General features: G+C 45.6%; 1 pseudogene; it reads right to left on the minus strand.

Moving 5' to 3' along the window:
• Window positions 1-32673: 32673 nt before the first annotated feature.
• Window positions 32674-33548, minus strand: LOC150063828 (zinc finger protein 42-like; annotated as a pseudogene).
• Window positions 33549-72089: the final 38541 nt, after the last annotated feature.

Consider the following 72089-nt stretch of genomic DNA (forward strand, 5'->3'; position numbering starts at 1 on the left):
TAACGTTTCCCTCATTTGGGGAAGATTGTTTTATTAAGGACGACGTCACCGCGCGCCGTGGAGGACGTCAGTACGCCGTGGAGGACGTCACCGCGTGCCGTGGAGGACGTCGTCAGTACGCCGTGGAGGACGTCACCGCGCGCCGTGGAGGACGTCGTCAGTACGCCGTGGAGGACGTCACCGCGCGCCGTGGAGGACGTCACGGCGTCTTCCAGCCCCGGGCCGCAGCGTCGACGCCGGTGATGTCTAAGGACGCCCTGCGGGAGGAGGGCGGCGCGTGGCGGCCGGGGCAGGTGACGCCCGGTCAGTCACCCCGGGCCGCTCTCGCTCAGTCCGCTCCGGGGTGGTTTGGACCCAAAGCAGTGGGAGTTGATCTCAGAGCTCGCGTCCGACCGCACGGGCGTCCACTGCTGTCGAGGCCCGGCCCGGCCGTGCGCCCCGAGGGGCCTCTCCGGGGACGGGGCGGCTGTGCGCCCCGAGGGAGGGGCCTCTCCGGGGACGAGGACGAGGGCGGCCGTGCGCCCCGAGGGGCCTCTCCGGGGACGGGGCGGCTGTGCGCCCCGAGGGAGGGGCCTCTCCGGGGACGAGGGCGGCCCCAGCGCGCCCCGAGGGTGGCCGCGCACCGCGCACGGGCGCTCGCACCCCCGGGGCTCGGAGAACCCAGCCCGCACCTCGGGAGGCGAGGCGATGGAAACAGGTGAGTCCACGGGCGCCCGCGGAGGAAGCGGGCGGATCCGGGCGAGGATGGGCTGTTTTCCTCGGGAAGTCCACCGAGGCCCTGTTAAGTGACTCGGGTGAAGTCTGCAGGTCAGTGACGCACGACTAAAGGGAATTCGATTTCCTGCCCTGTGACATACATCGCTTTTGTTATTCCCAGTGAACTCAGCAGATTATGAGGGGCACCGCTCCTGGGTAATGGTTGTGTTTCACTTGAATTAAATTAAATGCTGATGTGCATTTCTGAGCACCCTCCGAAGGCCGAAAGACCACAGCCCTCTGTGAGAGTGAGTCATGACTTTCTCTTCCCGGGATCAACATCCATAAAATTGGATAATACGGTAATTATTTCCTGGTGTTGTTGGCTTGAATCCTATATTAAAGTTCCCTGAACGTTATAAACATGATATAGAAATAACTTGTCATTACTACATCTATGTTACACACTCCTATGTCCATTATATATGTCATAATAGCATGACTATAAGTACTATTTGTACATTAAAATATCCATTCTGGCCTGAAGACAGTAAGATCACTCCAATGCCACATGGAGCCCTTCTGTGTTTCTTGGTGCTAGAGAAAGCAGGTTGAGGGTGATTCAGGCATTAACAGTCAAACCAAACACCCCCTGGCTGAAGCTTCCCTTTCCTGTTGACAGGTAGTTTGCTTTCCATTCCCCTTCTCTTGATTGCTAGCATCCTCTCTGTGTCTTGCTAACGTATTGTGGAGCAGTGTCTGGGCATATCATCACACTTTGAGGACTCTTCAGGCCTCCAGGGTAAACTTGCTTTCCTCCAGTTCCTGTCGTCCAGCTCAGTAGTCCGGAGGAAAGAACATCAATAATGGCATATTGTGGGAGTGCTTGGCAGCCATTGAAGTTCAAAGCCTTTAAAAGGAGGCTGGATGCTTCCACTCGCCTTGCTCTCAGATCTTGATTTCACATGTTCCCTGTCTGGCCTCGTCAGTGTGCGCTCTTGTTACTGGCACTGGGCCTCAGCTGTGCTGGGGGAGGCGGGGGTCAGTCATTTGCAGTGAAAAAAATCCAGCCAGCTTTTGCCATTTCCCTCCTTCTGGGCCATCTGTCTTCCTTACCTCACTCCCTGCTCTCCTCACTGTGTCTAATCATTTCTCATCTGCCTGAGACACAGCTCCTCGCAGCTCCTGGGCTCCCTTGCCTGCCGGCCTAACTTCTGCACCACTGGGAAGACATCAGGTGTGGCCCCCCTGCTCTGACCTGCATTTTGTGGGGCACTGGCATTCTGTTCCTAACTCCCCACTAGGGGACTGGCACTTCCAGTTGCGCAGAACCTTTAACGATTGGAGTTTTTTCTGGCTTACAGTGGTGGGAGTCTCTTGTGATGTGACTGCCAAGTTTAAACATCGATGATCATTTAAGATGCAAGTGTTTTGAGATAAGAGGAAGCATTGATGCGTGTAAGTGACTTGACACAGTGTTTGACCCACACCCTGCCTGTGAGTTGGAGATCCCCTGTCGGCATGGTTGGCTGTCACTGCACTGAAATCTTCTCAGCGCAGGCCCTCCCTACAGGCTCCTCCTGAAGCCTTCAGACCAGATGTGATTTGGAAGACAATTTTTCCTGATTAGTTTTCTATGACACCTAGAGCTAATATAATATTACATACTCAGCATCATCCTATAATTAAACATGATACCATATTTTTTCAGGAAATATGTGAATATCCATGATAAGTGGGAAAACATAGACTTTAAATTGCTTTATTTTAGATCAGAGTGCTGCCCAAGTTTTGTGAAAAAATAAAGAGGAATAACAAATTTTCAGATATTTTGGACTTTGGAGTTGAGAATATGGGATTATTATTAATAATAATTCTTTAGAGTTCTCTAGAGAAACAGAATATCTATCATCTGTCTATGCTATCTCCTATCTACTATGCATCCATCTTTCCACCATTTCTTTGTCTTTATAACTATTGTCTATTACCAATTATAGATCTGTTATCTCTCCATCTTCTATGATCTATTCTCAATCATCTATCTGTTACCTATATAGCATCTGTTTAGTAATCTATCAGAGAATGAGAGAGTGAGGACAAAGGGGAGGGAGTGAGAAGGAGAGATCAGAGGGAGAAGAGGGAATGGAAACTGGGCATACCCCCACTTCCTTCCATTAAGTCTCATCTTCTGAACTTCCCATCACTGCTCAATAGTCCCATGGTTTGATGAGCAATCCTTTCATCTAGGAGCCTCGGGAAGCCAATTAAAATCCAACCATTAGTAGACCCATGTCTATTTTATTTTCTACCAGCCTAGAAGAACCAAAGTTCAGAGTAAAAGAGGATGGAGTTTCAAAACTGCAACACTGTGCACATCCTCTATTTTGGAGCAATCATATTTTCTATCAAGGGATGTCTGTCTTTGAGAGCTTCCTGCTCCTCTCTTCTTCCTCTTCTCCAACATCAGCAGGAGACAAACCTACCTTGTGGTGGTTGCTAATGGCCCACGTACATTGGACCAGCAATCTTATTTCCCTGAAAGCAGACATCCTTTTGACTCTTCACTGTGGCTGTGCATAGAGTAGAATAGTCTCTGGCTGAGAAGTCTGATAACTGAGCGTGGGATCCCATTTCCTCCTTTCTGATGCAGAGGTGGTGACTGTAGCTGCTCTGTGGAAGGCAGTAAGAAACCACTGTTAGTGTGTGTAAAGTGTTTTCCTGGCATGTGGCATATAGTAAGGCCTATAAAACAAATGATGGTATTGAATAAAATTTCATGGTATTGAATAAAAATTGTGATTACTGTATGCTGTTGTTTTTGCTCTTTTGGCTGTCGTTCTTTTTTTTTTTTTGCCAGTCCTAGGCCTTGAGCTCAGGGCCTGGGCACTGTCCTTGGACTTTCTCTAGGCTAGAGCTCCACCACTTGAGCCTCAGCACCACTTCTGGCTTTTTTCTTTGTATGTGGTACTGAGGAATTGAACCTGGGTCTTCATGTATGCTAGGTGAGCACTCTACCACTAGGCCAAACTCCCGGCCCAGCTGTCATTCTTAATTGTTTAGTTTTGCCACTGGAAGTTAGACACATGCCACTGGTCGTGTCTTTCTTTAGGGGCTGAGACTCTCCGTGTCCAGAGCGCAACTCACTCAGCCATAGTGATAAAGGAGATTGCTGGGAAGACTGAAGCTGCCCTCTGTCTGCGGTCAGCACTCTGCTTCATGGGTGAACCTCATCAATCCAGTAGGATGATCATCTGATTCATCTTGCTTTGAAAAAGCCCACCATTTCTCTCCCAGAGTACAGGTTTGCAGTAGTCTATGAGGTTTTCATAGCAAAATTCCACTGATCGGTGGCCTTAGACAACAGGAACAGATTTTCCCACAGCACTGAGGCTGGAAATTCTAAGACCAGATGCCAGCGTGGCCTCTTCCTGGTCACGCAAGGCATTTGTTCCTGACTGCTAGGTGCTGTCTTCTAGCTGTCCTCACAGGGCCAAAGGAGAGAGAAACACAAGGTTTCCATGTCCTGCAAGACCACCAGTCCATCAAGAGGCTCCACTCTCATGGCCTTGTTGAACTTTAATCACATTCCCCAAATCCTGTCTTTACACACACAGCTGAGGTAGGGTGGGCTGAAAGCTTTCATGTAAGGCCTGGACAGGGATAAAACTCAATCCAGACCTTCCTCCCCTGCTCATCCCTGGAGAGCATAGATAGAAGCTGTGACCCTGCTCACTGGATCCTGTCTTCTCTTTAGTGTCTTCTCTGAGCTCATCTTCTCCAGCCAGAGAGTTCTCTTCCTGAACCACGGGAGGCTCATCCAGAATTTGTCCTCCACTGACTTTTTCCCCTACTTCTGCCCCATGAGACGACGCTCCCCTTCCACCTGGTTATCTGGCCCTGGGCGGACACAACTAGTAACTTACCCTGACTTCCCTTTATTTCTTCTCGGAGCTGCTAGTGGACGATCCAGCAGTCCCAAGACTCTGGTGCAGCTGGTCATGTCTTCTTTCTCTTGCATGAGTTTATCTTCCATCATCACTTTTGAGAGAGGAGCTTCATATGGGTGCGTGGGGAATGGCCTTCTGCTTCCAGGGTGCTTATTGAGGGACTCGGCTTCTCTGCTCTCTGTGGTGAGACCATGTGATCGGTCCGTGTACTCTGCCCCTGCTTTGTTCATCACTGTTCTCCCTGCTCTTCATGGCAGTCATCCCTTCTTTCCTTCTGTTGTCACTGTGATGTCTGCATGGCGACAGGCTGTTGCCACTTGGAATGAACGCACTCAGTCCCTCCCCTCCCTGTGAGCAGCACTTAGGTCTGGGGGACATGCATTCAGTTGGCCTGGGAGGACGCCTCCCTTGTGTGGTTGTCAGCTGTTAGTAGGCCTCCAGTCCTGCTGCGGACTCTTGGTCTTTCCCTTCCATGTTGGATATGTGGAGTTGCTTCTTTGCTCAAGAAACTGTCTGCTTGCTGCTTCCTCCAAAGGCATTCTTCACCTTACTTCCTCCCACGAGAGGGTTGAGGGTTGTGGTTAGTGCTCAGTTATCAATGCCGTTTACCAATTTTTTTTTTACTAATGTTTTCACCTAGACGGATCAATTTGAACATATATTTTATGTAACCTTTAACTACTCAGAGTTGGTTCAGTAGTTTTTTATTCGGCTGTTCATTTGTCATCACTGTGATAAATGACCTGAGGAAAAGCAACTTAAAGGAAGGAAAGACTTGTTTTGGCTTATTGTTTGGGAGTTTCAGTCCACACTCAGATGACCATGGCTTTGGCCTGAGGAGAGGCAGCGTCTGTAGCGGCAGGGCTGAGACGGATGGTGTAGGAGGAGGCGCTCATCTCATGGAGACAAGAATTGGCTGTGGGAGAAATAGTCTCCGAGGACCATCCCGCCGCCTCGTGTTCACTCAGGCCCTGCCAATGGAAGATTCTAGCGCCTTACAGAATAGTTCCTCAGGCTAGGGATGAAACTTTCAATGCGCAAGAAGGTGGGCGACATCTCGTTTACCAGCTTTAACAAAGTGTTTATCAATGTGAATGCATTATATGTCACTTTCTGCCCAAGTAGTTGGAATAAGCTGTGTGCTCTGCACTTATGGCACACCTCAGGACTCTTCCTGAAGTCACCAGCGGTCACCTGTGGTGCCAGCAAGCTGGATTGTTTGTCCTGAACTGCTGTGTGTTTATAACATGGCAGATGACCTCAATCTAATTTGGCACTGAGATGAACTCTGCGGGTTATAACCTGAATGGCTCAACGTCCTGTTTGCCTCCTTTTGCTCATGTAGACCCTCCAGGAGAGCCCTTGACCACTGGCATATCCCCTGAATGATGGTTTCTCACTGACAGTACCTGTTTATACTTCCTTTTTCCCAGCAGTCTTGGTACCTGAAGTCCTGTCTGCTTTGGTCATCTTGATCTCATGTTTTTATTCTTTTAGGCCTGTGATGGTGTGGAAAGTATTTGCTAGCTTGTCTACTGTTTAATAGCCTCCTTCTGCCTTGGTTATTAAGCATCATAAAAACAGCACCTGTAACACTGAGCCTACATTGACAACTTGCCCTCCTGTCCTTGACAATTTAGCAGTTCTCCAAATCCTTCAAACTGAAGGTTCTGGAATCCTGCCAGTATTTCCTGGCGTGAATGCGCTCTCTTTTTCCTTGAGGCATATCATGGCTTACTTACTCTGAGCATTACCATCAGAGCTCATAAGTGCACTTGAGAGTTCACATGTGAATGTTTAATTGAAATGTGCAAATGAGGGGTGCTTCTCAATTCTGAGACCATTCTCCCAACAACATTTAATTTTTTTTTATAAACCCCTGGCTCCATGAGGTACTCTTTGAAAAGAGAAAATTCCTCTTTTAGTTTTAGTTTGTGTGAGGAGAAGAATTTGATGTGTATAGATTTGGCTACTTAGGTGTTGGATGATCAAAGGTGTGAAGAAGAGGAAAGGAGAATAACCCAGAGTTTAGCAGAAACAAGAAGCTGCAGGCAGTCCTAGGTTAGTGGGACAGCTGAGGGAGTGGGCATGGCCAGAGCCAGGAGCGAGGTGGGGCAGGGGTAGAGGGTTGTCTGGAGGAAGCTGAAGTGACTTGGTGTCGGAGATGCTGTGAGGCAGGGGAGGTGAAGGCGGCACGCCCTGGATTCCTCACCCTTCCATGGCAAATCTACCACCAGTGCTTTTTTTGGCTAATCGTACCAGAAATCAAGAAGATGAGTGAATCTGGCAAATAGGATTTCCAGTAGTGCAGAGCAGACAAGGCAGGAAGACAACCCATCTGCTGATCTGTGATCAGATGGCCAGACGCGATGTGAAGTGACCCTGTCCATGCTGTCAGATCACCGCCTTGTCTTGTAGATGGGTGACCCATGCATTGGCTTCCTCCACAGTGGTGATGTGGGTGAGAGTTATGAGCCTGAGGACTCTCTTAGATGGAAAACCACATAACAGGAAAGGGTACAGACATGTGTGCAGATGAATATGGAGAGCAGGTGAGTTAATAACGTCCACAGCCCCCAGAGCCAACATGGAAGCAGAGGATAAGACACAGTGCCATTCACATGCTGAAGGATTCTACCAGATCAAAGGATCTGTCTTTTCCACAGGATTTTATGTGTCTGTCCAGCCCTTTGGGGCGAGGCACTGAGCTTTCCCAGTAGGATCCATTTGAAGGCCCAGGCACCAGGTTGACTTGAGTTACATTGCTTCCTCAGTCAAGCAGAGATCTGAGGATTTCATTGTATCTTTAGATGGAAATTTTTCAAGTAATCCTTTGAAATACTGTTGAATACCAACATCTTCACTTTGAAGAGTCATAGTACAAACCCACATGCTAAAGAGCAGAGTTTTTCTGATATAAGGAAATTAAGCTTTATTTGATATAAGCTTTTCATATATATGTGCTCTGAACATGTTTTTAATCAGGATATATTGTTAATTTCACCGGGACCAGTTTTTTTTTTATGAATTAGATGAATTCCCAAAGTCCTCAGATTTACTGAGGTTCTCCATAACAAAACCTACAACTCTATATAACCCTACCTGCCACTGCTTTTATGTCTGATCTTCAGCCAAGAGGATGTCTTGGATTTTTCTCCAAGTCCCCCGTCCCTGTCATAAAATCTTTGACAATTACAGGTTCAAAGACCTTTCTATGTCATTATCCATACTGTAAGTCTCCAAGAAATCTTTCTACTGTGACTACATACATTTTTTTTTGCCTGAGTCCATGACTTTTAATTATATTATCAATTTTATTTGATAAAGCAATTTGATTCTTTAAAACAAAACTTTTGGGTGAAAATAAGGGAGGGAGTGACACTGTTCAAAAAGAAATGTACTCATGACCTGACTTATGTAACTGCAACCCCAATGTACCTAACTTTTTCAATGAAATTTTAAAAAATCCAGTCAAACAAAAAACAAAACAAAAAGTTTCCCTAGAAATGGGGACTATAAGATATTTTGATGCATGTGTACACTGTATGTATAATGTTTACCTTGAGTCAAGCACACTTATTTCCTCCAATAGTTATCATTTCATTAGAGTGAAAACATTCAAAATCCCTTCTTCTGGCTTTTTTCTTCTTGAATTTTAATGTGTAAATTAAGCACTTATGATCTAAAGCTCCTTTCCTAGTTTCTCCCGTTGTTTTATTAATAGTAATGGTCGAACTCTTCTGAACATTTGCTGTACGCCATAAACTCTAACAGAAGCCTTTCTTATGAGGCATTTCTCTGGGCTGTCTGTGATCAGACATACGTGACTGACTCCTCAGAGGAAATAGGCATACTGTGTACACTTTTACCTGAGCCTGACCAGCGGGACAGAGCCAGGCTGTGGTTCAAACTCATTTGGCCTGCTTCTTACACACTGCTATTCCTTGTCTTTCTGAACTCATTCTCCTATTCAAACTCTCACAAGCAGTTTTGACTAGGACAGTTTTAAAACTTAGCTCTTACTGCCTTTTAAAATGTACGGATGAACAAACAAATCATGGTAAGTGAGGAAAGCCAAGCTCAACAATGCACAGCATTTTTTCTTCCAGGAAAGTGAGGCATCTTGTCAGGCAGTATTGTAGGCAGAATCTGTCTACATGGCGGTCACTGGAGCCAGGGAGTATGCCCACCAGAATCTACTCTTGGGAAACTGGAGCCCACAGGCATCCTGTTTCCATGATCTCTTACCTACACAAAGATTAATTATATCTTGTTTGGGAATGGTTCTCTGGTTACTCTGGGGAAGAATTGTGTGTCCTTTCTAGATCTTGTGACTTTTGGCCTTGTTATTTCCATCAGCTTTGATTAAGAAGTCTAACAAGGGCTCTAAATGGAAATCTAAAATCTCAAGCTGACTTCCCTGCCTACAGGAGTGTTTGTAAATGGGACTGAGCACCGAGGCTTTAATAAATTGGGTTCGAGTTTTGTGACTTTTTCTCTGCAAATAAAGTAAAGATGACTTTTTGTTTCCCTAAAATTCCTGTTGAAATATGATCTTCCAAGCTATACAGGGGGTTTTAGAAAGCACTGAGGTCATGCTCGTGTCTCATGGAGAGGTCAAATGGCAGTTAGGAGGCGCCACGTGAGAATCAGAGTGCCTTTAGCAGACATGAACTCTGCCAGCAACCTTATCCAAGAAGTCCCAGGCTCCAGAACTGGATGTAATACCTTTATGTTGTTTATAAATTATCCAGGCCATGGGTTTCTTTTTATATAGCTAGCTATATGAAAGGATAAACAATTGAACTTCCAGGTTTAAGAATCTGTTGATAGGGCCGGGAGTTTGGCCTAGTGATAAAGTGCTTTCCTCGCATGCATGAAGACCCGGGTTTGATTCCTCAGTATCACATACATAGAAAAAGCCAGAAGTGGTGCTGAGACTCAAGTGGTAGAGTGCTAACCTTGAGGAAGTCCAAGGACAGTGCCCAGTCCCTGAGCTCAAGTCCCAGGACTGGGGCAAAAAAAGAAGAATCTATTGATAATCTTCACTAAGCTTGTGTGGGTTAGTGCTGTGGCTCTGGTGAGCCTGCCAGGCTGTGGGCCATGTTAATGCAGCACACTGAACTCAGAGGTGAGCTTCCCAGATGGGATGGCAGGGCAGGTGGAGTTGCGCTCCCAGCAAAGGTGTGAATGCCCTGTGAAGTCACGTGGAAAGCTGAAATACGAAATTTGCATTCCTGAGAAGTCAGTGCGCTATTGCGTGCTTTTGAGTGGAGTGAAGGTATTAGAAAATGTATTTTAGTTCTCCATCATTCTGAATGGAATAACGAGCAGGGCTATATCAGCCTGCGTGGGTTCCTGAAGAAGCAGTCATTATGTCTGGGCTGCATGCTTTAAGTCAGTACTGCTAACATTTCTAATCCTTGGAGATATCACTCATAAAAGGCCACTTTACTCTTAAAGACATGATCAAGATGCTGTGTTTGTCTGCTGCTGGTTAGGAAACGGCAAGCTGAAGTGCCTGCTTAGGGAAATTAGCACTCTCATTTGTCACCAGCCTGCATAGCAAAAGCACTCCCTTTTTCTCACTGATGATTGAGTAATGGTTTCAAGAAGAAAAGTGATGGAGAAAATGCTCCTCCTAGAAAGGAGAAGCCATGAAAGGAATCGACTACTCCAGTCTCTCATTTCCACAGAGGTTCTTTCTGCACAAATTAAATGATCTTGTCAGAGAAGAAGGCATGATTTTCAGTGGGGAGGGAGCTAGGTTCCCAGCAGATGGGTTCCTCCCTGTCCCTGCTCCAGGCAAACCCCTCTGTGACCTCACTCCCTCTGCACTCCGTCCCTTCTGCCACAGGGCACCTTCTGATCAGCTGCAGAGGCCGCCTTCCGTCTCTTCTCCTACCACTTATTGTCTGTGCTAGTCAGTTCAGCATTGAAGTCCCACCTTCTCCTCGCAGGCCCACAAGGGTCTGAGGGGGTAGCCCTGCCACTGAAACAATCTCAGCCCTTCACAGCCATCGATCCCATCTGTCCTCCGTACCCCCGAGCACCACGCTCTGCACTCAGTACCTACGAGCTGGGTGGTTGAACCTGGCAGGGACAGGCTTTTGGCTGCTCCTTGTCTGTTCTCCTTCCCAGGGTGTAAGAACTAATGTAAAATGTCAGAGGAGCAACTCCAGTGCATATGGTGTGTGGTTGGCCTCAACAACAGCCGCTAAGAGTTCATGTGTGCCAGTGTGAATGCTTACATGCACTGGTGTGTGTGCCTCTATGTATGAACAGTGCATGCCTGTGTTCATACGCACACGCCCGTGTATGCACGTGTGTCTGTAGGGACGGGAGAGCTGGCTGAGGACAATTATCAGGACTTGGAGGTGAGCAGCCCGAGGGTCTTGAGGTGACCAGACTGAGACTCAGGAGTAGTCTCTGTGCTCCTGGAAGAGGCATTTGCACATGACTGCTTGCAGGACAATGTGTGTCTAACCCCGACCCTTTGTGTTCTTTGGTACAGTGGGGGGCAACAGCTTTCCCTCGTGCTGTCAGAAATATCTCTTTCCAGATCATTTCCTAAGTGTGCAGATAGAAAAACATTTAGAAAAAGGACTATTGTGAGGAGGTGAATGTAGTAACGGGTTCTACTGAAGCAATCATTGCATAATTTATACTTGCATCAAAATACCAAATCACACTTCAACAAAGCTCTCCAAAAAAAAACACGCGGAAAAATCTTTTAGGAACATGATATTTTTATGAATTAATTTTCTGTAGTCCTTACTTGTGGCTGTAAAGAGTGCAGGCACCCCTCCCTCTGAGTGTGAAGATAAGGTGACCTTCGCCAGAGGGCGGGCAGGCCAGGACATTTTGGGGAACATGAAAGCTCACTGTTGTTTTTCACTCAGTATGCAAACCTCTCCATCAAGAAGAGCTTTGAAGACATTAAAACAGAGCCCTGTGTGAGGCTGTACACAGCCAGTCTCCCAAACATTCCTGCCTGGGTGCAGAAATCTAAGAGCCTCCCTTTCAGAAGTGGTTTCTCTCTGGCCTCCCTGTTCTGCATATCAATGAGGAAGGAAGAGCTTTGGGTTTCTTTCTCAGGCTATGCCTCCTCCGCCATCACCACCTAGCATGGCACGGAGAAGATTCTTTGGCAGCTCTCCTGAAACACTGCAGTCCACAGCCTGGGGGCATTTCATTAAGTCCCTGTGATCAGGAGACTGCCAAGATGCCAGCCCCGGGGTCTGGGAGCCTTGAGAGGGAATCAAAGGGGCATTAAAGGTGATTTCAGCCAGAACCTGAGAGGCATAGAAATGAGATGGCCATCTTGGGCGCTTCACACAGCGGCCGCACACACGTGGCGTGCAAGCCTGGAGGCCCGAGGGAGAGGCTCGCCTGCCCCCGCTGCTCCCGGCAGCACAAGGCCAGGCCTCTAACCTTTGCCAAAAAGAAGCTGGCGGCGTCGGGGTGGCCCGGTGGGAGAGCTCCTGAACATCACGTGCGAGGAGGCCACTGAACTTTTAGACAGCAGTGCAAGTGCTGTGTGAGGCGAGGGAGGTGAATGAAGGAAGAAGCTAGAAAACCACCAAGGCTGTTTTCCGTAATGGAGAGACAGAGATGATAAAGTTGAGTTTCCAAGCACTAGGTTCAAGGTCTTCACATTTTCCAGTAGTGACAGGACTAAACCAAGAGGAGAAAGCTCGAGAGGAAGAGGGACGAGGGGACACAGGGCTGTGTGGATCAGGGGATGCGATCTAAAAGAGAGGCCACGGGCCCAGACTCTGGTCAGGCCCCCCTGCCTCTCCCCTCCCCCTCCTCCTGGCTATCCCCCAACACACACACACACACACACACACACACACACACACACACACACACACACACACGTGAGCGTGCTGGGTTGCTATGGAAGCCAGGAGTTGTGTGCTACCTGGCCCAGCGATTACAGAGAAGGCCAGGCACTTCCTTGTACAGTGCCAAAGGGACCCCTCAGACCCCTCAGGAGGGGACATGGAGGACCGAGTCTGCAATCTTTCACACTCCCCCTTTCACTGTTTGAATTCTTGGCATACATTTGCATTAATATTATTGTAAAGTAATTTTTAGGTCTTAGAGAAGATGTGTCTGACCCTGCATGTTATGAGAGTGTGCGTGGTGTGTGTGTGGTATGTGTATGTGTGAGTGTGTATGCATGTGAACATTGGAGAAAGAATGGAGACAGGAGGAGCAGAGAAATCAATAAGGGATGGGGAGAGAGTCACAAGGCCTGGTAGGTTTTATGAAAAAGGTACAATTCTTTCCCCCAAAACTTTCTCAGTATTTTGAAAAAATGATACAAAGGACTATATTATATTATATTACATTGAATTTGTTGGTTCTGGGGTCTTGAATTCAGGGCCTAGGCACTATCCCTCACCTTTTGTGCAAAAGGCTAGTGCTGCACTACTTGAGCCACTTCTCCTGCTTGAACTCTACTTCTGGCGTTTTTTTCATGGCCGGTTGGAGATCAGAATCTCACAGACTTTCCTTTCCAGACAGGCACTGAACCCCAATACTCAGATCTCAGCCTCCTGGGTGGCTGGAATTACAGGCGTGAGTCACAGCACCTGGATAAAATGGACATTTTTTTTAAATGAAGAGATTCTGCTGTCTTTTCTAGGAGGGAATGCTCGTAGCATCGCTTGTGGGGTTATTGTTCCTAACGTGTTTTTTTTTCCCTGTAAGATCACTGGTGTTATTTTGGGAGCCCTTGCTTCTTTAGGCAAGATTCAGCAGTGGGAAGAAAAGATGCATTGTCAAAGTTGTGTCCACATCTCACTCTGTTTGTCTTTTCCCCCTCCAGTCTCACTTCCAGTTCTTTCCCTGACCCAGTTTTGTGTGATTCAAGGGTAAATGAATACCCTACATTGGGAAATGAGTGATGAAAAGAAAATGCTTTAGCAATGACTGTTGACTTGCATTCAGTCGTTGTATTAGGGAACCAGAATGTGTCACATGACTGTTGACTTACATTCAGTGTCCTGTGACATTGCAGAGATCCTTTCTGAGGACAGGTGATACATTGAGCTGCAGAAGAGCTGGGGAGGCATCCCTTCTCTTGGAGTTGGGGCAGCTCTAGCCTTCTATGGAATCTGTCTTTCTGCCTCAGCACAGTTTGAGCACTCTCCTAATATGAGCCCGGGGAACAGAGGTAAGCACTGAGGGGGCGTGAGGCTAGCAGGACAAGGCAAAGGGGCTGCCCAGGTGGTTCAGGCAAATCATCTTTGTTTTTAGACATACCAACCTGATAGTAGATGTTAGTTGGAAAAGTGTGCAGATACATTTTCTGTCTTGTCCCGAATCCAGGTTTTCTTCCACAGGGAGGGACAGGGCAGCTGGGAAGGAAGAGGCCCACACACCTGCTTTGTCACCATTATCTTCCTGGGACGTGAACATTTTCCTGGTGGAGTTGTGGGGTTGGTAGGAGACTCTGGTGTGGGAAGCATTGCTGGACCCATTCGTTTCTAGAATGCTCCATAATATATCAGCTCTTGGTCGCCTAGTAGGCCATGTTCATCTATGCTGCTTGGTTTTCTTAATATGCGAATTAGTGGAGATAAGCCATTAGAGGAAATTTTCTTAGTATTTTAAAGGTACAAAGATACAGATTTGAAAAGTAGAAACATACCTAGTTGGAATAGATTTTTCAATGCTTGAATGCAATTTAAGGTTAGACAAAAGTATCCCTATTTTTTTGATACCCTTATTCTCCTAAGGTAGTATGACAAAAGTGAGACTGATGTTTGAAAATGTAGCAAGATGGTTTTGAAATAGAAAAACCAAGAGGAGAAAAACACTGGAGGAAGACCCAGCGTGGGTTCTCTGCTAATGCTTGCATTCATCCTGCAAGCATTTACTGAACTGGGTTCTTCCTCTTCCTCCTCCTCCTCCTCCTCCTCCTCCTCCTCCTCCTCCTCCCCTCCTCCTCCTCCTCTTCCTCCTCTTCCTCCTCCTCCTCCTCCTCCTCCTCCTCCTCCTCCTCCTCCCCTCCTCCTCCTCCTCCTCCTCCTTCGCCGCCGCCGCCGCCGCCGCCTCTTCTTCTTCTTCTTCTTCTTCTTCTTCTTCTTTCCTTCTCCTAATCCTCCTCCTCCTCCTCCTCTTCTTCTTCTTCTTCTTCTTCTTCTTCTTCTTCTTCTTCTTCTTCTTCTTCTTCTTCTTCTTTTTCTTCTTCTTCTTCTTCTTCTTCTTTCCTCCTCCTCCTCCTCCTCCTCCTCCTCCTCCTCCTCCTCCTCCTCTTCCTCCTCCTTTTTCTTTGTTAATTTCTTGAACTCATTGGATATTAGGCCTTTGTTGAATGTGTTGCTGGTAAAGCTCTTCTCCCAGTCTGTTGGCTATCTTTCTAGTTTAGTAATTAGATCCTTTGCAGTGCAGAAACTTCTTAGATGAAATCCCACTTGTCAAGTCTCCTATTGGTTGTGTCCCTCGGACTCTTTGCAAAAAGTTCCTGCCTATACCTACAAGCTCTGATGTTTGTCCTACCCCATCTTGCACAGGTTTCTAAGTTTCAGGCCTGATGTTGAGATCTTTGAGTTGGTCATGATGGAAGGTGATGAAGAGGTATCCAATTCTAGATTTCTACATATAGATGCGCAGTCTTGCCAACACTAACTGTACCCCACACATATATTTTTGGCTCCCTTATCAAATATCAGATGATTGCAAATATATGGTTTATTTCTGTGTTACTAATCTGTTTCACTGACCTTTGGACATGGCCAATAGAAGTTTAATTAACTTGGTGTAAGACCTCAAGTGTGCTTGTGTGGTGTGCTTGCCCTCTTTAATATCTGTGATCTTCACCAAAAATACTTGCCCGGGTAGGTGCTGGTTCATAAAGAAAGTGACAGCAAGTGGAACAGAACTGAACTCAATGAAAAGCCTGGATCCAAAATAAGCTCTCTGTAAACTAAGGTAGAGCTGCTTCAGGTTACTGAATTTCACATGCACGTGAAAGCAAGCAGCTGAATCTACACTGGCTTGTCATGAGACAAGTTGTAGGAAGAACAGTGTAGCAAGAGCTGATTAATGCAAACTTTAACGTGCAGTGTTGCTTGGTATGATATAAACAGGTCAGCTTTTGAGAGTAATGCATTTTGGTCTGCATTAAAAACAACAGTAGCAGCAGTAACTTTAGTTTCGAAATCAATTGAAACCTTCTTCCAGGCTGAAGATACAAGGGCACAGAGGAAACCTGTCTCAAGAGGCCAGTTTCATCTGTCTCAGAAATATTACAGTGGGAGTCAGAAACACATCCCCTCGATTCTCATGTGTCCTACAATGTGTGGCCTTTTCTGCACCTGTGAGCTTTGCATCTGTTGATTTAACCAAACACAGATTGAAATATTCAGAAAAAATCTCAGTGTAGCTATTCCTTAAATAACCCAGAAAAGCAATTTCCATTGCATTTGCATTCTTCTAGGTAAACCAAGGACTCCAGAGACAATTAAGAGTAGTGTGCACATACCATTTGGCATAGGGTACCTGCAGGGTGTCCGTCAAATATTTCATGCCAGCTCCTGCTAGGGTTCTGGAGCCAGCCCCACATGGACTCTGAGGAAGCACTCTAGTTTCCTTGTCTGTCCCAAGTCAATTGCCTCTATTTTTTCCTGCTCTACTTACTGGAGAATAACTTCTCATCACTGCCGTTACCAATTCAGCATCCTTGTCACCAACGCTCTCTGGAGGTGCAACTGCCATTTTCTGGAGGAACTTAGCCTGTTCTGGAAGCCAAGGGCTCCTGTCTGCATGAGGGCAAACCTCTTGTCATGCCAACACTGCTGGAACAGATTCTCTGATTCTAGTATCCAGGCCTCCCAGTTGTCATCGCACAGTCACAGCAGCCACTGTGTCCTGGGTTCACCCTGTCAGGTCTGGATGGGGCTAGGACAGGGGCTAGGGCAGGGGCTGGGTTCTAGTTGGACTCTGCCTCTCCAATCTGTGGCAATGCTCACTTTCTACAGACTCTACTTGAGAATTTTGACATCATTCCAAATGCGTTCCCTTGCTGAGGATCTCCTTGACACTTCTGAGAGTGTGCGTCTGGAAGACTGTGTTACCCACCCTTAGCCACACTCATGACCCCAGCAATCAGCTTTAAACTGGGCTCCGGCCGCATTGAGACTTCTTGTTCTTCTATGACAGGATGAAACCAGGACTGGCTAAGGGAGACTCGGTGGACTGGCCTGAGAGTATTTAAGCAAGGTAGAAACTATGGGAAAGTGCTCCGTGTAAGGTCTGCCGAAAGGAAACTCCACGCAGTTCAGGAAAAGAAGGTTTATTGCATGAGGAAAGAGCAGACTCCTGCTGTCCAAGATGGAGTCAGGCAAGCAACAGGGCTTAGGGTGGGAAGTGAGAGATTATATAGGGGGAGGGGTACAGACACAGGGGAGGTGGATGTGACCTCAGAGGATGGGGAAATGCCTCAGTGGGGACCTCCCACTGCCCCCAGGCATGCCAGCTGCCAGGGTTACAGGTGCTGGGCGGGGATTTCCAGGGTGCAAGGAGAGAGAGCCAAGGGAAGAAGTCAGTTCTTCCAGGTGGACCTAACATTCCCGCCCTCTGATAGTTGTAAAGGGGCACCGACTCTTTCTAGCTACTTCCTGCTGACAAGGGGCATCGACATTGAGGGTAGAATGCGGGGATGCTCTCCATCCAGAAGGAGCAGTAAGAGTTCCATGGGAGTGAATGTGCATAAGTGGCCTTGGATGAAATTCAAAAGAAGTCTTAAGAGGCAGGGGTGACATCTTCTTCAAGGATGTGAGACACCTTGGAGTCATAGAAGGGGCAAGAGCAGGCGCCTTTTTCACTCTTGACCGAAGAAACCACTGTGGCTGTCCGTTGAGCTAAACTGTGTGGGAGCGGTCAGCAGGATCTGATGAGGGCCTGTCCAGTTAGGATGTAAACCAGACAGATTAAGGGTCTTAAGAAAGACTCTATCCTCAGGAAAAATTGGGGGAGAAGGAAAAGGGCTTTAAGAGGCTGAGGGAGCCTTGGATATGGGGCAATGGGGTAAGATTAGAAAGGAATGTTAAAAAAGGAAAGTTATCTATTCTAAAGCGCAAGTAAGAAGGCCATCTACACCCATCACTGAGATCTGGGAGGGAAAGGACGGGCTGGAACACTCAGGTAACAACCAGTAACTGGCTCCCATATCCAAAAGAAAGGATACAAGTAGCGTGCCTGCATCCTGGAGACAAACCCTGGGCTCCTCCATCGTGAGGCTTGTGGGATCCAGCGGCCCTGGGCACCATCACGTTTCCGTTGCCAAGCTGAGTATCTCGGATAAGTTGGGCTCCTCCCCATGTGTGGGGGTGTGGGAGGGACTGGCCCACCTTGCAGAGACAAGGAGGGATAGTTGACTCCCCAGTGTCCTGGCTGTCCACACTTTGGCAGGGTCCAGATGGCGGTTGTAGAGTAGGGCAAGCCCTTGCCCAGTGGCCTTCCTTGTCACACTTAAAGCATGGTCTGGATGGTGTGCATTGGGCACTTCTTTGAGGAGCCTGAAGGGCAGCAGCCAGGAGCTGGCAGTTTTTCCTATTATGGGCAGTCTTATCAGCTTTTTTCTGTTCCTCCCGGTTGTTAAAAACCTTAAGGGCCATGCTCACCAGATCTCCTTGAGCGGTTTGAGGGCCATCCTCAGCCTTTTTCAACTTTTTTTTTTAATATCAGGAGCTGATTGGGACATGAAATGGGTATTAAGGACCACTATACCTTCTTTTGACTCCGGGTCCAGCTTAGTATAACGCTGGAGTGCCACTGTAAGGCGATCAAGAAATTCGGCAGGGTTTTCAGTGGGTCTCTGGGTAACCTCCTTTAGTTTATCATAGTTGACTGTATGGTGGGCTGCCTTCTGGAGGCCAGCTACCAGGCAGGTTACCATCCTATTTCTGATAACCCTTCCAGGCGCATTATTTTGGTAACCCCATTTGGGCTCTTCCCTGGGCACAGCCGTTGCCCCTACTGGGAAAGTATTGTCTAGGCAGTGGGTTTCATCAGCATGTGCCTGGGCTGCAACCCAAACCCTTTCCTTTTCTTCAGAGGTAAGGGTAGAGGACAGGACTGTATATAAGTCATGCCAGGTGAGGTCATAAGTCTGAACAAGGCATGGGCTGCTCTGGCATATGCTGAGCTGGCTTAGAGAAGCCGAGCCTGCTTAGTGAAGCAGGAATGTCCCCCCTTGAGCCAGGGATGGGTGGGATCTGTGAGGCTCTGCATGGCCGTGAGAGTGAAGGGAGTCTGAGGTCGATACCAACGACCCAGCCTTCACAAAACCCTGATGCATGGGGCTGGAAGGAGATAGAGTCACAGCTCTCAGGAAGACAGCACTAGGAGAGGAAGCCATACAATGGACGAGAGAAGGATACCAGCATGATTTTACTTTAAGGCTTTGTGTTGCTGTGAATTATGCTTATAGTGTATAGTTCAAAGAGTTTCTAAGTATGTTCTCAGAAACATTCTGTGCTCTATCTAGACTTTTAGAGGATGTTTTCAGCTCTCAATGCAACTGCTACATGACTGCTGTGTGTGTGTGTGCGTGTACCAGTCCTGTGGCTTGAACTCAGGGGGCCTGGGCACTGTCCTGGAGCTTCTTTTGCTTATGGTTAGCACTCAGCCCCTTGAGCCACCAGATCCATTTCTGGTTTTTTGGTAGTTTGACTGAGATAAGATTATCACCGACTTTTCTGACTAGGCTGGCTTTGAACTATAATTCTCAGATCTCAGCCTTCTGAGAAGTGAGGATGACAGGCTTGAGCCACAGGCACCAGCTACACCTGCTTTTGAATAGGCTTGCTTTGAATTCTGCATAGTCAGAAAGGATGGAAATGAATCATTCTGATTTCCATTTACTCCATCAATGGGGAAAGAAAGAAACAAAAAGAAAATAGATGGGTGCTGATGGTTCACTCCTGAAATCCTAGCTACTCAGGAGGCTGAGATCTGAAGATGGCAGTTCGAAGACAGCATGGGCGCAAAAGTCCATGAGACTCTTATCTCCAATTAACCACTAGAAAACTGGAAGCGGTGCTGTGGCTCAAGAGCTCAGGGACAGCACCCAGGCCTAGAGTTTGTTTCACAACCGACAAAAATTGAAAAAGAAAAAAAGAAAAGATAGAAAAAGAGAAAGGAAGGAAAAGGTATAGACTCAGGGGACATAAAATTTCTTACTCAGTATGGAAAAAAAAAACCCCAAAATCAAAACTATGACTGAACTGAAGTAAAGGGGTAGCAGACATGGCTGTTTGAGCAGCCATGTGACACAGGCAGGAGGTAGGGGGCGCTGGAGCTGCTCGTGTTTCAGGGACGAGGCAGGCTGTCGAGTCTGACTTCTGCCATTTTAGTTCTGTTGCTGGTCATTGTTGAACCTCCTGCATTCTGATAAATTCCCATTTATATTTCATCCTCAAAGCTCATCCCTCTACTTTTTTTCTGCAGTAAAGCCGATTATAAAAACTTGACTCTTCACTGTTTGGCTTTATTCCCTTTTGTGAAAGTGAAAAGTAAAATCTTACCAATGCAGACGTGCTGCTTTAAGTCTCCTTTGTTGCAAGCCGGTTCTGGCCACCTCTGCACCCACTGGTTTCGTGTGTGTGTGTGCTCCATCAGGGACTGAGCAGGAATGTCACCAAGAGAATACGTCTGAACAGAATGTCTGGGGACGCTTCCTCCCCTGTTCCCTCAACCACACAGCAGAACAGCCATCCACGCGGCGGTACATTAGACAGAGTACTGTAAGTCATCTGGAGATGGCGTCAAGAGGAGGGACCACTCTGTACTAGCAGGTCACAGGTCGACACTGTCTTTCTATGTAAGAGACTTGAGCAGGGGCAGACCTGGGCTGCCGAGGGCCCTGGAGACAACGTTGTATGGAGACCAAAGCGTATATGCTAACTGCTTCCTGTTCCTTCAGGATTCCTTGAGCCAGAGCCAAGTAACAGTCTTGGGAAAACTCTTCTGTGTGTGTTATTAGCCATCATCTGGCTTGTTTATTCCTCCTTGCAGAGTTGGATCTGTTGAAACTCAGTTTGATTCCTGAATGAAAAGTAATTTGTGTCCAGCAAATGGAACAGATTCTAAAAGAAATTGCTCATGGTGATTTAGTGAATTGTCAGGTTTCCGTTTCATAAATAACAAAACAGAAATTAGGAGCATGTCAGAACGCATTAGCACTCTCACATAAATAAAAGTGATTTTTTTTATTAGAACTGGTAAATTATGCTTTTCTAATTCATATTGTCACGCATGGTACCTTGCTATATATCCTGTGGCATTTTCTCTCCCTGCCTGTGTTTCAGTTCACGAAGACAAACATGCTGGGGAAGTTATATAATAGGAATGCAATTATGAGTGAACAAATCTCATTTTTCTGTGTTTCATACAGTACTGCGCGGCTCTCCTTCCTCTGATGTGACAGGGAAAAACTTATTGAAAACAGAAGATTAATCTCTCTCCTCTCATTCTCACCAAGTGTGAAGAAGAAATGAAAAGAAGATGGCTTTAGTTCCTCTGAGTTTTAACTCTGGGGCAAAGGAAATCTCTAGAATGGTTCTGCATGTGGCGTAGACGCTGGGGCTCTCTGGCCCTGACGGGCAAGGCCACGTCTCAAGGTTGTGGGCTCCATTCTTCATACAGCACAAATAACTGCATTTTTCCCTGTGCACAAGCCACGTGGGGCAGAGGCCAGGGGCAGGAGGCGGCCTGCCCAGCACGCTGTGTTTGAAGGTCCACTCAGGCAGAGATAGTTGGCCAGGCTCTTCTGTGTGGCAGGGACGATTCCAGTACAGACCCTGACACATTTCAAGGCCATGTAAGACCTCTTGACCCAATTTTCCCTTTGCTTTTAGGGCCTGGTGACCTTCCCCCTTGTCCTGCTTCATAGCTCTTCTTCAGCTGCCACTGCCGCTGTGTCAGTCACAGAGCTCCTCTCCTTTACTCCTGCCTACCTTGTTGCATTTTTAAGGTCCCTGGGTACAAGGTGATAGTGTGATGTAAACAGTACACTGCACACGGTGAAGGTGCCATGGAGGGGTTGTTATTTCCTGCCTCTGGTGTCTACCTGCTCTGGACTGCCCGCAGCAGTGGCTTTGGTACCTGAAGGGAGAGCCCTGCCTGTGCCAGCACTGCCTTCTCAGGCTTCATCCTGGAGGGACCGTCTGGCCGCATCGTCCGTCCCCACACCACTGCTGAATCCCTGATGACTGGACTTCCCACGTGGCCATCCCTTTCCAAGTTGTCAGGGAATCTTTCTCATCCGTGGTTGGAGAAATGAGTCCCCAGGCGTCCTCGCTCCAGGGAGTGGTGACAGATCTGCACACTCAACTCCCTGCAGTGGAGCCCGCTGCCACCCAGATGGGCACATTTTGCACACATCTGCATGGTAGCAAGTTGTGCAGCCCAGGCAGGGAGGCGGCACGTCTGTGGAGAGGATAAATGAGTGTGGCTGCTTCCGTTTCGCTCACTGAAGGAGACAGAAGACAGAGCGGGGAGCCTTTGTGAAAGCCAGATTTTCACGTTCAGCGAAAACCTACCCATATCTATCCAGTGATTTCCATTTTACAAGTGAAGAAATTGAGGCTTCAAGTCACAAAGATACGTTTCTTTAGAGGGTCTTTTCCTTTTTATTTATTTATTATTTATTTTTTTTTGCCAGTCCTGGGCTTGAGCTCAGGGCCTGAGCACTGTCCTTGGACTTTCTCAAGGCTAGAGCTCTACCACTTGAGCCTCAGCACCACTTCTGCCTTTTTTTTCCTATGTATGTGGTACCAAGGAATTGAACCCGGGCCTTTGTGCACGCTCGGCAGGCACTCTACCACTAGACCAAACTCCCAGCCCTGACTTTTTATTATTTTTTTAACTGTACTTTTTGTCTTTTCTTTTTTGGTATTGAAGTTCAAGCCCGGAATGTTTCCCTGGCTAGGCAAGCCTGGGCCTGGCGCTGTCCCTGAGCTCTTCAGCTCAAGGCCACTGCTCTACCCCTTTGAGCCTTAGCGCCACTTCTGGTTTTCTGGTAGTTAATTGGAGACAAGAGTCTCTGGATCTTTAGTGCTCAGGCTGGCTTTGAACTGTGATCCTCAGATCTTAGCCTCCTGAATAGCTAGGATGACAGGCGTGAGCCCCTGCACCTGGCTATCAGCCTGGAAGTCTTGAGCAATTTGGACGTCCACTGCTCATCCCTCAGTTCTTTCTCTGTACTGAGACTGAAAGATAACCATCATGGCTGAGGGTGATTAGCAGGTAAGGAGGTGGACAGCCCTGGTATACGTGGAAAAAGAAAGAGTGAATAGAGACGAAATTTTGTTTAAACCTCCTCATGAGTTGAAAACTAGGACTGATATCCTCAAATAATGTTCTGTGCATTATGTGCATCAGGACTGGGAGATTTTTATATTGGCTTCATGAATGAGGGCGCACCGTGGTGCTGCCCTCTGCTGATAGACTTCTGCCTGGGGCCCGCCAGTGTCTGGACTAAGAGGACCAGGCATGTCTGTTAATATTCAGCCAGGTACCAATGAAGTTCTTGTTCTGGGTGATTTATTTGTCACATTGATCTTCCTTTCCTATGCCGAGAGCAAATTAAAGGCACGCTGGTTTATATTGCCTGGAAAATGCGATCCAGATAAAAATCAAATTGTTGTCTTCTGCGTACTTGGAAGATTAATTGGAAGCTCTATTCTTTGAGTGTTCCATGTAATGTGCTAACCACTTGTTTGGGGGAAATAATGGCCTTTGTATAGCATGGCAGCATTTTCTAAAAGGCATCTGTGTGTGCATAGAACAGCGAATTAATGCTTCTAAAAGTAATGTCAACCAGTTGGCGCCATCCCTGCGTTCCTGCTTGAGCCCTGCTCTGCAGCTGTTTTGCCTGTGTGTCCCCAGGGGTCCTGTGCCCTGCAGGGGCTGATGGGAGGCGGCAGCAGGCACGAGCCTGGCAAGTGAGGCCAACAGACGCGCTCTGGCTGGGCAGTGCCCATGGAGTCTGTCCACATTGTCCAGCTGTCCTATTTTCTTTGAAGGGCTTTGAAGCATTTCCCACTTAGTGGTCGGCTGTGGGGCCGAGGCCTTGCTGTCTGGTGTCTGGGGTCAGTGAGTCACAGGAGTCCCCACAGAGCACAGCCTATGGTTCTGCCACAGGTTGTGAAGTTGTTTCAGGGTGTGCAGTGTGGCCACCTTACAGTGACAGGTTCTTGTCAGTAAGTTTTGGCTTCCACTCTGCTTGCTGCGGGTCTGTGCTGCAGGGAAAAGCAGCTCACTGCTGCGTGCAGAGCCGTGCTGTGGGTCTGTAGTATCGATTCTTTGTATTTGCTAGAATTTTCCTCTTTGCATGTCTGAAAAGAAGGTTAGCTGCTTCCTTTTCCCTTAGGACAAGCTTGCGATGCTGTTGTTTGGGTCTTGTAAATGCATAAGTTATTGATAGAGGAATAAAATTGTTGTCATGTGATCACATTTTCCATGCTCTTTCATCTTTTTTAAAATTACTCCAGTTTGAATCTGTGCTAGGTTCACACGGTTGTAAATAGCTGCACTCGTGGTGACTTGTCCTTGGTGTGTGGTGTCTGGGGATCTCGCCCCGCCAGGGGCCAGCGGTGCCTCAGCTCTGGACCAGGATCATTCTGCCACAGCCTCTCTCCTTCCCACATTGTGCTCCATTCCGAACGTCCATTTACAATATCACACGGCTAAGTGTGATATATATTTAATCTGGGAAGTTTAAGCCTTTTATATTTTGTATGTCTATAATTACTCATACAATCCTGAACCCACAACCTTACTTTGTGCCTGATAGTTATTAACTTTTGCTTGTTGGTTTTGCTTTCTTCTTCCCCTTTCCAATCTTCTTAGAAACAAGGTTGTCTTTAAAAATCTTTAGTTTTTTTTATCATTATAATAAAGGTGATGCACGGAGAGGCTGCAGTTACATAAATCAGGTAATTTTGGGGCAATGTCACTCCTTCCCTCACTGCCTACCAGTTGTTCCCCAGAAACAAGGTTTTTACAGTCCTTATTTTCTCTTTACTGGCTTAGAAATAGAAGATGTTATTCCTACTCTGCGTTAGAGCATAGTTAGGATGTTTAATTTAGAAAGAAAATCTGAAGCGATTTCGAAATTACAGGGAAGTTGCAGTTCCAGTACAAAGAGCTGGGTATGCGCGTGCATGCGCGTGCATGCCCCTGCACGCCTCAGCCCACGGCAGCGTCCCAGGCCAGGCAGCATGGCTTGTGTCTGGAGGTGCTGGCGTGGCCTCTGGCGCGGTGTCCTCTCACTCCTGTGGTCATCGGGATAGGGAGAAGACCTTGGCCACCTCACCTGGAACTGTGAGAAAATACCCAGCTTCACTGGGAATAAATGTGTGGGCGCTAGGATGGGAGGAGGAAAGGAGAAGTCTCTGTTAGGCCTTGCGCCACTGAAAGCATCCCCGTTAGCTGGGAGCCAGGGCTGACGGCTGGAGCGGATTCTTGGAGCTGCCTCTGGTAGCACAGTGCCCCAATTCTCAACATTGCACCGAACCTCAGCTCATCCACAAGGCAGGCTGGGTGAGCTATTGGGGTCTTCTGGACACCCCACGGATACTGCATGAGGTCAGGGCTCCTCTGTGTGTGTATGTGTGCGCGTGTGTGTGCACGCACACGCATGTTGTGTATGTGCATGACCTTGTGCGATGGTTGACACAGGCATTGAGAGAAACCTAAGCTTATCTTTGAAGATGCGTATAAAGCACCCTGTGTGCGTGGTAGACATGACAGTGAGTGCCCAGCGTGCTGCTGGCATGGACATGTGGGTGACAGGTGCAGCACAAAGCCGAAGCTCATCACTGGAACCAAGGCCCAGCATTTGGGCTAATTCCGCAATGAGACAGACTTGTCTGGTTGCTTGAATATCAGACATGATACCCATGCATGCGTTCTTCCTCACTGGTGTAGTGGCCTCAAGCCCGGGGTACTAGAATGGGAGCAAAGTGGATACAGAGATGGAGAAAACTCCAACTTAGATCAGTGTGGATTTGCACCTGTGTCACAGATATGCCTTCCTTTGTCACCTAGCATTCAGCTTAGGGAGTCAGGCTCCCCCCCCCGATCCTTTGAGGATAGCCTAGAGCCACAGTCCCTGTGGCTAGCTGCTGCTTCTGGGGGCATTCCTTCACATCCGTGCCTCTTCATCCCCCCTGAGCCCTGGAGTGAAGGAAGAAGAGTGTAAATTGAAAAGCAGACTCGAGTTCATAAAAGAGCTCCCATGCAGAGGAGAGGTGAGGAAGCCTGGTGAAGACCAGCCCTCTTCTCCACAGACAGACTGGAGCGGAGAAGGTTTATGGCTTCTGGAGAATCTCTGGACGTCTCCTAGGCTGTTGTGCTGAAAGTTTATGAGCCAGACAAGAGAACTTGTTTTCTTTTGCTCTCCAATAGGTTTAATTAAGGTTGGGCTTGAGGCTTGAAGTGGTTTGAAAACTGGAGAGCTAAAATGCAATAACCCAAGAAACCCACCTAGCACTGGGGCGCTGAGGGTGGAAGGGCTGGCTTGGCTCAGGAGGCCCGTGCGGACTGAAGATCAGCCGCCCTCCGAAAGCAACATGTCTGCTGTCCTTACTCAACAAGCACCTTGAGTGTGCCAGGACCAATGTTCTGTTGACACAGTTGGCCTAAGTCTGTCATCCGTGCTCTTGCCTGGGCTGGCAGGGCCCCTTCCGGAGCACGAGGCTCATTGTGCCGTAGGGGTCCTCATCATGCCTCACGCCGGCGATAGGTGCTTCTGTGTCCACGTGGGTCCCAGGCCTTGCTTTGAGTCACCTTCACACAGATACACCCCACCCCAACAGCGGCTGCGAAAGCAGAGATGGCATAGGTAGGAGCACGCCTTAATGACGACATAATAGTTGGGGTGAAGTCTAGTATAAACAGCGATTGGCACTCATAAAATTGGCGTGGTTGTTGACCCCATTTCATATTTCACAGAGGGGACCCCGAGGGCCTCATAGCTGCCTGGAGCACAGCTTGAGAGTGGCTGGGCCTGGTGTGAACAGGAGCGGGGTGGGGGTTGCCCTTTGTGGCCCCACCATGCCTGACCACCCTCCACATCAGCTCAACCACACCATGCCAGCAGGCTTCTTACTGGCGTTGGCCCTGAAGACCAGTTCTGAATGAGACAGATCTCAGACTCACATTCAGCATCCAGGGAAAGCTTCGTTGTGGATCTGCCTCGGAGGGATTTCCTTCCAGATGGGGACATCCTGTGGCGATCTCAAAAGCAATTTCTCTCTGTTCACTGATGCCCAGGCCCTGAAGCAATGTGTGTGTCTTAGACAGCTTCGTCATCCAAGCATCTTAATAATCAAAGAGAGAGTTGGGCAGAGACCTCAGCCGTGAGGGCTCTTTCCTCCTTTTGATAGGAAGAGAATGCCCACGACCAAGGTTCTCAAAGATGAGTTTCATCCTGTCACTCTGGTGATGATTCCTGGGCCCTGGGCAAGTCTCAGAAGCAGGCATCATCACCTCCTTGGGCATAGGCAGAAGGGAAGGCATATGGTGAGCTCAAGTGCATTTGGTTTTAGAGGGAAGGGCAGGCATTTCTCAAGACTCACAGCAGTCTAGATGCAACAGTGGGGTAAATGCAGCGAGAACAAACTCCACAGCCACCCCAGTGTCCAGCCCAGGTTGGCTATGGGAATCTGGTTTGTGGTAGCACGCTTGGTCTCATTCTGGAGCAAGGCTGAGAAGGCCAGCTGTGTGCCACCTAGGCGAGGCCCTGCCTCCATCTCCAGAGGTGGGCAGGAGGCCCGCTGGACGGGTAGATGAGGGTGGGCAGGGAGGTCAGGCCTCTGCTGGGGGATCTCAGGCCTGGCCTGGTGGAAGGAGGGGCCTTTGTCCCAAGCACAGTGTCAGCTTGTGGAAATCTAGAGGGACAGAACACAGGAAGTTTATGTCCCCAAATTTGAGTATGGGGCTAGAAAGCCACAAAGAATCTATGAAGAGAAATATGTGTGGGAGCGGAAAGAAGCAGTGACCAGAGCATTCTCGTGTTTTAAATTTGGTGAACTTTTGATCTGGCCCTGCAAAATCAAAGCCGTACAGAGCAGCAGGCACAGCTAGGAGAGGGGGGGCAGGGAGGCAGCCCCATGGGGGATGGGGGAGGGGGCCTGGAAAGGGTTTGCATACAGGGCAGAGGATAAACCAAAAGTCAGGTAATGAGATCCTTGGGGTGAGCTTTCTGAGCACCTGTGAAATGAATGTATTCTTTCTTTTCCTTGGAAAGAATTTATTCTTGAGATGATATTCAGAGGAAAAGCTCAAGCAGCCTTTTATGAGCAGGTCAGGGTAAATCTCCAGTGTGTGAGAAGCTGGGGCTGCCAGGGCCAGTCCTGCAGACAGCAGGGCATGCGGTGAGCCCAAGCCCAAGAAGAGGTGTGGGCAAGTTCATTTTCTTCTGAGCTTTCTTTTCTTGGGGAGTAGATGGTGTTGTATCACTTCACACACACACACACACGGTCCTCTTCTGCTGCAAGGTGCTCCTGGAATATCCCCTCATGATCAGGGGTGTGTGTGTGTGTGTGTGTGTGTGTGTGTGTGTGTGTGTGTGCACATATGCACGTGCACATACATGCCCACGCAGTGCTGGAGATGGGAGCCAGAACCTTGCAAATGCTGGGCAAGCACATTATCCCTCTAGCCCTGCAGGCACACAGATCCTGTTTTTACAGCAGCTGTAATCAGAACTGAATCACCGGCTCACACTGGCCTTCCTGAGCCTCAAAGACCCTGTCTGCGCAAGTGGTCACATCCTGATGTGGTTTTGTTTGGGTTAGAAGGTGGAAAAAGACCTCAGCTGTCACACCTAGGGATGGAGGAGGAGCTAACAGAGCTGGAAAGGCAGAGCGAACACTGTACTTGCTCTCCAGTCTAGGAGGTAGGCTTGGTTCTCATGGATGGAGCCCAGATAGGAAGTATCCATGGAATGCACAGTCTTAGAACCACGCGTGCTTCTCATGGCCCCACGTGGGTTGAAGACTGTGTTCCATTCCGAGCACTCAGGAAGGACCCCCGAATAGTACTTTCAAGCTTCTCTACTTTTATGGTTCACCTCGCTCCACCACAGAAGGCTTCCTCTGCCTGCCTGGTAATGCGGGTTTATTGATAATAGTATGTCCACTGTTCTAGAAGAACATGAAGGAATCACAGTTCAGGATTTGTGTTCTGCAGCCTAGCATGATCTCATCTTGACTTTGGGGTTGGATGACACCTCAGTAGGCTGAGCTGAAAACCAACCTTTCCACACTACACCAAGGAGTGGCGCAGAGCAGCTCTGGATGTGTGCGATGCCAGGCTGGACGTCTCGATTTGTAAATGTGCGGAGCCTTCGCATTGCTTTAGCCTGGTGTCCCTAGAAGGCAGATCCGCTCTGAGCAGTGTTTACAAGGGGCTCCCCCCCTCCCCGGGAAAGGTTCCTTTGTTTATCTTGCAGATTTTTAGCTCTGTCTGGATGGACGGGGGCTTGAAGCCTTCAGAAGCTGTCCATTAGCCCTTCGCAGGATGGAGCTGTCCTCTTTTGGGCAGCGTGCCCAGTCCTGTTTGTACTTGCTATCTAGCTCTGTGCCTTGGGCAGTCTTCAGTCATTCCCAGACTTCCTGAGGTGGGACATTTGTCAGACTCAGGGGAGCAGGGAGGTGACAGTTCACAAAGTCTTCTGGCCACACTTTCCATAAGTTTGGGAAGGACGTGCGGGTTCACTGTTGGAAGCCAGAGTCTCTGGAAAGTAATTGCAGTATGGAAGTTGCTGTTGAGATAGAAATCGCTCAACCATCGCTAAGACTTCTCAAAAATGAAGATCTTTCAAGGGAAAGCAAAACTTTTGGTCAATGTCTCAGCTTGATCTGACATTCCCAATCCTAAATTGCTTTCCTTCTTTGCTTTCTGCTTTGTGAAGTGTGTATTTTTCACTTTGTTTTGTTGAGCACAGCTCCTGCCCGAATGTTTCCCATGCTACAACAAGAAGAGGGAACGGAGTGCTGAAGAGAAGGTCAGGGAAGCTAATTACGATTTTTCCTGAGTTAAGGCTTGTTTTGTAAGTTCTGCTCCTTTGTAAGGCATGTGCGTGCTTCAGATAACAAGTTAGAAGAATTAGAATTGTCTGCACTTTTCCTTCTTCAGCCACTCAGAATTATGGAGCCATAATCAATGACCTATGGCACCCCCAATCCCTTGTCTATGTCAGCAAATGCTGGATATACCCCAAACGCTGGGTATACCCCTCTTTTGGAGGTCAAGTATTTGTGTAAAAGGCAACACACCGGGTCCCCTTTGCTTCTCCACAAATTCACTATATGTCCTGCAGAACTTTCTGAGCTATCTGTTCCCTCTTTTCCCTCCCTCCTTCCCTCACTCCCTCCCTTCTTCCTTCCTTCTTTTCTTTTCTTTTCCTTTTCTTTCTCTCTCTCTTTCTCTCTCTCTCTCCCTTTCTTTCTTTCTTTCTTTCTTTCTTTCTTTCTTTCTTTCTTTCTTTCTTTCTTTCTTTCTTTCTTTCTTTCTTTCTTTCTTTCTTTCTTTTGTAGTACATGGGGCTTGTCCCTGAGCTCTTCAGCTCAAGGCTATCACCCTACCCTTGAGCCAAGCCCCACTTCCTGTTTTCTAGAGGTTAATTGGAGATAAGAGTCTCAGGGCCTTTTGTGCCTGGGCTGGCTTTGAACCTTGATCCTCAGATCTCCTGAGTGGCGAGGTTTATAGGCGTGAGCCACCGTGCCTGGCTCCCTCATTCTTCTATAGCTCATGTCACAGTATTTAGTGATGAGCGAGTCTCTACTTCCATTTTATTTATTTATTTATTTATTTATTTATTTATTTATTTATTTTGTATTTAGCTTTCTACCCAACAAAGGAAACATTTCCCAGGTCTGCAGCTCACATCAGTGTTCCTTCTGGCTAATAATCTCCAGACTCACAGTGGAAGCCTGCTGACCACTGCCTGGCCTGTGCTTCATTGAAGGACCCACGCAGCTCTCCACTTGGCCAGACACATCAGCCTGATGCCCAGAGCAGAAAAGGAGCATACACCACTAAGAAGTGTACTTTTCCATAGAAGACCAAATAAATGTTGAGCGGGATCAACTTTTGCAGCTTTTAAGGCAGAGATTCATTAGCTTAAGGGCAACGGTTGAACTGTCAGGATGGATTAAGGAGCCAAGCCTCAAGGCGTAGATGCAAATCCCCTGGATTCTCCTAATTTGGCTTGGATTTTACAGTGTGAATAGCGCAGCAAGATTTGCTTCTGTGAGTAAATTCAGGACCATTCCAAGATAGGAAGACATGGCATTTGTTTCCTCTTGTATTAGAATGTCTCGATTTCTCCTTCATTACTGAAAGAAATGTATAACTGGGCATAATAGTCTAAATTGACAATCTATTCTTTCAGCAACCAAGAAATTCTGGGTGTTATGTGTGTGTGTGTGAAAAATCTTCAATTTCAATTGCTTTTCCCTTGTACGTAAACTAGATGCTTTGAAATTTGGTGTGTGTGTGTGTGTGTGTGTGTGTGTGTGTGTGTGTGTGTGTGTGTTGTCTATGTGTGTGCATGTGTTTAGGTTCAAAACTTATGTCACACCGTTGTAGATAGTTTTGGTTACTCAGCTTCATGAACTCATAGTCTTGTATGTAACTTGTAGTCTTATTTTTAATTTGTAGCCTTATTTGTAATTTGTGATTATATATATCTTACTCAGTTTGGTTTCAGCCTGTTCCATCCCTCTCACCCCCTTTCTTTGTTTTATGATTCTAGGGTTTGAACTGAGGGCCTCACACTTGCTAGACAAGTGCTCTACCACTTGAACCAGGCCTCAGCCATTTGTGCTTTCACTGTATTTCAGTCAGAGCTCCTGGTTTTTGCCTGGAGCCAGTCTCAGACTGCTGTCCTTCTGTCTCCTCCAGAAGGAGGCTCCGGGGATGAGGAGAGATCTACCATGCCTATATTACCTTTTTTTTTTTAAGGTTTTGTGCATTTTTATTTTGAAATATGAATTAACATCAACATTCACATCTAATTGTATGAGTATAATATGATAGTGATAAAAAATCGTAAGATATATTTAGTTTTAAAGAATTTGTATGTAGAGCCAGGCACCGGTGGCTCATGACTGTAACCCTAGCTACTCAGGAAGCTGAGATCAGAAGATGATGGTTCAAAGCCAGCCTAGGCACGAAAGGAAAAATAACCACCAGAAAATCAGAAGTGGTACTATGGCTCATGGGGTAGGGTGGTAGACTTAAGCTGAAGAGCTCAGGGACAATGCCCAGGCCCAGAGTTTAAGCACCATGACAAATATATATATATATATATATCCATATATATATTTGACTATATATATTCATTTTTTATTATCCACTACAAAATATTCATTGATTACCTCTGTGACCTACATTACTAAAAGCTCATAACTGGAAACCAGAAAGGTAAAAACTAGTTATTTTCCTATGTAGTATGTGAAAATATATCCAACAATCTAACACATAATCTATCAAGGATTACTAATCATTGGTCTTTCTGTTGAAAGGTCCAGAGTTCAAGCTGTACAACCAATAAAACAAAACAAAACAAAAAAAACACCAAGAAAGCCAGAAGTGGGGCTCTAGCTCAAATGCATTAGCATTAGCTTTGAGCAAAAATAACAACTAAGGTACAGCATCTAGGCTCTGAATTTAAAAACCAGCACAGGTCCAAAATAAGAATACTAAAGTATAGGAACATCTTAATCAAACCAAAAATATGCCTTCAAGGTTTTAAGTACTAAACTTAAAAATAGCTTTCTAGGGAACTTGGGCAGTAAAGAGAATAGGAAATGAGGATACAGAACTACTGCATATACATACACACATACACACACACGTAGGAAAATGTTAGAAAACCCATTTTTCGTTCAATGATAATTTTTAAAAATTCCCTTTCTAGAAGCAATTATCTGGGATGTGAATTCTTCTCCAATTACTCTTCTATTAATAAGGGCAACTTTCATCTTCTGTTTCTTCAGTGCTTCTTTGTCTTCTTGCTATGAGTTAACATGTGAGATCTCATGTTACTGCTCTCAATAAACTTTTTCCTGCAGCTATCAACAGGACACTCAAAATGTTTATCCCCAGTGCGGATGCGTACGTGTGTGCGTAAATTGAAGTCCAGCGAAAAGCGTTTTCCACACCCTTCAAATGTGCACTGGAATGGCTTCTCTCACTATGCACCAGATTATGCCTCTTACGCTTGGCCTTCTCTGCAAATGCCCGCCCTCACTCAGAACACACAAACGGTCGAGGAAGATGAACCAGGGAATGCTTCTTCAGAGCAGATTTATCTCTCACCGTTTTTGTGCAACCCCTCTCAGGACAAATTAAAAGCTTAAGAGGACCACACTCAGTAGTTTTTCGCTTCTCTCTAGTTTCCTTGATGACTGGTTGAGGATTCAAGTCAACCCTGGGTCGTCGTCCTCCATGCTGCTTCTTGCTTGCTTTCTTGCTTGCTTTGTCCTAAGAATCTCCAAGAAGTGAATTCTTTTTGGAACTCTGTTGAGCAGGCTCTTGTTGGGTGCCTTTGGGGTTGTGTGGCAAAGAATGTTCAAGAAGGGAGCTAGTAGCTTCAAGAATCTGTCCAGAAAGGTGCTTTTCTGTTTCTTCTTGCAGGACTGCAAAGGAGTCCAGTAACTCCTCGTGTGGGAAGGGAGATTCAGAAATCTCACCTCTTATGACACACTCTATGTAACAGTCTGAAAAATCATCATCTCCAATAATATGACTAATCTCATATAGCATGCCATCTTTGTCATGGAGGGTTTGACTTAGGTCATCCTCCCTTGGGTAGAGGGTTTCTTCACTCAGGCTTTTGGGGCCACTTAACGATGCTCTTCTGTTCATCTGCTGACCCTTATTGTCCTCACTGCTTCCTCCGTGAAGGTTTGCAGCAGGCTAAAAAGAATCTGATCTGGGTAAGTCAGCTCCACTAACCACCTGCTCCACTGTAAGCCCTTCGACAGTTAAGGGTCCTTCAATTTTTCCACCACGCGCCCCAGCACTTATTTGTTTAACTTATAAACTCAGCGCATCCCCTTTCCCACATAAGGAGGTCCTGTATTACCTTTTTGTAGGCCCCCATTTTCTTTCTTGTTCCAGGACTCTAGCAGCATCAATGCTAAATATCCACTGTTGTCACACCGGCCTCTGAAGCTCTGCTCGTAGCTCGTAGTCTGTCCTCTTCTTGTTGCTGAGACTGCATGACTTCTGTCTTTCCATTGTCCAGTTCACTGGTTCTGTCTTTTATTCCCTCTAATCTTCTATTGAGCTTTGGATCTCATTACTGTATTAAATGTACCAATGGTTCCATTTCATTCTTATTGCTGTCATTTTTTACTTTGATGTTGTATTTCTTTGTTTAGGCATCCTACCTTTTTAAGCACATCTCATAATGTTTGTAGTCAACCTCTGAAATACTTTGATCACATTGATTTAAGACACTTGACCCATAATTCCAGCGTCTTTGTCATATTGATTGGTTAGTTGACATTGTTAATTTCCCTTTTATCTTTGAAATGCTATTTACTCTTGGCAGGAGGAGTTATTTTCAATGGAACCTTGGGACATTTTTGTACGGTGTCCTGAGATTCTGGATCCTATTTAGTCCTGTTTTAGCTAGCTCTCTGTCTTTGATATTGCTCCGATAGGTGGTGGCGCATGGGCAAGTTACCAGCAGCACAGAGGGAAGCGTCAGTTCTTAGGCTGGCTTCCTGTGATAAGCACAGGTGACCCTCACTGCCACGAGGGAGTCGTGGATTCTGTGTTCTCCTGACATTGCCGTGACGTTCCTGGTTCCTTTACATCCAAGCCTTAACTCTCTGCCATGCCTGTAGGACACCAATCTGATGGGAGAAGGGGCCTTTTGGTGCCCCAGGGCTGAGTAGAAGGCCATGCCCCCATGTGGTCACCATTTGTGCAGTGGGGTCGGGGGAACACTCACTTCCAGAAAATGGGGGACAAAGTCCTGACTGCAGACGTGGTCTTCTCTGACACTTACCCTAGTGGGAATGCTAGGGTGTTTTGTTTCTACCATGCAGGTTTTCTGTGGTGCTTGGCTGCTGTACAGCAGTTACGTGAAATGGTTTTCTGAGGAAGAGGAGAGAGAGGAGGGGAAGGTGGCAGCTCTATCCTTAGGATCTGTAACGCAGATTCAGAACAGACAGTAGGATTCAACAATGATTATTGGCTAAATAAACAAAATGTGCATTTGAAGTTGCCATTCTCGTTACTTGATTGAACTCAGGGTCTCACCTATTTACTCTTCTATTTGAGTTTCACCCTCTGTATTTTTGGTTTTATAGTTTGTTTTTTGAGATAGAATTCATTAAGGTAAGCCTTGAATTTATGTCTTCTCACTTCCATATCCCATGTAACTGAGATTATAGGCGTGAACCACCACACCTGACATCATTACTACATTTTAGAAAGGGGAAATGGCAGTTCCAAAATTAACAATTTATCTAATCCATAAAGTACCAACTTTATTGTAGAAACTTTGATCCAAATTTCATATTCTTACTTTGAACTAGTACTTATTAAGTACTATGTAAATTGAAATTGAAAGGATGGGAAAATATGGACTAAAATTAGGATGAGTAAATTTATGGCAGTTATTTATAGAAACTATCTTATATACAAAGTAAGAGGAAAAGGTACTTCCCATGTTTTTAGAGAACAGTAAGCACAGTGAGCAGGAATTTTGATTTTTTTTGCCAGTCCTGGGGCTTGAACTCAGAGCCTGAGCACTCTCCTTGAGCTTTCTCAAGGCTAGAGCTCTACCACTTGAGCCACAGCACCACTTCCAGATTTTTCTGTGTGTGTGGTACTGAGGAATCAAACCCAGGGTTTTGTGCATGCTAGGCAAGCACTCTACCACTAGGCCAAACTCCTGGCTCAGCAGGATTGTTTTATAGGACAGAAGCCATCAGAGAAAGAAGGTAAGGGAGTGATTTGAACATAAATGTTCCATTTAAAAATCACAATACCTCTACCTTATTTTGGGGGGGGCATGGGTCTGGGCTTGGGTGCTGTCCCTGATCTTTTCAGCTCAAAGCTACCGCCCTTCCCTTTAGCCACAGCCCCACTCCCTGTTTTCTAGATTAACTGGAGATAAGAGTCTCATGGCTTTGTAGTGCCAGGGCTGGCTTTGAACCACAATTCTTAGATCTCAGCCTCCTGAGTAGCTAGGATTACAGGTGTGAGCCACCGCGCCCAGCTACCTTATTTTTTGTACATCCAGATGAGTAATTTTTGGCTTTATGTAAAAATTAAGTGGGTTGCAACACCTCCAAGCACCATTGCCAGACTTTGACTGCCAACGGCCTCATCCTGCCCATGTCTAAGTGAGTGGCTTTCCTGCCCACATGGTGAGGTACCAGAAACTGGGATCTATGTCTTCTTGATGTGTCAGCCCTCCTCCAGTATGGTGAATGGTGCCTGTGGAAGGAAGCAGTTAGGAAGGACATGGTGAAAGAAGATGTCTGCAGTGTTTCCACAGGGGCAGGGCTCTGTTACCACCTGGAGGTTTGTGTGTCAGAACTCAGCAGATCTGAAGAATGAGCTCACTTCAGTTGAAATTACAAGTTACAGAAGCACGACACTAACCAAGAGAAACCAGATCACCAAAATGGCTTCAAAAGTTAATGATCCAACTAAGTCCTTAGATGAGGTAATAATGTTAAGGACTCAAAGATGTGCCTTTAGTAAAACCACTCAAGTATGTGTAGAGCTTTAATAGTTCCAGGATGAGTCACAGAGTTCCAACCTCCTCGCCCAGAGCTCCAGGAGCCAGAGCTGTGGGCGAATTCCTCTCCTCTGGGATCCGGCACACAGCAGAGCGTCAGGGACTCCGGCTGGCTTCGGGTTATTCACGTTGCTCACCTTTGCTGGTCCACAGTTCTGCACATTCCAACATTTTTAGGCCGTCGCACGAGATGAAGGCAGCCTGGTATAAGAGACCATGAGGACACAGGGGAAGTATGGTCTTGAGCCAGCTTCTCCACATTGTGTTCTCTGTGGTAAATTCCTTCTGCACTCAGAAGCCTTCATTCTCTGTTTTCACGAAGAATCACCTTTTCGTCTGTAGCATACAGTGATTTGCGGAACCACTGACTCCTGACAGACAGCTGGGGAGACGGCACGAGAAGCTGGCCTCCCTCAAGGCTCTGTACTGTCCAGCACACGATCTCTAAAGTACTCACGCCAGGGTCTTTTGGCCTCTAGGTGAGTAGCTCCTGGGGCAGCACGGACCTTGAAGGCACTTCAGAAATATTTGGGCGTAGGTGAAGTGGTTGGATCACTGGGATGGAATCAGCCTCAGGAGAATGAAGAACTAGAAGGTTCCTTGCAGGGCTGGGAGGAGCTGGCGCCTCCACTCTGATGTGTGGGGCGCTTATTAGACAATCAAAGGCGTTTTATACAAACGCCCCCTCGGCTCCTTTCAGGGGTAAAGGATGCGACCAGGTAACACAGAGCAATCTCAAACCGGGAAAGGCAAGGCTCTAGGATGTCAGGGCTGTGAGGTCCTCTAGGAGCGCGGGGGCTGGGGATTTTATATCATTTACCTAAATTTCCACTCAGCAAGGAGCCATTTTTCTTGTCGTCATGATGTGGATCTTGTTTAGAGGAGCAATTGGCAGATGGAGAAGAGTCTTCCTTCCTAAGAAGGCGTAAGGTCGCTGCTATATCTTAACAAGATTGCGAGTTTTCCCCTTGGAATGTTGTGACAGAGGCTGGTCCATCCTGCTTCCCCTGTCATCACAAATGAGCTTTAAACTGTTGTACGGAAAGGTTTCAAGTCACCGCAGTAGTGCATGCGAAAATGCATCCTGTCAGAGCCACCGTATCCATCTGCTTCAATGTCCCTAAGTGGGGATGCTGCAGTGTCAATTAATTTGACATGATTCATGTTATATGTAATTTCACCCTGTAGAGGCTGGGTGAAAAAAATGTTAAATTTGACGTGCTGGACTCAGAAGAGCTTCTCCCTCTTCTTCTCCAACTAATTACTCATTTTAATGAGTTGATACAAGTATAACTATAATGTAAAAGTGACTATTTGAGTCTCAATCATGTAGCTTTGAACTCAAAATACCCCTGTCTTAGCTAAGGATCCACCATACCCACCATACCCACTGAGTGCAGTTTTCTTTAAATGGAGACTGAGAATGTATTTGTGTTACTAAGGTTGGTTATTTTTATGTGTAAGAAAGGAAGAAATCACCAGGGTAAAGTTATATATTTAGGTTGCCATGTTTTCTCAAAAAATATATGAAGTCCAATATTTTCCTATCTTTGTTTTCTGGCTGGTTGTGGGGCTTGAACTCTTGAGCCACAGTGCCATTTCCAGTTTCCTGCTGGTTAATTGGAGGTAAGAGTCTCACAGCCTTCAGTGCCCAGGCTGGCTTTGAACTGCGACCCTCAGCTCTCAGTGTCCTGAGTAGCCAGGATGACAGGCGTGAGCCATCAGCCCCTGGTTCAACCTTTTCATATCTTACTGGACACCGTCCTTTGAGTCCTTTTCATTCTTGAAGTCTTTCCCATCTCTCTAGTTCAAAAAAAGAGAGAAGCTAATTTATTGCTTTAAAAATAACAGCAGCTAATCAGAAATATAATGGAAGTGAAATGGGGAGATATCAGAATCATTGACACAGATCTGTTTTGGGGGACGTGTGTGGCAGTAAGACAATTAAATGGTTTTAATCCCACTATTAATAAAGGGTATTTCTTGTATTAAAATTACATGTGCCCAACAGAATATGTGAAAGGAGTCTTAAGTAAGAAACAATTTCCCAGTAGACTTCAGAGAAGTCAGCAGTTACCTCTGATGGCACAGGTGGCTTCTGTACAGATAATGTTGCATTGCGTACCAGGAGCGGTGACATCTCATAACCTCATGTGTCTTCAGAAAAGTTACCTCGTATCTCCATGGCATTTGGGGAGCCAAACCAACACCTTCACTTCCTGCCTTCGACACACTCTCCATGCCTCCCCGGCTTCCTTTGGTGATGGGCCAGATAACTGGTTCCAGGCAAGTGCCAAGTCCTTCTTGCTTGGTCCAGGACAAGGGTCTGGACTCTGCCACTCTGTGTGGGTGTGGAGAGGTGCCTGGGGCATGCAGAGTGGAAGATGGTCTTCCAGGGAACTGGAGAAAATGTAGCCACTCTGCCTGTGCTGCCACTGGGCCTCCATCATCATCTAAGAAAGTAGAACTCATCAATTCTTCTCATAGTTTGCTTTTTCTCTTTTCATAACTTAAATATATTTCTACTTCTTGCAGGCTTTGTTTTCTGTGCATGTTCATCTGCTTATTTTAAGTCTTGTTGAGACCACAGTTCTTCTGAATAGAGCCTGTAGAATTTTCCCAGTCTTCAGTTTATTTTAATTTCAGTTGTCTGTAGTCAACTGTGGTCTAAAATATTAAATGGACAATTCCACCAATAAACCATTCACAAGGTTTAAATTGTCTGCTCTTTTGAGTGGTGTGATGAAATGGTACTCGGTTCCTCCCTGTCTAATCTGGGACATGAGCTGTCTCTCTAGCGAGTTCACAGGCTACCACTGCCTTGGTGATTAGATCTAATGGCATGGTATTGTTGCAATGCTTTCATTCATGTGCACGGTTTAAATTTGGTGTGTACCACCAGAAAAAAATCTCATATCTCATATATTGAGGGCTTGTTCCCAATCAAGTAGTGTTTAGAGTGAGTGTTTCTAGAAGTGATAGAATTTTGAAGGCTTTTACCACGAGTGGATTAATTCCTTGGTGGGTTCATAATGTGGTAACATTGTTGGCAGGTGGTAGAATTTGGGAGGTAAGAACCAACTGGCAGAAGTAGGTCACTGCCTTTGAAGGGTGTGTTTTATTATCTACAGTTCCCTCCCCAGCCTCTCTCCTTCCTGTGTACCATGACGCGAATGACTCTTCTCTGCCATGGTCCTATAACTACACATTCTACTTTACCCCAGACCCTAAATAATGGAACCAGCTAAGGTTGGACTGAAGTCTTTGAAGCCATGAGCAAAGATAAACTTTTCCTCAGGTGTCTGTCACATCATGGAAACCTGACTAACTAAACAACCTGTATTTTATAGGCAAATGACCCCAAAGCACCAGAAAGGTGATGCTGGCAATGCAGATATTCCAAGGAGACGGAGCAATGATTCCTTAGGAGGAAAGTGGTTCTAGGTTTAATACAGAAAGCAAGCAAGTGAGAATTTGCTGAAGTGGCCCAGACCCAAGGTGGGAACAAAAAGCATAGGTTGAACTGAAGCTCCCTGTGGTTTCAGCATGAACCTGGCCTTGGGGATATATTCCCTTTGGCCCTAGAGTGAGGACACTGCAATGGCAAAAGAGACACTTTGCTGTGTAGATTCGCAGGCCTTCCCTGGGGCCACAGGAGTGAGGCGGTGAGGCTCCTAGATGGTCCTGTCTGTGGCTTCTGTCTGCGTGGGCTCAGTGGGGTTTTCTTTGTTGCAGTGAGCTGACCTTTGATGTCAGACAGCTGCAATTCTAGCATTTGACTATCCCATTTACCTGGCATGCCTGAATCCTTCCTACGCTCAGTTCCCTCCTCTATGAAGTGGTATCTGTGTGATGACTTAGATTTTTGTATGGATAAATAAATGGTTTTTTTTGTTTGTACACATTAGGAGTTTAATAATACTAGAGGCCAGTCGGCAGCTGTTGTTGTCAGTGATTTCAAGTTCATTCCCATTATCCTTATGCTGTTCTGAGTCTCTCGTTCCTTGGAACAGACAAGGGCTCTCTCTGTTCTGGCAACCTTGGCGGCTGGGTGAGTCAGCACGTTCTCTTGGCATTGCCTGTCTTTTAGGAGCAGCTCATAACAGAGACTAGGAGGAGTGGTAGTGGCTTCTGGGAGTCAGGCTGGGACTGTCACACTGCACCCCCATCCCAGTAGCATTGTCATGGAGGTGAGCCAGTGTTGGTCCTGAAGCAATCGCTCTCTGTCTACTCCGGCTCTTCTCCTTCCCCAGTGGTTCCTGGCTGGCTAGTTCCACTTATCAGTAATATGCTTTTGAGAAGTAGCTGAAATAAGATGACAGAAATATCAAGAAGCAGAGAAGGTTCAGGTGCAACTGTGGGGTCAAGGATGCTGACTTGGTTTCAAGCAATTGAGAAAGAGTCCACGTGCCTGCATGCTCTGACATGTCTGAAGCCAACAATCCAATTTCCACTCATCTTCTCTTCCCAGGTTCAAATCAGAGCCAATTTCCTTCACCTTTCCTGAGTGGTACAATTTCCAGTCTTCTCCCCACACCAGCTTTCTAATTCGTCTTCACTCCAGATGTGGTCCAAGTAGAATGGAGTGCGTGACCTCTCCTATAATTCAGGAGTGTCTCATCTCCGATGCTATCTGGGGCGGCATTAATATTTAAGCAACGCTGTCACACACTGAGCTTCCTGCCAGAAAACTTGGAGGCTTCAGTCGAGTTTGTCCTTGGCTACACTTCCTTCATTGCGTCTGGCTATTGATTTTCAAAAACTTAATGCAGCCTTTTCTATTAACAAGAAAAGTACTTTTGTTTGACCTGTAGAAGTTGTATTGGTCTGGACCTCACCTACTTCTAACAACATAGACCCTCTGGTTTCCCTGTGTTCTCAGTTCTCGATGGAATTTAGAAAACAACTTAAAATGATCGGGCCTTCCAGACCCTTCTCACGGTTAGGACGGTGGCTATGGAACTTTTCTACACTTGGCCGTGCTTAGCATCTTTCCTGAATTGCTCTTAACCCAGTGGTTGCGTCAAATGGTTCGCCCATTCATCTAGGCTCAAGTGCCAGCCTTTCAGTGAAGTTTTCCTGAGATACCTATTTATTGCCCTCTCTCCACCCACTGAGACCCTAACCCTGGTCATCTCTCTTTTCAGGGAGATGCTACCCTTGACTTGTTTTCCAAAGAGAACTGCACTAAGGCAGTTGTGTGTCTTGATTGTTCTCAGGCTGGCCCTGTTGATTCCTGCCCCTCTTCCTTCCTATAAATATTAATTACTTTGAAAAGTGTTTTGCTTTAAAATCCAAATTACAGTTATTGTACTTATCATTTCCAGAAATGATACTTATTTTTCTTTCTGTATTCTCGTTACAGGAATCCTCACTGAAATATTAGGAAGTACAGAACAGGGATTGTGTGACAAGTATTTATTTAGGAAGACAGCAAGAAATACAATTTGTAAGAACTCCATGAATATTTGTCATTTCTCTAAATGAATGAATGGCAGGCTTTAATAAAATGTGTCTGTACATAGAAATATGAGAGGCCAGGAGCTTTTATTTTGTACTTACCTGGACTCATAGTATACCTAATGTAAAAGCAGGGAGGAATTGACTCTTGTTCAGTGGAATGAGACTGCAAAAACAGTGATCAAAAGGTTTGTTGATCTGGGTGCTGATGGCTCATTCCTTTAACCCTAGCTACTCAGGAGCTGAGACCTGAGGGCCATAGTTCAAAGCCAGCCTGGGAAGGAAAGTCTGTAAGACTTTTAACCACCAGAAAACTGGAAGTAGAGCTGTGGGTAAAAGTGGTAGAACACTAGCGTTGCGCAAGAGAGCTCAGGGACAGCGCTCAGGGCCCAGATTCAAACCCAATGACTGACCAAAACACAGTTTGTTGTAAACGAAGCACCAGTGGCTCATGCCTATCTTCCTAGCTACTCAGGAAGCTGAGAGCTGAGGATTGTGGCTTGAAGCCAGCTCAGGCAGGAAAGTCTGTGAGACTCTTATCTCCAGTGAACTACTCAGAGAAATCCAGAAGTGGTGCTGTGGCTCAGGTGGTAGAGTTCTAGCCTTGAGCACAAAAATGCTCAGAGACAGTATCCAGGCTCTGTATTCAAGTCCCAGGACTGGCCGAAAAATGTTGTTGCTGTAAAAGATCCTTGGTTTGGTACACATGCAAGGAACACTAATACATGGAGTTACACCCCAGTCTCCTGGTGGAAAAGGTACTTGCACTGCATTGCACAACACTTCTCAAAGGAAACTTGTGTCTAAGTAGCTGAGGTTCAGACTCTGCTTTCCCACTTTTCCCTCCAATGTCTGGCCTAAGGCTGTCCCTCTGAACAAATGAACAAATATTGTTACTTAAAATAATTTCCACATTCTTCATCCAGGCCAGTGACTGAAATACAACCCAATCCAGAAAATGGTGAGATCTGTGTGTCTAGAGGAAGAGGTAAATGCTGACATTCAGCTTAAAAAGTTCCATTTTTCCGGCCGGGAGTTTGGCCTAGTGGTAGAGTGCTTGCCTAGCATGCACAAAGACCCGGGTTCAATTCCTCGGTACCTCAAACATAGAGAAAAGCTGGAAGTTGTGCTGAGGCTCAAGTGATAGAGCCCTAGCCTTGAGAAAGTCCAAGGACAGTGCTCAGGCCTTGAGCTCAAGCCCAGGACTGGCAAAGAAAAAAAAGTACCATTTTTTCTTTCAAAAGTCAAACCAGAGTATTTTAGGCATTTTTCACCTTCTGTCCCTAGGGAAGGAAGTCTGTTCTGGTGCAGGATGTAGCATGGCATACAGAGGGAGGAGTCTGAGTCTTGTCATTAATTTTGGCGTCATGATTTACCTTCTCTGTGTTAGTAAGGTGTAGGTCAGCAGTACGGGAGAGAAATGCATTGTATATTTGTTTTAGGGACAAAGGCTCATTTATCCACACAGCTTGATATTACTGGGTTGTCTCTAGCTGTTATACAGAGAGCTGTTTTGTGTCTGAGGCATAGGTTCTCCTTTAAGGGCATAAACTGGAGAAGAAAGCTGAGGGTGCATTCTCACCTCCTCTTTCCCCTGGCGTGGGAGCCTCCTGCTTCTCCTCAGTGGAATGGGCCTTGCCTCACTTGTATCTCCATCCAAGACGCTAAGCGCAGCCACGCATAGGAAAGTTCCATTGCCGTTATCCTAACCGTGAGAATGGTCTGCATGCTCAGATCATTTCAAGTTGTTCCTTAACTCCCGTGGAGAACTGAGAACACAGAGGAACTGGAGGGGATTGAATTCCCGTAAGAGACAAGCGCTTTCTAGACATGCAGGGCCTGCCTCCTTTGTGTCTTCAGCAAGTTGCTCTGTACTCTGATGCATGCAATGACTACTGGGAACAGACTTCAAAGAACCCTCTCGTTAGATACTGTGGGCCGGCCTTGTTACTGGAAATGCAACTCAGTCCTTTCATCCAGCAGAATTCAGGCAAGGCAGGGCACAGTGATGGTGACAGGACAGCTGATTAGGAAAGAACTCTGGATGAGACAGCATGATGCCATGGAAGGTGTCAGGTTAGCTCACCTGGCCATCTCGGGTACACACCAACTTCAGATTTGACTAGAGAGGAACCGGGAGGGCGTAGGCATGTGCAGTTTAACAGTCCTGGCTGCAGATCACGGGCTCAGCTCTGTGTCTGCAGGTGCTGGAAAGTGGCTGTGGCTGTCACCATGGAGGAGAGAAACCTGGTTCCCATGAGATAGTGTCTCCAGCTCAGGGTGCGTTCTGGTCATGACAGGTAAGCGTCCTCATTTGGGGTGAACTGACCTCTCTGAGGGGCAGTTTTAGACCTTTGTCCTTTCGATGTCAACAGTCAGATTGCCAAGTGTGTGGTAGAAGAGAGTAAAACCAGGGCAAACAAGACAGAGGCATAGACGCCAGGCCTTTCTCCTGCTTTCCTTAATCCATGGCAACAAAGAGAGCTGTAAGTTCCCGTTACCAACTCACCTGTGGCAGACTCAAAGTGGGATGTCCCTGCAGTGAGAGCAGGGCTGGTCTGTGGGGCCTGGGGTGTTGCCGTGGTGAAAGGGGGTCCGCTGTGGGCTGGAGCAATCGTAAGGTTGTTCCTAGGTGGGGTTCACAGGGCTGCAGGGGGTGGGCTTTGGGGAGCTGAGTTAGATTTCAGGGGGCCTTTATTGTTGTCCATGCTTATAGGGAATGCAGCTTATAGACCTGACACTTGGAGTGGAAGTGGCCAGGGCCTGCAAGGGCACAGGGCTGCAGGGGCGAAGGGGTGCAGGGACGTAGGGCCCCAGGGGTGCAGGGGTGCAGGGGGGCAGGGCCCCTGGGCCACAGGGCATGGCGTCCCCAGGAGTGCACCAGGCCACCGCCCTTGCCCACGGTGGTAGTGGAAACTGAAGGTTAGATGGTGAAGCCTTCAGATCCGCCAGGAGGTTTTAGTCCTGGGTCTCGCTTCCCTCCTGTCCCCCGCCCTGACTCTGTCCCTAGAGCCAATCCACCAGGCCTAGCTCTGCCCAGCTGGAGACTGAGGGGACTCAGCTCCCCTTTGCGATGGAATGAAGACCACCTGCTTCCTTCTCCATGGTTATGTCCATTGTTATGTTTCATTACAGTCGCTAGATAATCCAGAAAAGACCTCCCGGTGTCAAGAGGATAAATTGTCAATACAATCAGCTCCAAAGACATGGACGTTAAGACGAGAAGCTATTGGCCATAAAATAACCATACTAAACGTGGCAAAGAGTGCAGTGGACAGGGTGCATAACATGTGAGCCGATGGGGAAATTCAGTGAAGAAATGAAAGCCATATGAAGAATGGGAATTCTAGGCCTGGAATCAAGTAGAATTGTATGGCCGTGTGCATTTAATAGTAGTTCCAAAACACATGAAACAGCTCTGACAAGTTAATGCACAATGGAGATACGTGACATATCCAAATTACAGGAACTGACAACGCCATACACGGATACAAGTCTGATTTCTCAATTAACAGTGCTGATGTACACAAATGCTTTATCACATACTGAAAACAAAAGGAGAAATTAATGAAGATTGATGAAATAAAACCATATGCTGGGTTACAGCATAATTTTCCACTAAACTTCAAAGAATTTAATATGCAAAGTTCCAAGTTTTAGAAGCCAGGAGGAGAAAAATATCTTAGACTAATGTCAATATAAGAAGATGAGAACAAACAATAGAGATAAAGCAAAATTCCGTGAAATAAGCACTTCAAACAAGAAAGAGTTAGAACCACATGAAGATTTAGAAAACCAATAAAACAATAGATTACGAGAAAAAGAAAGTATGAACAATCAGTATCAGAAAAATTGAAAGGCATATTATTAAATTGTCATAGTTAATATAAAGATAAAATGAAATATTATGGGCAATACAAAATAACCACAATAAATAACCATAATAAATGTGCCAATAAATTCAACAACAGTGAAAAAGACAATATTTTCTGAACCTAAAAAAGCAATAGAAATCTAAATACTCATGTATATGTGAATATTTCTAATGCGTTATACCCCAGCCCACAGGTATATATGCATATATACAAATATACATAAATAGTGAACAATTGGATGGAGAAAAAATAAAGTTATTTTCCATAGCATCATAAACCTCAGATGTCTTGGAATGCATCTTATGAATGATGCTCAAAAACTATCTACCAAAAATTACTAAAATTTCTAAGGAATGTGAAAGGGTACGTAAAAATAGGAGCTGTAGAAAAGTATGAGCTTTTTTGAAAACTAGATTTCAGAGAGATTGTACTGGTTTCAAAAAATAAAAGAATTTTGAGAAAATAAAAAAATAGAGAGCTGTATGTTGAACTGAAAGATTCAATACAATAATAATTTAAAGAGTCAAAATAATAATTACTCCAAAATTGGTACAATCCAAGTCGGTATCCCCACAGGTTTATTTTGATAGACATTTATGAGGTGATTCCAAAATTCATACGTATTTGAAAAATATACTTTTTAAAAATAGAGCTATGGATTAAACTCAGGCAAATGTAGCTTGTCTGAGCTAAAGCTGCAATCCCTGTTCAGGTAAATATATCTTAAAAATTAGATCAGAGGTCGATATACAGTACCCAATTTCAACATATATTAATACATAAAAAAGCAAGGTAAACAAGCAGGCAATGGGATTCTGGCATGAGGTAGGACAGCTGGGTGATGAGGGCTCTCCTAGTGTGGCTGTGACGTTAATGACGGATGAAAAAAATTGCCACAAATTATGCTGGACCTTCTATACCATGAACCAAAGAGACGATATGTGATAATTACATTGTTTCACATGCAGAAATGAATTCAGATGGATTGGAGACCTGAGAGCAAGAGCTGCAACCTTACATTTTTAGGGGGAAAAAAAGCATCAGGACAGGCAAAGGTTGCTCATAAAAGCTAGAAAAATTTTAATGATGCAAGAAAATGCTATGTGAAGTTTGCCTTTTATCAATTTCTCATGATCAAACATAGCATAAATAAAATGGTCACCCCAGAAGCTGGGAGAAAGTATCTCCAACGCGCTTGTCTGGCTTGTACCTGAAGTGATGAAAGTTGATGATTTAAAAAACCCCTATAAATAACATCAAGATGGCAAATGATTTGAACATTTTACCAAATAAAACGTGTGCATGTTCAGGACATAGATCACCAGCCACTGGATAAAGAGAGGGATTTAAACCCCAGAGGGAGCTCACTTCAGTCCCCAAAGGCTGAAACACAAGTAAATGAGACGGGAACAGAAGTGGGCAGGCTTGCACGAAATGGTATGATTCTTGTGGCAAGTGCCTTGACAGTGTCTCAAAACATGCTCCTACAACTAATTCTACATTCATATTTTTTTACTTGAAAGAAATGAGAATGAAGTTTCTCCAATGTCTTGACAGCAGCAGCAGCAGCAGCATTTTCTTTGGGGAGAAGGGAAGGGATTGTTGTCTGTCCATACAAGAAACTTCTGTGTAGCACAAATACCAAATCATCTGGGTTAAGGAAGCCAAGCACATGGAATATTTGCTATAAGATTTCATTCACCGAGGGAGCAGGCAACAGTGTTCGACAAGAAATGTACTTGTTAGCTTACTTATGTAACTTTAACCCCACCTCTATAATAAAATAAAATAAAATAAAATTTTATAAGGTTATCGTTCCGTGATGTCAACAAAGAGAAGAAAACCTATGATGATATGAACGGGTGAAGTACATTTATAAGAAGATCACCTTCTGGGGTCATGATGAAGTTCTTGCTTGTGCTTTTCTTGATAGTTGCATGGATTTATATAATGAATCATACACTTAAGAGGTATGCGCTTTATTCTGTGAAAAGTACAACTACAGAAAGACAAATGAAGCAATTATAAAATTTCTGTAATTTCAACGCCGAGAAATGCTGGTAACATCTTCCAAGCATATTTTATCTCCTAATAATGGTTGTGTGGAGTGCTGTATTAAGGTACTTCCACACGAATGCTCTGATTTATTTCTCTCTGCGAGCGCATCATGTTTGTGATTGTTTCTTCACTGGCAGGGAGGACTTCATCCGTGAGGCTTCCTTGGCCTATCCAGAGTGGAGCAAGACCAGGCCCGAGTCCCCTTTCCCCTCTCAGGTTCAGCTTTTGCAGGATGGATCCCAGCTGCCCCATCTCACTCCCACAGAAGAGTCCTACTGTGCTCATGTTTGCAACTGCAGCTCTAAAATTTTGATTTTTATTTTGCATGTCAGAACCTTAGAATTGGAACAATGCACATTGTGTGTGTGTGTGTGTGTGTGTGTGTGGTGGGGCTTGAACTCTGGTCCAGGTGCTGTTTCTGAGCTCTTCAGCTCAAGGCCAGTGCCTTATCTGTCGAGCCACAGCGCCACTTCTGGTTTTCTGGTGGTTAATTGGAGATAAGAGTTTCCTGGACTTTCATGCCCAGGCTGGTCTTGAACTGTGATCTTCAGCTCTCAGCCTCCCGAGTAGCTAGGATGTCAGGTGTGAGCCACAAGTGCCTGGCTACTATTTTTTTTTTTAATTTCAATTTGTGCATTTAGAACCAGTCTCAACTCTGGTCTCCCGGATTATCTGGGTTAAGATAGCTTCTTTGCCTCCACTGGTGAATGTCAGGGCCATTGTTGTAGCTGAGACTCCACGCTATAGAATATCATCACCTGTCTACCGTCAAAGCCCCCACCCTACTGTACTACAGTCTTCTGCTAATATGGTCGCCTCTGTCTGTCATTCGTCCCTGAACTTTACTGCTCAGGGGTAATGAGAAAACTCATTTAACCCGCACCCCAGAGCTTACAGTCTCTAGAATTCAGAAATCAGTCAATTCGCATGTTAGCTATCTGAATAAACAAAAGACTTCACAATCATCTTGACAGGGATTCTTAATTTGTTTATAATTTTTTTAAATGGGATGTCCTGTATGGAAACTAACCACAGCAAAATGGCTGGATAGCTGTGGCTCAACTGCTAGAACACCTGTGAAGCACAAGGCCCTGAGTTCAAATCCTAGTACTGCAAAATAAAGTAGAACAAAACCTAAAAAAAAAAAAAAAGCAAACAAAAAAGCCGCAAAAAAATGTTTTGGTTTTTGGTTTTGTTTTTGCCAGGCCTGGGGCTTGAACTCAGGGCTTGAACAGTGTCTTTGAGCGTTCTCAAGGCTAGTGCTCTACCATTTGGGCCACAGCACCACGTTCAGCTTGAGACTTGAGATCCTCAGGTCTCGGCCTCCTGAATAGCTAGGATTATAGGCGTGAGCCACCACGCCCGGCAAGGGTGACATTTTTAATGTGCAGCTTGCTCAACTTCAGTGTCACATACTCCAGAAAGACATTGTTGAGTCATTCCCTTCCCTGCCAGCCCCGTCCAGGCTCCTATGTCTCCTGCCTCTGAGGCTCCATGGAGTAGATCTTGCTTATGTGTCACCATCTGAGATAGTAGGAATTGAATCAGTTTTTCTTCGTGTTTTGCAATCTTAGGCACTTCGGAGAGGGAATCAGCTGGCACATTGCGTTGGGTCAGTACATATTGTTGCTTAAATGAGCAAATTTTATGTTGATGGTGTAGTGCTAGAGCAGTGTGCACACGTCACTATGCACACGTCAGTATAGACACATGCATGTATTCCGTCTTGCCTTGTTCTTTATTGATTGTGATTTTGGAGTGCTATTTAATAACTTTTTCTTTACTCCAAGACATTAATTATCTCCTGTTTTCTTACAAGGTTTTATAGTTTACTTTTTGCATATTGATATTCAGCTAATCAATAAGCCATTTTTATTTATGGTGTAGCAAAGGTGTCTTTTACATCTGCATAATGAATTTTCCCTCTGCACTTACTGATGGCTTGCCATTCCTTCTGTGGTTTGCTTCCATGCTCTGTGTCTAAGCAGGTCACTTACTGTGTGCTGTGCTATTCTGTTATCTGTGTTGGCATTGAAATGATAGTGCTTTCATTACTAGTTTTATAATAAATCTTGATGTCTGCTGGGAAAAACTTTATTCCCATTTCTTGTTTTTTTTTCTTTTATGGCTGTTTCATTGTAGCTCAAATCCTAATTTAGCATCTTTTATGTCTGTCCTACTTTACAAATGTATTGATAAGTTTTTAGTCTTTTGGAGACATTTCTCCCCAGTTTCTCTTCTTTATTAACACGTGGTTGTCTTTCTACCCTGCTGAGGATGACTGGGTAGACGGTTGTTCCTGGACTTGGTAATTTATGAGTTCAGATACTTCTAATTGCTGTCAATATCTGGTCTGAATGTGTATCAGTTATAATCCTAACAGAAGTCAGATCCCACATAACACATGTTGAATGAAGCAGCCATGTATGGTATTTTTTAAAAAAAATCAACTTCTTAGCATAAAAGGCGTCTTTTGCGTGAGCTCTCTCAGGGTAAAGGGATTTTCATATGCGCACTCTCTTAGGAATTCGCCATGGATCTTGAAAGGCCACAAATATCCATGCACTGTTGTCTGAGTTAAGGATATAGAACACCTCCGAGGCTCCCCACCTCTCCTGGGCAGAAATGCTCATGGCTGACGGGGCCGGCCTGGGCATCTACCAGCAGCTGTGACACAAAGTAGCTGACCTGAGTTTGAAACTCCCTAATCCTCCCTCTGAACCCTTGGGCCATTTGTATGGTAGACTGGAGCCAGACAGGGACAGGAAATAGTGCGCAGTAATCTTTGCTCAGTGTGCCCACTGTTTCGTGTTCTTCCTGTAATCCTACAGAGACTTGTCTTCCATGTGAGGAAAGCATGGTAAGATATCAAACTCATGGGCTTGAACTCACGTCTCAGGTCTAGCTTTTTCTTAAGCCACAATCCATTCTTTTTCTACTCTTTCTCACCACAGACACCACTGAGTCACCTATCACCACAGTCAAGCCAATACATTGTATCCCCTAATACCTCATGTCTCCACTCCACTTGTGACTATCTCAATCATTCTATATCTTCAACCATTTTTTTTCTTGGGTCCAAAACATCGAAATAGCAAGCCATTTCGTTACCTCTGTTCTTACTTTTCTAGTATCTCCAAACTTCTTGGATCAGAACTTTTGTGTCCTGTCTTTTACCCTGCTAGCCAGCTGTTAGGGATGTGCCTACCGTCTGAGTACTCAGACACAGGAAAGGTTCCCAGACTCTGACGCCGTGGGTGAGACTGGAGCTTAGAACAGGCTCATAAGAACTTTGGTTGTCTTATTCTCTGAGAGACACATGCCAGTGCCTACTGTATGGAGTGTGGGTGTTTATCTAAGACACGAAATTATCTCTTAAGTACATATATATTTAAAATAGAAGAAGCAAATATTACTTTTCCATGGTTTGGGCTGTAATATGAGACTATTGATGCTGCGAGGCTTGGATGATAACTAAGGGCGTGGAGGTTCCACAGGCCACGCTTGGCCAGGAGTAGAAACCCTCAGCCCTTGCCACGTGGACCTTTCTCCCTTGTAACTCCTGCCTCTCACTGCAGTGAATGACAGACGTATTCCGCTGCAGTGAACAACGGATGTATCATGCTGCAGTGAATGATAGATGGAGGGTAAAACACATATCTCTGGTTACTTCCCCAACCCATGAGGCAGAATCCCTTGAATTTGGACTAAGGGAAGGCATGTGCTAACTACTTAATTCTTTAAGTAGTTTAAAATGCATTCTGAGCTTCTTCACTTGGAAATGAGCTACTGCTGGGTAAATGAAGTGACTAGGGAAAACTTCATTCATACTGATAAATAGCATTGCTTTTGGCAAGAAGGTAAACTCCAGGAGATCATCTTTACCATCTACACTTAAAAAGTTTGGCACATAAATAATGGAGAAACTGTCAGGTATACTCAATGTTTATTTGTAAGCTTGCTCTGGGCAGAAAACGGGAGAAAAACAATTTGAAAACAAGCTTTGCATTAGCTAGGAGTTTATTTGTCTGCCAGAAGATTACATAATTCTATTTGGAAAAGAACATATTGGTATGTCTTGTTACTTTCTTGTTGATATATTGATGTGAAATATACCAGACAAGTTAGAAAGTCGAAGAGCAAAATCTGCCTGTGCGCATGTGTGGGCTGTAGGAGATTAGAATGGAAATCTGTTTTCATATCCATTAGGGCTCTTATACTACAGCATTCCTTCTACTATTGTGTTCAAATGTTTTTAAACCTGGCCACAGAGTTATATATGTAGTAAATTCTCAGTTACTATTGAAAAATGTAGCATTGCCTAATGAAGTCTACATTATGTGCATGCAAAGAGAGCTTGGGTTTCTTCTTCATCTGGTGGTGGGGGTTAGACAGGCTTATGTGCTGCAAGCTGCCAGATTCTGTTAGTTCTCCTGTGTGTCTTGAGTCTGATGACAAGTGAAGGTCAGGGCTGTGTGAGTGGGGGAGTAGTTTCTGGTGACATTAATAAAAAGACATAGGATCTGGCAATTTCACTACCGGGCATGTATCCAAATGAAAGGAAATCAGTGTATCAAAGAGACACATGGACTTCCACATTCATTGCAACACTAGCCAAGATACAAAATAAACCAAGGTGAGAGAAAAAGATAATTTAGTCTAGCACTCAGGAGATTGAGGGAGCAGAATTGCAGATTCAAGCGCACTCGGGGCTACAATTGGTTGGTTAGAGACAAGCCTGGCCCCACAGTGATACCATCTCCCTAAAAGAAACAGAACGCACACTCAGATGAAAGACACTGAAATCAGTCCTGTCCTTGATGGCAAAATGGTGTTAAGTGAGATGAGTCAGGCATAGAAAGCGGAGTGGCATCCATGTGTGGATGCTGAAAAAGTTGACCTCGTAGGAGCTAAGAGTGGAACCGAAGTCCCAGGAGGTTGGAAAGAGTGCAGAATGTATAGACTCACTCGAGGCACATCTCTCTTCCCCCTGAGACGAGACATTTGTGAGAGGAGAAGGATCATGCAGCCTCTTTCCAGGTAGGAATGAGTGGAGCCCCGAGTCTCCTCTCAGGGATACCACGGAATTGCTGTATGTAAACATTCACCAACCAAAAATGAACATGCTCCATCAAAATAGTCTTAACCAAATGCAAGTTGTTTATTTTTCATAAGAGGATTTTAAAACAAAGATCGGGTGTGAACTCAAGGCTTTTCAAACAATATTAAGCAAAACGGTTCAGATGTGAAAGTATTGTTGATTATACTGTGCTGGTATTTTTCTTTATCTTTTCCGTTTATCCATCTGTTCATCTGATATCTGTCTGCCTATCTATCTATCTATCTATCTATCTATCTATCTATCTATCTATCTGCCTACCTACCTACTTACCTCTACCTACCTACCTACCTATCTTCTAGAAATCTATCATCATTATTATCATCCTCCTCCTCATCTATATATTGCAAGTGGTCATTGTTGCATAATTTTCCATTGATGACAAAATTTTATTGTCATTGTAAAGGTTATATGGAGGGGTTACAGATGCCTGAGTCAGGTGAAGAGCACATTTCTTTTTCTTTTTTTTTTTTTTTTGCCAGTCCTGGGCCTGGACTCCAGGCCTGAGCTCTGTCCTTGGGTTCTTCTTCTCAAGTTTAGAGCTCTACCACTTGAGCCTCAGCACCATTTCTGGCTTTTTCTATGTATGTGGTACCGAGGAATCGAACCCAGGTCTTCATGCATGCCAGGGAAGCACTCTACCACTAGGCCAAGCTCCGGCCCCAGCACACTCCTTTTTTGAAAATGTTACCCAGTTTCCCCCTCCCCGCCCATGAGCTGTAGAGTTCATGTTCGACAGCGTCTAGTGAGCGCTGCTGCATGTGTTGCCTCTCCATGGACTTTTCAGCGATGCTTGGCGTGCTCTGTGCACGGTGTAACCTCCTAGTAAACAAACGTGGCACGTGTGGCATTGTCCCTAGACTCGGGTCAGCTTTGTTGAGGAGCATGGCAGACTGAGAGCAGGATAGGAGGGAGATTCGAAGCTTTCCCCACGCCGATTATTCTTCATTCCTGCCATCCACACTGATGACCCTGCCTTCTCTGCACGGGGTGTGTGTGTGTGTGTATAGATGTGTGTGTATGTGTATGTGTTTATATGTGTGTATGGATGTGTGTATGTGTATGTGTATGTGTGTTTATGTGTGTATGGATGTCTGTATGTGTATGTGTGTTTATGTGTGTATGGATGTGTGTATGTGTATGTGTATGTATATGTGTGTATGGATGTGTGTATGGATGAGTGTGTATGTGTGTGTATGGATGTGTGTGTATGTGTTAATATGTGTGTATGGATGAGTGTGTATGTGTGTGTATGGATGTGTATGTGTGTGTATAGATGTGTGTGTGTATGGATGAGTGTGTATGTGTGTGTGTTTATATGTGTGTATGGATGTGTGTGTATGTGTGTGTACAGATGTGTGTGTATAGATGTGTGTGTATGTGTTTATATGTGTGTATGGATGTGTGTATGTGTGTGTATGTGTTTATGTGTGTGTATGTGTGTATAGATGTGTGTGTATGTGTGTGTATGGATGTGTGTGTATGTGTGTATAGATGTGTGTGTATGTGTATGTGTTTATGTGTGTGTATGTGTGTGTATGTGTATGTGTGTGTATATGTGTATATGTGTTTGTGTGTATGGATGAGTGTGTATGTGTATGTGTTTATGTGTGTGTATGGATGTGTATGTGTGTGTATAGATGTGTGTGTGTATATGTGCGTATGGATGAGTGTGTATGTGTGTGTATAGATGTGTGTATGGATGTGTGTGTGTGTATAGATGTGTGTGTGTGTATGGATGTGTGTGTATGTGTGTATAGATGTGTATGTGTGTGTATGGATGAGTGGTGTATGGATGTGTGTGTATATGGATGTGTGTATGGATGTGTGTGTATAGATGTGTGTGTGTGTGTGTATGGATGTGTGTGTATATGTGTGTACATGTGTGAGGCGAGGTGTCTGTGCATGGGATGGCCCCGCCTTCCTCCCCACTGCTCCCTGAGTGCCCTGCCAGGCTGGTGATTCCGTGTGCTCCTGTGTGCTCCTGTGTGCTCCAGGCTCGCCCCTCGACTCCACGCGTGGTCCCAGGCTGACTCCCTCAGAATGCCGACCAGGCCGGGGACAGGGGCTGCCCCGGGAATCACGTCTTCCTTCTGCTTCACGGGGTCCCTTGAAGTCCCCACGTCAGCTCCATGCGCCTGGGTCGGTGGAACCGGGTCCTGTGCCCCAGGGACGTCCCCAGTCCTCCCCCTCCGTGCTCCCTGCCTGCCCTAGACCCACCCTGTGCCCCAGGGACGTCCCCAGTCCTCCCCCTCCGTGCTCCCTGCCTGTTCTAGGCCCAGCCTGTGCCCCGGGGACGTCCCCAGTCCCCCCCCTCCGTGTTTCCTGCCCGCCTGCAGGAGCGCCAGCCCAGGCTGGACTCAGCTTGTGGGACTTGGCAGGGCTGGAGAGGCCTGGCCTGAGAAGATGGGGAGCCGGGGCTGGTGAGGAAGAGAAGGGCAAGGAGTGGGAGAGAGTAGCTGAGTTCCACTTGTCCCTGGTCCTATCTTCCTGCTGCCAGAAGAGGGGGCATGGTCTGAAATGAGAGCCCAGGAGGTGTGGGAGGGAGTGCTGGCCTTGCAGGATGAGGGTCACCTCTGCTCATCTCCAGACTTCTGCAGAGCCTCCATCTCTCCACCTACTGAACAAGAAGAGGATGTCCGCCTCCCGCCTGTGGGAAAGCATGTCACCAGAAGAAAAGTCCTGGGAAGGGAACTACGATCCCTCTAACCAAGTACAAAAACAAAGCCATCCAGCTGCAAATTAGGTATCTGCAGTCCTAAACCTACAATCTAGAAGCAGAAAGTTTGGCCATTCTTTCTGTTGCTATTTAAAATGTGGGTTTTAGGTCAGCCCTAAATTTGAAATGAAGGTTGTGCTAAGTCACATGGGTCACAGTGGGAGGGGCTTCGAAAGGAACAAACTGGATCCCTTCAGACACCTGTGACACCTGGAGAAATGAACAAACTGGATCCCTTCAGACACCGGTGACACCCGGGAAATGAACAAACTGGATCCCTTCAGACACTGGTGACGCCCGGGAAATAGACAAACTGGATCCCTTCAGACACCAGTGACACCGGGAAATGGACAAACTGGATCCCTTCAAACACCGGTGACGCCCGGGAAATGAAACAACTGGATCCCTTCACACAGCGGTGACACCCGGGAAATGAACAAACTGGATCCCTTCACACATCAGTGACACCCGGGGAAATGAACAAACTGGATCCCTTCAGCCACCGGTGACACCTGGGAAATGGACAAACTGGATCCCTTCAGACACCGGTGACACCCGGGAAATGCCAGGACTGCTTGAAGAAATATAAATGTCACAGGCCTCGATATTCATTGTTAAGACAAGAGCTCGTTTGTGCAAGGCCTGTGGGCCAGTTCACAGCATTGACACCTGGCCAGTCCTGCACAGCCCAACCTGGGCAGCCCATGTGGATGGTAGATGGTGTCTGGGTGTGTGTTGTATGTAGAAGATGCCAAGGCGAGGTTACTGTGTCCCTGAGCATGCTGCCCAGTCTCTGGAGAGCCCGGGTCTTATGGCCTCTTCACTCCTTGGACTGAGTCCAGACAAGAGCCCCCAGCGTTCACAGCGGCAGCATGGAGCGCAGTCCACCCTGAACTGGAAATGTTTGGGAAGGAGAACGCTGGGCCTGTGTCTGCCCAGGGGCCTTGTCTGTGGGCTCCCCTTTGTCTTGTGTGGGAGTCTCCACAGAAACGTGCACAAGGTGTTCTCCTGTGCCCTCACAATCAGCGCCATTATTAAACCCAATCAAACAATTAGAAATCCCTGATTGGGAACATTTTCTTCATGTGTGGAGAATGAGGGCTTGAACGTTCTCTCTCCTATGAGGGTAGGCTGCAAAGCGTCCGGATTCTATTTGGGGATTCGTTCCTGTTCTGGAACGTATATAATCTTCTCCTGCCAGCTGTGGAAGATCTAACCCGAGTGTCAAGATACCGGATGTATTGAAGCTGTGCTGCCAGGGCAAGACGAAACAAGTAAACCATATATATCAATCTCGTGAAGCAACACCTCAGAGATGAAGAGGGAGGCGCTGACCTTCTGAGGCTTCCACGCTCTCCTCCCCTGCACCCACTCCTGGACCCCTGCCCTGAGCATTTACCCCAGTCTCTACAGCAATGCCCTCTATCCTGGGCAGGGCGGGGTGAGCTTTCCGCAAGTGTCAGCCCCTGATTTCAGCAGGCCCGGCCTCGGGTGCTGGCGCAGGTCCTTGCTGCAGCGGGAAAGCTTCACAGGGCTGACTCTTTTCCTCCCCGGGTGGTCAACACTTCCCCCCCGGGTGGTCAACACTTCCCCCTTTCAGCAAATACTATCCTTCCATGACGTACTTTGATTTCTCTTTTTTCCGTTTTATAGCTGTTGTATCTGTTTATTGACGTTTACTATAACAAGCCCTAACACATTTTTCATCAAGGATGGCGGAATTATGGGTGGTTATAATGGTGTGATTTCGACATTTTTTAAATTAAAAAGTTAAAATGGCTCAGGCTGATTCATTTTTCCTGGGCTCTGAATGCATGGAATTTTCCAGTGAGGCCCCTGGGCCACTGTGGACTCCACCTTCCCAAGGCCTCCGTTTCTGAGGTGGCTGTCCCTGCCCTCCCCTGAACCATACTCCATTGCCTCCCACCTGCGCCTGCCCCTCTCTGCTGCCCTCGTCTCCTCACCATCTTTCTCTTCCTTTGCTGCGGCCTCCTCGAGGCCTGCTTTCCAGTGCCGGAACATGGCACTTTGGACCCCTCCCTGGGAAACTGCTGTTTGTGCTTCCCTCCCCTCCTTCCTGTCCTCTCCCAGTGTCTCCCCTGCTCCCGGCAGCCACAGCAGCCTGCAGCCCTGCTGTGGCACTGCACGCCTGGTGATCCTGGAAACCGGAGTGGGAAGGCCCTGGGGCAGGTTCCCCTGGGGCAGGTTCACCGGCTCCACGAGCTTTTCCTTTTCACTGTTTGTCTAGGAACTACCACAGAGCCATGAAAATACCCCGAGGACAGGCTTATGACATCTTTCGTTTTTTATTTTATTTATGTATTTATATATTTTATTTGTGTACCTTCACAGGCCCTAATTAAACTGAATGCAATGTATCTGCAGACTAAGGAGTCCAGAGCGCCTGAAAACTTGTCTATCAAATCTGCAGGCTGGCCTTGTCGTTGTCTGAAGTGTTTGCTCTCTCTAACTGTGTGTGTATGTATGTGCATGCATGCATGTGTGTACGTGTGCATGCATGCATGTAGGTGTGTTATGCATGCACATACCTGTGTGTGTTGTGTGTGCTGTACTTGTGTATGTGCTGTGTACTCGTTTGCTATGTGTGTGTGTCTTCACCTAGGAGGCGTAGGGCGTCTAGTTCACGACCAGTCACTTGTGCTCTAGACCAGGAGTGGGTCCCTGAGGCTTACGTCACCATCTTCCTCTGAGTAAAAGAGCAAGGATGACGTTTATCGATGTGCCATTATTTGTTAATTCAATAAAAGAGGAGCCTCCTCCACCTTCAAGGAGGGGCATCTGCAGGGCCCGTGGCACAGTTATTTCCGTTCCTGGAAACTTACGCTTCTGGTGCTGCAGAGTCTGAGAGTTCTTAGCTCACATGTATCTGTCTAGGTTTGAATCTGCTTTCTGTGTAAAGACCTTAGAGATCTAGACACGGCTGGAAGTCCGAGAGGACATAGGGGGACATTTCACCTTTCAGCTGCGGGGGTCAAGCCAGGGAGATGGGGTGCCGGCACTCATTTGTGGGGAGCTTCCACGCAGTTTTCCTCGCTGCACAATCCCTATGAGCTGGCAGCATACCTAGGACGGTCGTGGTGGTTTCCAGGATCCTGTGTCGACGGTTTCCCCATCCACATTAGCTGTCCAGCTTCTCCCCAGCTCTCCCAGTTCTGCTCTCCCCACGTGCGCCTGGCTGTCCACTAAGTCTGCTTGTGAATGTTTACAGACACTCCCCACCCCAGCCACAGCATGCAGCTCCTGCAGCCCACCTCCTCTCCCAGCATTGTCCCGCGCTCTGCGCCTTTGTCACCATTCTGTCACTAGACGTTTACAGAAAGGAAATCTTTAGAGAAGGTCAGAATCAATCAGATTAAATGTTAAGAATAACGGACATTTGCTTTTTTCTCTTTTTGCTGCCAGAAGTAAGGACTAAGGGTTATTAATTGTACAAATGTATTTTCCAAATGAGAGTTGCTGTCAAGGCAGCCAGCTGTCCATTGTGGGAAGGTTGTCAGGCTGTGACACAAAGGCAAGTGGAGGGACAAAGGGTTATTACCATAGTCCCCCAGACTTAGCTAAAGGTACTGCTGAGTGGAGTGACAAAATAGTAGAGATGGGTATCTTGTTTTTCCGTGTGGGTCTGTGATTCTGAGAAACTCCCCTTTCCTCACAGTCACTCACCTGTCACAGGAGGGTGGTAACTTGGGAAAGTGCTTCAAACAAAGCTTTGAAAAGAACTTGATTACATTTCTCTCAGTGTTAAAAAGTTGTTATAAATAGCCAGCTAAAACCATAGGGCCAAATTCCTTCATAGAAACACCAGGATTACTGTTTTATCAGTTACTGCGAGCCATGCCTAAGCTAAGTGAAATGTGAACTTGGCCCGGACTCTGTCTAACTGAAGACAGTGACACAGTAACACTTCCAGGACCACACAGCTCTCCCCTGTGCAGCCCCAGCACCCGCCCCTTCTCCTGAAGGAGGACAGCAGATCCCGCAGGTGAAGTCCATTTTAATGTTCAGTTTGAATCCCAAGGCAGTCTGACATTTTAATTTTATTTACTGTGGAGCCATCTGTGGGTTCTCCCAGCTGACAAACTAACAGAGCCCTTTCTAACCCCATGGACTGCAGCATTAAGGTCAGATTCTCACTCTTCATAGGCCCACATTAGTAAATTTCATCTGATCTAACTTTAAGATCCTTACATTGACTTTTGCTTTGCTTGTCCTGAGGATTGGCCCAGAGCCTTGCACGTGTCCAGACAAGTGCTATTTGAGTGAACTACAACCCATCCCATCACGTCTCAGACCCAACATCCGTGTGCACAGATGTTCCTGGATCTCTGCCCACACAGATTGGAAAACAGTCTTCAATCCTGGAAACACAGCACACCTTCTCATGGGCTCCACTTTCTGCGAGACCTTTTGTGGCCTGCCAGAACTTCAGTTGTAGATATAAAGACAAATGGTGGCAGCATGGAAGGTTCAGTTCCTCGAAAAGATGCAGAGCTGGAGGAGGCCAATCTCCCAAGCAGTTGTGAGGGTTGATTCTACTGGGAAAGAAGTCTTGGCAGAGTTTAGGTGTCCATTCCTGACCCTATCGTGCATTCCAATATTCAGAATTCCAATTCTCGCGATTGCTACTCTTACTGTATCAGATGTGATGTGTTGGTTGGGAATTATGTCTACATTGTGATTCAGTTACTCACAGTACAAAATTCTGAACCCGACTTTCCGAAAAAAGGAGCTAGGTTCCTCTGTGAGAAAAATACAAGTTTACAGCTTTTGATGCAGTGCTTCCCCTGGGAATTTGAATCCCTGAGCTCATCCTTTTCTTTCCCCACTTTTCAAGTGATGTTAAACGAAACCAACCAATTCCACGGGGCTCCTTTCTTCTTTTTGACAAAAAACCTTCTCAAATAGCAAACTCCAGAACCTGGCAGTGATGATAGGTTGAGTGTCTCTGAGATGTCCCATAACAAGAACCACGTCATCTTCCCAACTGGACTGGGAGTTACTCATGTCTCAGAAAATCCAGAAGAAATCTGAAAAATCACTGCTAGGCTTATTTTCTTCTAGCAGGACTGCCACTACCAAACTCTGAATTAAGTTTAAGCACAGAAAGAGATGTGTATCAGATTTGTTGCCAGAATCTGGCTTTCCTAATGTCTGAGCAGGTTGTGTTTTCTAAGGCAGCTGGTCGGCAAGAGCTGGCTGGAGCTCTTGACAGAGGTAGAACTCGCATCCACAGCCGAATTTGTCTTCAGGAAAACCTCAGCTTTGTCCTAAAGCTTTTCAACGGATGGAGCCAGGCTTGCCTAGTTTGCATACAACCATCTCCCTTCTTTAGTCAACTGTGAAGGACTTGGATTGCATTGGTACAATGCATTCACAGCGGCACCTAGATTGTATTGGTCTGAACCACTGGAGGTTTTCCTTTAGCCAAGGTGATAGACAAAAGATTTACATCCTCTAAAATATTTAAAATTTGGAGCCATTACCTCTCCATATCTACTGGGTAAAGAAGCCAATTTCCCCCCAAGACTGGCCTCAAATTTTCTAGTTTCAAATACCCTCTTCCCATCAGGCAGACTCCTGATAGAAAGTCAGAATGTCTACAGGCAAAGGGCACTTTTGGTGAAAACAAGCCTGACCTTGAGTTAGCATGGACATGTATCTTAAGTGTGGAGACTATGATTGTGTCACCGTGTGTGTATGTGTGTGTGTGTGAGAGAGAAAGAGAGAGAGAGAGAGAGAGAGAGAGAGAGAGAGACAGGGACAGAGAGAGAGACAGAGACAGAGAGAGAGAGACAGAGACAGAGACAGAGAGACAGAGAGAGAGAGAGACAGAGAGAGAGAGAGACAGAGAGAGAGAGAGAGAGAGAGAGAGAGAGAGAGAGAGAGAGAGAGAGAGAGAGAGCGAGCGCCAGCCAGCACAGTGGGAGGGAGCAGAGAGACACCCATGACACCAAGTGGTGATGTGTGGCTCTTTTGAACAGTTATCAAGACACATCAGGGAAGGAGAAATGAGGAAGATGAGCCCGTCAGGCAGGACTCCTGGCCCTGAGCTGCCTCAGAGGAAAGTGTGCAGTTGGCAGAAGACAAGAACTGATGGAACACAACACAGGCCTCGTGAGCCAAGGACTCCACACCCTGCCAGCATGCCCCCCAAATTAAAAGACACAGACACACTTGCTGGAGTGCACTGGTACAACCTTCAAGCATCTGAGATTGCTTTCTGTGTCTCTTTCACTTGACCTACCGGGGTATTGTGGGGCTGAGGAAAGGAAGAGGCTTTGGGAAGCCCGAGTTCTAATCACCTCCCCCCAGGAAGCCTTCTTCAACAAGGCATCTGTCTCATCGTCCTTCTCCTCTAAATTAATTAGTGGACACCATATGGAATCTTAGTTTCTTACCTCTGGGGTTGTCAAGCGGTCTGCAACCACAATATGTGGTTTTGAACGTGTACCACACTCTTAATGATGATTTGTGAAGAGGATAGTTATAAAAAATGAACGGGAGACACTCCTACTGTCCTAACACAAAATAGAAACTGGACAAGGATGCATTACTTGGTTGCCATTGATGGTGCTGAGAGGCGTTTGGGAATCTGTTCTTGGTTTAGAAGTGGAGAATGGAAACCCTGATGGACTTGTGGCTTGGATATGCAGGGTGAGCATTCCTCTTCTACCTGGGAATGCCTCAGAATAGCTTTACCATCTAGAAGTATAATGGAGCAGATATTTTCTGAGAAGTAGTGGATTGTTTTTAAATATAGGAGAAAACAGAGGAGGAACTGAAAGGCAACTCGGTGCCCGGCCTATAATGGAGGGTAGGTGGGGTCCATCCAAACTCCAACATCCTGGGTTCTGAGCACCACAGTGGTAGGGATGAGGCTGGAGACGATGAGAGATAGGAAACTGGAGTTCAGACAGTAAGGGCTCCAGAAGGGTGTCACCCTCAGAGAAGACCGGACTCCCGAGATATCAATCTTCTCTCTAATGTTGGATGGTAAAAGGGAAGCCGGAATTTAAACTACCTATAAGGTCTAGGAACAACCAAGCCAAAAGCCAAGGAAAAAGCTAGATGCTTCTGGGTACAGAAATACTTGTGGAACTCTTTGTGAGAGTGGATCCTATCTGCTTTGGGAAAACCTGTACACAAAACTCAAGACCTCATTGATAATATTCAATGTACACATGTGAAATGGAGCCAGGTATCTTTTATTTTTAGCACAAAATATAATATTTTTATTCCTTAATCAGGGCAAGTTGACCACCAAGATTCTTCTTCAGAATACTGGTTATTAGTAGTGCCATAATCTGGCTTCTAGCATTGAGGATGTCCTCTGGTGGGGGTTGGAGCGATGATCTAGCGTATATAAGGCCTTAGGTGAAATCTTTAGCACTGTAATAAACACCAAGAAACTAGGTTCCAAATAATGCATTAAAAAAATATAGAATAAACTGTAAAAGAAATGTTTTACCCTAATTTTAAGGGTTTTTTGGGTAGGTTTTTCATTCAAGCTTAGAATTCTATCAACCTGTTATGTACAGATGAGTCATCTCCTGACTGGAACACTTGAAAATTTATGTAATGCGCTTTTCCAGCTTTCTCTTTCTTTTATTTTTAATTTTATTTTATTGTCGGGGTATTGTATAGAGGGGTTACAATTACATTCACCAGGTAGTGGATATAGGTATATTACTTCTCTAATGTTGATGCCCCTTCTCACATTTTGTCACCTTTTTCCTTCCCCCACCCCTCCTAATCATCTTGTTTTTCCCCTTCCCTTCCCTATTTCAAGCAAACAAATAAACATATATGCAATGTACCAGGCAGCAAAATCAGATACAGTAACAACATGAGATAAACCACAAGGGGAAAAAAGAGAAAAGAAATAAATTCACATAGAACATTAAGAACAATCACAAAGATAAATCTATTATTTCTATATTTAGAGTTCATTTTGCTTAGTCTCATCCTATATGGCTATAGCTCTTGAGCTTAGTGATCCTCTGCTAGGAGAGTCCTAGATGTGTACTAATTATTAGAAATGAGGGAAACCATGGAGCCTATGCTCCTTTGAGTGTGGCTTACTTAGCATGATTTTTTCCAAGTCTTTCCATTTCTTTATGAGTGGGGCGATGCCATTCTTTCTGAAGGCAGCCTAGAATTCTATCGTGTGTAAGTACCACATCTTCTTGACCCATTCATCTACCGAGGGGCATCTGGGTTGATTCCATATCTTAGCTATGGTAAATAATGCTGCAATAAACATGGCTGTGCTAGTAGCTTTAGTATGGCCTTGTTTCTGGACATTTGAGTAAATGCCAAGGAGTGGGATTGCTGCATCATAGGGGAGCTCTATGTTTAGTCCTTTGAGGAACTGCCATACTGCTTTCCACAGTGGTTGAATGAGTTTGCACTCCCACCAGCAGTGTAGTAGTGATCCCTCCTGGCCACATCCCCTCCAGCATCTGTTGTTATTAGATTTCTTGATCCCGGCCATTCTAACTGGAGTGAGATGGAATCTCAAAATTGTTTTGATCTGCATTATTTTTATGGCCAGAGATGTGGAGCATTTCTTCACGTGTCTGTGAGCATTCTTATTTCCTCTTCAGAGAAGTCTCTTTTTTTTTCTTTCTTTTTCTTTTTTTTGGCCAGTCCTGGGCTTGAGCTCAGGGCCGAGCGCTGTCCTTGGGTTTTCTCAAAGCTAGAGCTCTACCACTTGAGCCTCAGCACCATTTCTGGCTTTTTTTTTCTACGTATGTGGTACTGAGGAATTGAACCTGGGCCTTCGTGCATGCTAGGCAAGCACTCTACCACTAGGCCAAACTCTCGGCCTGAGAAGTCCCTCTTTAAGTCTTTATTCCATCTTTTAATGGGATGGTTGTTTCTTGAGGATTTGTTTTTGAGAGATTCAATGTTCTGAGCTGTAAGTATATTTTGGAAATGAGGCCCTTGTCTGTTTTTTGGCTAGTGAAGATCTTCTCCTACCCTGTGGACTTTCTATTCAATGTGCTAGCCTTGTCCTTTGCCATACAGAATCTCTGCAGTTTAATGCAGTCCCATTTGTCCAAACGTTCTTTAATTTGTTGTGCTTCTGGACCTTTATTAAGAAAGTGTCATCCTGTGCCAAGGAGTCCTAGTTTATCTCCTATTCCTTCCTGTAAAGTTTCCAGGGTGTCTGGAGCCAGGCATCCTGAGAGAAGGGTGGAGTGGGAGGGATGGGGGGATGAGGGAAGGGGTGACATTGTACAACTCCTTAAAGATACTGAAGAAATGAATAGATTCCATAAAGGAAAGAACACCCACTAACAATGAAACGTGCTCAGAACTGAAGGAGCATGAAAATTTCTAAAGCCAGGCGTGATACACCAAGAAGCCGCTCATGATAAAAATGTTCCTGGCCTCAAGGTAGTGAAGTCGGCCCCACCAGAGGGGCATATAAACACAATGCACCAAAGAAGATTTGAGGAGAAACCTGCGGAAACCACTTTTATTGAAATTAAGATTGTCAATATATGTACTAAAGGCCAGGTGTGTGTGTGTGTGTGTGTGTTGGCTACTTGAGCTGAGACAGAGATTCAAGGAAATTACTCAGAATCACTCACATAATGGGGGAATAGAATTTATTTTAAAAGGTCAGGAAACATAGGAGATAAAAGGAAATTATACAATATATGTCAGATGTGAATTTCAGGGGAAAAGGATAGAAAGATTAATGGGACAGTTAGTCAATTTTTTAAAAAGGTAAATGTGGAGAATTTTTGAGAATTGATAAAACACCCAAATCCTCAGCCTGAAGAGTGAGTCTAGCACATAAAATATACACATAAATCACCTAGAAAAAATGCTACCTGGACCACACAATGAATGCAGGAGTGAAAGATAAAGCCTTAAAAGTCACGTGGCAAGAAGTGCAGATTAAACAAAAGGAAAATAAAAGACTGACAGTAGACTCATCAGGAGCGACAATAAAGATTAAACGGCAATAAAAGAGCATCTTCAAAGTCCTGAGGGAAAATCATTGTCAGTTAGATTTTTGAATGCCATTGCTGTAGAGTCCCAGCCTGAGAATAAAATAGTTCCAGAAAAATAATGCTGACAGAATTTGGCATAACAGTTTATAGACTGTGACTGAGAAATTCTTGCAAGATAAATATTTGGAAGAAGGAAATTCAGCTTCTGAAGACGAAAGCTCCTTGAGTCAAAGGGCAACATTCATCAAAGGAGAGGTAAGTACCCTAGTAATTCTGAAGTATTTGAGGGTTTAGTGAGAGATGTACTCATGGGCATTTAAAACTGTCCTTGACTTATCCCAGTCTCTGTAAAGCAGATATTGGCTTATTTATTTTTGTTCTCTCAAGATCACGGGTAATTTCAATAGAAACCCATAGGTCAACTCTTTTACTGCTAGTGTGTGGGGAGGGGTAGAATTTAGTGCAATCATTTTAGAAAATAATACAGAATATAACGTGAAGATCTGCAAGATGACGAACCAGAAGTTCACCACTAGGAATTTGCACTGGACCTCTGCTGTCTGTGGTCAGGAAGGGTTACTGGACGTGAAGAGCTCTTTGCTGGGATTAAGGCAGCCCCACTCAAGCTGGGTTTGGAGGAGGTATGGGGTCTCAGAGTACCATGTTCCAGGTTGGAACACGGAAAGATGGAAAGACAAGTCAGTTACATCTCACAGCTCAACCAATGAGGAGACAGAGAAATGTCTCATGATGTTTTTGTTGTGCTTTTTACATCATCTTTTTCTTTTATTTTTTTCTTTTTTTTTGCCAGTCCTGGGCTTGAGCTCAAGGCCTGAGCACTGTCCTTGGACTTTCTCCAGGCTAGAGCTCTACCACCTGAGCCTCAGCACCACTTCCGGCTTTTTTCTATGTGTGTGGTAGTGAGGAATCGAACCCCGGTCTTTGTCATGTTAGGCCAGCACTCTACCCCGAGGCCAAATCCCCGGCCCATCTCACATCTTTTTTGTGTGTCACTGTTTGCTTTTGTGCCTCACCAGAAGGCGAGAAAGACTTTCACGATGGCACCAGAGAAGCAGCAGTGGAGCTTGTCTGGGATTTTAGAACACAGAGTTCATGCAGCCCTTCCATTTAATGCTCATGAGCAAGCTCCGGTTCTCTAATTTTAAATGGAGTGAATATCAGTTATATTTTGAACTTGTTGGGAAGCTTAATGGAAAATATATATATATACACATATATGTATATAATCTAGCAAAGTAGATTCTTAATTTTTGACTCCAGGACTTTTGTTTCAGTGAAATTTGATCAATCCTCCCAGATTAAGGGATTTTGAATGTTAAGGAGTTCTTCTACAGGAGGTAGAAGAGGAAAAAGAAATCCATTTAAAATTTAATAGTATATTTCATAGCATATTTGTTTCAGACAAAACAGCTGGGCCGTTATGTTTCCTTCTAAGTCCTGCATTTCCCTCTTCTCTTCATTTTTCTACCCCTCTTCCCTCGGACCCACCCTGCTCTCCCGAGGACCATTTCCTGGTATTTGTCAGGCTTTGGTGATGGCTTTCTAAGGAATTTACTATTTGAGTTCTTCCTTAGATCTGTAGTATTTCAGTTACTTTGTCTGTAAATACTTGCATGCTCCCGTGTGTTTACTTATAGGTTTATAAACCGATTCGGCAGGGAAGCCATCAGGTCCTGGATTTTTCTTGGGCAGGAGGATTTCTGTTGCCATTTCCATTTCATGATTTGTCATGGGTCTATTTAGCTTGTTTGCGTCTTCCTGGCTCAGTTCAGATATACCAATGTTCTCTAGGGATGCATTCATTTCTGTCAGATTGTCCAGTTAATTGGCACGCAGGCTTTTAAAAATATTCCTTTACAGTAGTCTGTATTTTACTTGAGTCTGTTGTGATGACCCCTTTTTACAATCTCTGATTTTATGTATTTGAGTGATTTCTACTTTTCTCTTAGTCAAGGTTACTAAGGGCCTGTCAAATTTTATTTTCAAAGAACCAACTCTTGGTTCTGTGATTCTCTGTATTATAGCTTTTGTCCCTACTCTATTTATGTCTTTTGATTGGAAAAACGAGCCCACTGACACTGAGAGTTAGAACTGAGAATTAGGTGATATTTCCTGTCTTGTTACCTGTCCCCATTCTTAGGGGTAAGTAAGTCTTGTACTGACTTCTCCACTGATTGTTTATCAGCGCCTTCCTTCATCTCTTTTCACCGAGTGGCTGTTTTTTTCCTTGGCCTCCTTTGCCATCTCTTGGCATTTTTCCAGCTTTTTATATTCTCCATGAATTCTTCTACTTTTCTTTGATTGCTTTAGTTGCTGTCACAAAATGTCTTGTAAAAGTTTTTGATCTTTTCATAAATCGTTTTGATGGGTAGGTTTTTAAATCCAGTTTGTGAAGTTTCTTCCAGATCTTGATCTCTCTGTTCCGGTATCTGATTGTTTTCTGAGATGTTGTATTTCCTTCATTTCTCATGTTTCTGTGATGCATTTTACCCATCTGAGGACCTTTCTGGTTTTTTACCTTCTGCAGTCTGAGTTTTTAGCTGACTAGGCAATGGATGATTTGATCTTGCATTGCAATTTTACTGGTTTCACCTGGGTTCAGGGTACGTAAAGGCAATTTAGTGCATCTATGGACTCGAACGGTGATGGGGAGTGGTGGTGTTTAAGTTTATCAGTTGAAGAAAATTAGGGTTCTAAGGCAGGTAAGTGATGGGTGAAGAGAAATAGTTTGCCAGAGAGGTCTATGGTTGAAAAGGGTATAAAAGTATAGAGAATTAGAAGCGGAAGGGTGGAAATGAGGATAGGGAATGAGTGTAAAGGAAGAAAAGGGTAAGAAAGAAACTGATTTACTCCAAGGAGGGAAACAGAGATGAGAGGAGATGTGTCGATCCCTAAACCCTCCTGCTTGCGTGACCCTCGTCTACTCAATCACCCCTATACTTCCAAAATGAGACAGGCAACAAATACCTAGTTCCCATGTACCAAGCAGTGAAAAAGATAACAACAAAAAATGAGCAAGTGCATAAACTAAAAAGCAGAAACAACAAAAAAAGAGGACTTCTCTCTTCAGAGTGTTCAGGACAGACAGTCGAGACAGCTGTTCCTAAGGCTAGTTTAAATGGGTTGTGTCCTTCTGTCTTTGTGACCCTCTGAGCTGTCAGGCCCTTCTGGGAATTTAGCGGAGGGAGGGCGGGATGGCAACTGTAGGGGCTGGGGTGAAGTTCTCAGGCCTTCAGCTTCTTGGGGCTGCAGGTAGACTTGTTTCAGGCAGGCTGGAGGTCAGACCCTCTGCCTTTTCTCCCGCTGGACTTGGGCAGACGCCTTTCCTGCCTCTCCTGGTCCAGGTGGTACGCTGGCCTGGTGTGGGGAAGCGTAGGTTTAGGCTCTCCGGGCTGGCAGGCGTGTCTTATCTGCAGGCCCGGCTGGAGTTGAGGCCTGGTGCTCACTGCTCCTTCAGCAGGGATCTGGCCGGATGCTCTGGCTCCCAGGGCTGGGAAGGGTCCTTCGTGGGGCCACAGGGCCCCTGTGAATCTGAGCCCACACTGTCTCGAAAGACCAAAGATTCGAAAACCCAGTAGTTCAAAGAGAACAGAGCTGGCTCTGAGAATGGACAGTGTCTGTCCTGTCCTGACAAGGTATCCAGGTGTGGGGGTGTCATTTCTACATTCCTTCCACCTGATCTCCTAAGAGTAGAAATTCCCAAACATGCAAAACCAACAAGTTATGAGGGACGCCATCTTGTTTTGTGTGTTACGCTTAGCATGAGCTGGTTTTGTCATCGCAGGAAGCTGGAAGCCCTAGTTTATAAGGACAGTTTTTGGCTCACATTCAGACATGGGGAAAATGAAACCACAGCCCTGCACGTGTGACTATGTGTCTTTGAATGTATGGGATAATTACAGTACATTTATTTTCCAAGAAAGTGTCCTTCTGCCTGGTTTCTTTGGAAAGCATAGCTTCGGTCTGAAATCCAGTACTTTTTCTTTACCTATTAAATAATATCTGAAGATGGACGCTAGGAACTCACATTGTAATATGTGTCTGATGTGGTTCTTTTCAACATCACAGTCCAAGAAATATTGTCCCAGAGGAAAATGATAATAATCACAATTTATAAATTAGTTAACACTTTATACCATAGAGTTTACATACATAAAATTTTAGAAAATTACAGCTGGCAGACCACCTTCCAATTAAAGCCCAATTAAAGAGGGGAAAATATCTCAGTATTTCTCTTTCCTGGAAGGAAGAAGGTCTGCCCTCTCCAGCTGGGAAGATCTAAGCTGGTGCCACAATGTGTAGTGTCAGGTTGTCTAAGTAGTTGATTTGAAACAAAATCTGGAACTCTTCACCTGCTCCTGGAACCACAAGGTTCAAGGGCAGCATTTGACAATCTGCCTCCACACAGAACAATGCTATTATCAGTCAAGTTCAAAGACCACTGATCTCTTGCTCAGTGGACAAGTGAATTCAACAATAGAGTCAAATAATTCATCAGATCAAATCAGTGAGAGGTCTTTGATTTGTCTGCAACACTGATGTCGGCTTAAATATGAGTTACTTTGATCTCTCACAAAGACTGAAGTGCTGTCACCCTGAAAATTAGAAGTTTGGAGCTTAAAGAAATTTCCTTAGCAATGATTGAAATCCCTTATGAACAATGTCTTCCATTGCTTCCTCTCATCACCTGTCATCAGGACCAGCTTCTAGTCAATGGTGTGTAAGCTCTGTGCTGTGATGAGGAGAAGGGGCAGGATTGCTCTTTCAGAAATAATTGAGAAGGATGGACTTTGGCATGCGTTTTAATCCACCCCATCTGCCACCAGAGGGATAGATGAAGGACGAGTAATGCCGCCACATGCAGGAAAGTTGTGAGTGCTGGTTCAAATCCAAGGAAGATTAATTAAACCTGAGCAGCTTTCCAGCTCATGGAATGCTGGATTTTCGTTTTCTTTCATAAAGGCCTTTGTAGACAGATGGTTTCCACCAGGTGATGTCAAGAAATCAATTGGCCGTCTTCTGCCTGAGGCTAAAGTGGTATGCACCATGACTCTCTCCTGTGAAGTTCATTTTTTATTCTCACTACAGGGGGCAGACACTTGGGGTAGGAAGACAACCTCCTCTCTGCTTAATCCTCCAGACTCCAGTGTTGTGTGGATCACTGGTCCTGGCTTTGTTCTTTTTATCTTGAGTTTGTAGTTCTCTCCTTCCTCATGTGCACTTGGCACTGGATTTCTTCTGTAAGAAATATCACACCTGTAATCCTACCTACTCATGAGGCTGAGCTCTAAGGATCAGGGTTCCAGGCCAGCCATAGCAGGACTCTCATCTCCAATTAACCACCAAAAGCCAGAAGTGAAGCCATGGCTCAAAGTCGTAGAGCACTAGCCTTAGCTCTAAGGCTCAGAGACATTATTTAGGCCCTGAGATCAAGCCCTAGGACTGGCACATAAAAAGAAAGAAGGAAACAATTGCCAATTTTCCCTTGATGTATTTATTTTGTAGGTATTTTATCAGAAAAGACTTATGGATATTTATTTTATTCTTTGAGGCATAATCCAGTGTTTCTGTTATTTATTTACTTTATTTACTGGACTTGTTCTAATTTTTGGCATTTACTGTTCTTTCCACCTGGCTTCTGCCCTGTCACTTGGTCGCTGCTGCTGCTGTTGCTTAGCATTTTCTTTGTCCCAGCCCTGAAGCCCACGATGTCACTAGGGAGGCTTGGCTTGAGATTGTTACTGGGAATGGCGTTTAGCAACCACGTTCTGAGAGGTGACTGCGCTTGTTACTCTCGAGGCGCCATCACAGCTCTGTTCTATCCACCCTCCATCCGTAGGGTTTGGGACATTTCTATTTAAGGAATGGTATGGACAATTTGCTACGCCTCTATTTCCTAGTACATGTATTAAAATAGGGCCATACTTCCATGAAGGCAACTCAGTTCTCAACAGGCCCCACAGGGCATTGCCATCTTTATGCATTTCATAAATTATTTCCCCAGCAGTGAGATATGTAGGCCGCATGGTCTGTTCGACTTTAGGACAGAAGATGAAATGCTTTCAGATTCGCTGGTGCTTGGGAATTTCCCTTAGTACACAGCATCCAAATGCACTCTGCCTTCCAATCTATTTCTCTGTGGATGTCTGTCTATCCTATAAGACTGTCTTCAAATTATTTCTCCCATCATCTTTTTTATTCCTTTATTCTGCTTTCTTCCTGTGTGCATTGCTCTGTGTGCGTCTTGCCTATTTAGTTTTATGACTCTGGGGGTTAGGTGTATGGGAGGGTTTGGTTCAATCTCTTGGACATTGCTTCTTATACATTTTCCTGGCTATGTTTTTCTACTGGTACTTTCTTACCAAGTTCCACTCTTTCTCACTTTGTTTTCTTCCTGCTTG

Source organism: Megascapheus bottae, chromosome 5, assembly GCF_031878675.1.
Source record: "Megascapheus bottae isolate mThoBot1 chromosome 5, mThoBot2.hap1, whole genome shotgun sequence".
In the NCBI taxonomy this organism is placed as follows: domain Eukaryota; kingdom Metazoa; phylum Chordata; class Mammalia; order Rodentia; family Geomyidae; genus Megascapheus; species Megascapheus bottae.